At 48.0% G+C, this 71,026-nt stretch overlaps 5 protein-coding genes across 5 annotated transcripts; 1 reads left to right on the forward strand and 4 right to left on the reverse strand.

The window, feature by feature from the left end:
• Positions 1-1,267: 1,267 nt before the first annotated feature.
• Positions 1,268-2,438, reverse strand: LOC123125634 (probable glutathione S-transferase GSTU6). The gene is made up of 2 exons (XM_044546134.1): positions 1,893-2,438; positions 1,268-1,790 (listed from the first exon to the last, which is right to left on the reverse strand). The coding sequence occupies exons 1-2, from the start codon at positions 2,223-2,225 to the stop codon at positions 1,437-1,439; spliced, it is 687 nt and encodes a 228-aa protein (XP_044402069.1). The 5' UTR covers positions 2,226-2,438; the 3' UTR covers positions 1,268-1,436.
• A 23,898-nt stretch (positions 2,439-26,336) lies between these two features.
• Positions 26,337-27,484, reverse strand: LOC123049437 (probable glutathione S-transferase GSTU6). The gene is made up of 2 exons (XM_044472357.1): positions 27,126-27,484; positions 26,337-27,036 (listed from the first exon to the last, which is right to left on the reverse strand). The coding sequence occupies exons 1-2, from the start codon at positions 27,447-27,449 to the stop codon at positions 26,650-26,652; spliced, it is 711 nt and encodes a 236-aa protein (XP_044328292.1). The 5' UTR covers positions 27,450-27,484; the 3' UTR covers positions 26,337-26,649.
• Positions 27,485-28,005: 521 nt separating this feature from the next.
• LOC123049427 (probable glutathione S-transferase GSTU6) lies at positions 28,006-29,141 on the forward strand. Its single transcript, XM_044472349.1, has 2 exons — positions 28,006-28,393; positions 28,515-29,141. The coding sequence occupies exons 1-2, from the start codon at positions 28,070-28,072 to the stop codon at positions 28,902-28,904; spliced, it is 714 nt and encodes a 237-aa protein (XP_044328284.1). The 5' UTR covers positions 28,006-28,069; the 3' UTR covers positions 28,905-29,141.
• Positions 29,142-30,037: 896 nt separating this feature from the next.
• Positions 30,038-30,980, reverse strand: LOC123049416 (probable glutathione S-transferase GSTU6). Its single transcript, XM_044472339.1, has one exon. The coding sequence runs from the start codon at positions 30,939-30,941 to the stop codon at positions 30,231-30,233; it is 711 nt and encodes a 236-aa protein (XP_044328274.1). The 5' UTR covers positions 30,942-30,980; the 3' UTR covers positions 30,038-30,230.
• Positions 30,981-49,845: 18,865 nt separating this feature from the next.
• LOC123049448 (probable glutathione S-transferase GSTU6) lies at positions 49,846-50,914 on the reverse strand. Its single transcript, XM_044472364.1, has 2 exons — positions 50,521-50,914; positions 49,846-50,434 (listed from the first exon to the last, which is right to left on the reverse strand). Exons 1-2 carry the CDS (start codon positions 50,839-50,841, stop codon positions 50,048-50,050), a joined length of 708 nt encoding a protein of 235 aa, XP_044328299.1. The 5' UTR covers positions 50,842-50,914; the 3' UTR covers positions 49,846-50,047.
• Positions 50,915-71,026: the final 20,112 nt, after the last annotated feature.

Consider the following 71,026-nt stretch of genomic DNA (forward strand, 5'->3'; position numbering starts at 1 on the left):
TACGGTTTCTCCATCGGACACCGGTCCGTCCTCGTACCCTGATCCATGGACGACACCTACGAAAACATGCCTTGCCTCGGGCTGAACCGGCGAAGAACTTGCACACCGAGCCGTTTCGATGATGTCGGTGCAGATGTCCGGCTCGGGGGCCGGTTCGCCGATCTTGCCGATGAAGACGTGAATCCCACCAAAGGGGACCCGGTACCTGTATTCGATTGAATCGGCCTCGGGACCCCATCCTGCATTGTCGATGTAGAGCTTGCCGCGGCGACTCTTCGTCATCCGGCCCACGGCGTATCCCTTGAGTCCATCGAAGCTGCCCTTCAAGAACTCAAAACCATCGTGCGATAGTCCCACGGTGGGTGCCAACTGTCGTGGGTTTGTCACGGTAGATGTCCTCGTGAAAGGACTTAGTCGTGGAGCCATAGCAATGGGTTAGCTTAAAGGGTTTAAACCGGACAAGGGGACACGGGAGTTTATACTAGTTCGGCCCCTTCGATGAAGGTAAAAACCTACGTCTAGTTGTGATTGGTATTGCTAGGGTTTCGAAGGCCAGGGAGCGAATCCGCTTTGTCTGGCTCTCGAGTTGTTGTTGTCTCTAAACCGCGGCCGGGTCGTCCCTTTATATACATAGATTGACGCCCGCCGGGCTATAGAGTCCCGAAGCCGGATTATAAACGTATCCGGTTCGGCCTCTCTCTTTCTATCTTACTATACAAGTTACATGACTAGGCCGGTTTACATTTACAGACTGTAACCCGGCTTTGGGCCCTTCGTAAAGCGCCATCATTTTTACATCTTCATGGGCTTCTAATCTTCAAAGAGTCAACCCGGCTACATAAGGCCGGTTTACCTCCAGTAGTAATATCCCCAACAAGAGGCACGACCATGCCACTCGTGAAAGCACAACCGTGCCTCTCTCGAAAGCAAAACTGTGACTCTCGCGAAAAAAATGCGGCTTTTCACGCATTTTTTTTCAAATTTTTTTTGTTCCAAAAGTTAAAGAAGACCGATAAAAACCGAAACGTCGAAAAAAAGGAAAAAACTGTTTAAAAAGTCAAAAACGCGTGCGAAAAATAAAAAATATCCAAAGAGAACGCCTAGAGCGCGACACGTGACGGGTGGCTGAGAGCGTGCTAAGTGGCGTTGATCATTGTGAGCCTCCCGAAGAAGCGCTCGTTAACTAGTTGCTCTCATTTTATTGTGCTAGCACCTCGTCTAAGCATTCGTGTATTGAAAGATGTCTGACAGCTGATAGCGAGAATTGTTTAAAAGTTAATAATTTGAGGCCATCTTTTATTAAATCCTTTTTGTAGGCCGTGAAATAAGCGATGGCCCATTACAACCCCACATTTGAAAAGAAACAAATCGAAAGTCCAAATTTCCTCGAAAATTAATAATCGAAAGTCCAAACCGCTGACAGCGCTTCCACGCACCTAATCAAGGAACGTCTGCAAAAACTCGAGCACCTTGTCGACATCTTCAGGCAAGACACCCTTCACCGCATCCGCCATCCTGAACCGCTGAGCCCACGCGGCCAGGGCCGGCGTCCTCGCCGCGTCCAGGAGCTTGATCCCGATCATCTTCTCGATCACCACGAACCAGCCCAGGTAGCTGCCGAGCACAACGTCGACGAACCCGATGCCGTCGCCGCCGAAGAACGGCTTCCCACCGGAGCATTCCCCGAACGCGCCTTCCAGCGTCTCCATCGCCGAGATGGCCCGTACAGCCGCCTCGATCTTCTCCTCGGTCTTGCGGGCGAACAGGATGGTGAACCACGGCGACCCAACCTGCAGCACATCCGTCGCATCGAGCTTCATTACTTCCGCACAGGAACAGAGCAAAGAAAGAGCGGGCGGTGAAGAGACGGCGATGCGTCGCGTAATACTTGCCTTGTCGTCGACGTAGGCGGCCCAGAACCGGGCGGTGGCGCGCTCGTGCGGGCCGGCGGGGAGGACGCTCGGGCCGGCGCCTCTCCAGACCTCGTCGATGTACTGCACGATGACCTGCGACTCCGGGATGGGCTTGCCGTTGTGGATGAGGACGGGCACCTTCTTGTGCACGGGGTTGGAGGCGAGGAGGAGCTCGCCCTTGTTGTGGAGGTCTTCCTCGACGTACTGGTAGCTGATCCCCTTGAGGTTGAGCACGATCTGCACCCTGTTCACGAACGGGCTGTCCCACACGCCTAGCAGCTTCACCTCGTCTCCTCCTGCAGCCGCTGCCATTGACACGCCGTGGCTCAGCGCTTGGATCTCTGGGTTCTTGGGATGTGCTGGTGATGGGATCTTGGATGCTGGAGCCTTGGACTTGAAGACGACTGGTTATAAACGAGTGGACATTTCGGAGTTCGGGGAGTTCAGCGCTGCTGTTAGGTTGTCTATAATTCGGAGCTTTTTTATATGTTTGGTGATCAGGTCGGTTAATCATGGGCTCGTGGCAATCGAGTGAATTGATGTGCCAACTGAAGATTAGTCATTGGTGATATGGAGTAGAACAAAGCTTGTCTCCCACATTTTTTGTTGTTGGAAAAAACCTAGTATAGGAGAAAAGCGCCGGTAGGTATCTTTTTTTGCGAAAAGGTACCCTTTTTTTTTTGCGAACAGCTGGTAGGTACCGTGCTGCACGCATCGGATCATCAATCAAAGAGATATATGCGCCTCTCGAGCTGTCGTCCAACGTGCACGTAGCGCTCCGAGCAATAATTCGCGCGCGAGAAGAGAACCAAACACATTTATCTCGGATCATCAAAGAGAACCACTCCGGGCAACAACACGTAGCACTCCGGTGTAGCGCTGCAGGATCTCAGCGACGAATGTGTGACGATGGACACACGTAGGGTAGTGACATTGTCTCGCGCCGTGATGACGTCGACGGCAGACCTGGCAAGGTCGATATGTTGGTACCTGCTCTGAAAATCGATCGATGAAAGATGATGGCGGCGGCCACTGTAACGTGTGCATGTGGTGCCTGCTGAGACTGGGAGTGTGCTGGACCGGTGTGTGCCCCAGACCCGACGATTGCGGCACCACGGTAGGGTCTGGGGCAACACACGCGCGCGATTGCGGCACCACGGCAAGGTGTTTGGCAACACACGCGCGAACCCCGACAATACGCACCCCTTCATCAAATTAATAGGTGTAGCGACATATGTTGTCAAGGCAGTGCCTTCAAACTTATTGATTGTGAGATCTTGGTGAATATAACTAATAAGATGATTGTATGCATCATCCTGATGCAAAAGTCGGGGTCATTCTCCTTTCAAAAACAAACAAAAAAAGAGTCGAGGACCCTGGCGTCCCAGACACAAGTAAGAATTTGATGATATGCCCCCTGTCAGACCATGAGCCATCCTCTCCCGAAGAGATCGAAAATGGTTATCATCAAGTTATTTCGATTTGCTCGTCCTTCGCCTCCAAGAGGTATGACCATAAGAGTTTGTTGAGGTCTCTCGGCCAACTAACCAAAAGCGCTCTGGGTCTGTTGACCAGTTGAAACCCTCTCTGACGAGCACACTCGGTTTCTATAGCTAGACCTTGATTATTATTTTTTGAGACAAAGCTAGACCTTGATAGACTTTTTTTTGAGGATTGCCAACACTTTATTGATCAGTGTGAATGTTTATGGGAATACATGTTGGGTCATGAGGATGAATAGGCCACAAATGGCGACCTTGATCAAGCAAAGCCGAGTGTTTGGCAAGGTTGTGAGCTTCACAATTTGATGCTCTTCCTTCGAAAATAACTAAACAACTAACAAAATAACTAGCCCTAGAATTAAATTCTTTCACAATGGCCTCATAGGCTCCTCCTTTACCTTCATTTATATCATCTACTACGGTCTTGCTATCACATGCAATAATGATCTTTGTCAGCGCGAGGTCTTCTGCTAATGCCAATGCTTCACGACAAGCTAGCATCTCTAGGGTTGCCGGTTCTGTTAGTCCTGGTAGAACGATCGACGAAGACCCTAAGTAGCCTCCATCTCTCCCTCTGCACACTGCCGCTGACGCGCCTACTTCCTATTACGGGAGAGCCCTCCATCCACATGAATTTTACAGTAACCCTCTGTTGGTGGTTTCCATGACAAAGACATAACATATGTGCGTACATTGCATCGGGTAGCTGAAGGAACATGAATAGCCTTGATAGTATCTAGCTCATTGATAAACCGCTCAACAAATAGATGTGTCGCCATGGGACTTTGATATATGCTCTCATGTATAGCTTTTATGCGAGAAGTCCATATGGCCCACAAAGTAATAGCCAACTTGATGAATTGGGCATGCGATAATGACTCCTGAAGATCAAACAGCCAACGCTTGGCACTTGGATCGCTTGTGTCAACCAAATTTTCTCCGAGCTCCTCATCTACAAGCCCCAAACGCACTTTGCGAATGTGCATTCAACCAGAGAATGTTTCCACGAATCCACCGCACCACAAAGCTGGCATCTATCCTCAGTAGACATGTTTCGATGATGACGAACATCTTCTGTAGGAAGAGAATGCCTCGCAAGGCGCCATAGGATTTTTTTTTATCTTAGCAGGCACTTGTGTGTTCCATAGTGACGTCCATCCCTTCTCTTCAAATCTAGCATTTGATGTAGTTGGGCGACCATCTAACTCTGCATCCCTACTATTTCTGATTGGCACTAGTAATTTGTATGCTGACCTGACGGAAAATACTCCCTTCTTCTCATATTGCCAAGCCCAAAAGTCATCAACCAAGCTGGTGCACAAAGGAATATTTTTTATTGCTTGAATATCTGTTGGTAAGAAAATTTTCTCTAGGACCTTGGTGCGCCGGGTGGCCGAAGTGTCGTCGATTAATTCGCTAACAAGGATGGGAGGGTTTGGTGCAAGACTCGCCAATGGTCGCATAGAAGACTCCCTCGGTATCCAATTATGTTATCATAGTTTCGTTGAGGTACCATCTCCAATTCTACGTATAATACCATGCATGAGTGCGTTTCTGCCCTCCAAAACTGCACACCAGATTTGTGACAGGTGAGATCCCAGCTTGGCATTTGTTATGGAAGTGTTTGGGAAGTAGATCACCTTAAGTAACCGAGAACTCAATGCTTCTGGTGTGACAAAAGAATCCTCCAAGCTTGACGTGCCAATAATGCAAGATTAAAAATCTCAAGGTCCCTAAATCCAAGTCTACCATTCTTCTTTGGTTGTGTCATATCTTTCCAGGCTACCCAGACTTGGGGGCTATGCCTAAGGGATAGGCCCAAGAATATATAAGGACGAGGCAAAGGCCGGAGCCGATCAAAAATACAGTTCACAAAACAATTAGCCAAGGGCAACACACCGAACCCATTATCGAAAAAGGATTTCCCCCCGCTTTGTATACAAAGCAACCAACCGAGCCATACAAGGATAGGTGCTGGGGCGGAAGCAGCACAGTCGCGCCCAAAAGGAAACGATAGAGAAAGAGCAAAAGAAACAAATGCCGACAACGGCGGATCAACAAAAAAGAAGAAGCCCCGTGATCGCTGCACCCACCGAGATCTCCCACTAGGCTCCAAGACTCCGAAACGCCGGCACCTATCAACACCTCCAAGAAGGATCGCGACGATGACGGCGCTGCTGCCAAGGGTTTCCCCCGGTACACGACAAGGCGAAAGGAAGGGTAGCCCCCGACGCCCTCCCGGAAGGTTAGGTGGCACCCACAAGCGCCACCGCGCCGGTGTCGGCCAAGCCGACAGGAGTTTCCCCCGATCCCAACCCGCACCTCGGGCGCTCCAGAGCCAGCCACCAAACCAACCACCACCCAGCGCCAACACGGTCAAGAGGACCCCACGCTGTCTCACCACGGCAACACGGAGTGAGGACAGCATGACGAAGAATCAGAGCTGGGAATAGGGCATCAGCTCCGTTGGAACGCGGGAGGGCCCCACCTCCACCGTCCGTGATGGGGAGTACTCGCTAACGAGCCGGATGTGTACAGTCAAATCGCACACCTCCTGCTGGACAAGTGAAAGTGCGACTATACCTAGGTGGTTTTGGTAATTCCTAACAACATATAGCTCATTGAGCTAACATTATTCCAAGATTAATATTTCAGGAAAAGCTCAATGAATGGCATGGCATGGATGAGGAAAGTGGACCCCTCAAAATACTAAGGACAAAAAGATTGGCTCAAGCTCAAAGTTCAAGACTCTACATTTTATATTTTAGTGATCCAAGATCACATTGAGTCTATAGGAAAAGCCAATACTATCAAGGAGGGATGAGGTGTTGCTTGATGAGGTTCTTGCTTCATAGTGCTTAGTGATATGCTCCAAAACCCTCAACTACCTTCCCACATCCACATATGACCTAAACCAAAAGTCAAACTCGGCCCCACCGATTCTTTCTATCCGGCGCCACCGAGTTCAAATGTCATAGCCACTGCCACAAACCCTACGCAAATCGGTCTCACCGATAGGTATTTCGGTCACACCAAGATGGGGTTGTAATCTCTCTGTTTCCATTCGTAATATTTTGGTCCTACCGAGATGAGCGATCGGTTCCACCGAGATTGCAATGTAAACTCGCTGTTTCCCTTTGTAATGTTTCGGTCCTACCGATATGAGCGATCGGTCCCACCGAGTTTACCTGACCAACTCTCTGGTTAACTTATTACCAAAATCGGTCCCACCAAGTTTGTGTAATCGGTCACACCGAGATTACGTTATGCTCTAACCCTAACCATATGGGTCCTACTGAGTTGCATCTCAGTCCCACCGAAAATACTAACGGTCACTAGGTTTGCTAAATCGGTCCGACCGAGTTTCTCAATTCGGTCTCACCGAGATTGGTAAATTGTGTGTAACGGTTAGTTTTTGTGTGGAGGCTATATATACCCCTCCACCCACTCTTCATTCGAGGAGAGAGCCATCAGAACATACCTACACTTCCAATACACATTTTCTGAAGAGAGAACCACCTACTCATGTGTTTAGGCCAAGATATTCCATTCCCACCATATGAATCTTGATCTCTAGCCTTCCCCAAGTTGCTTTCCACTCAAATCTTCTTTCCACCAAATTCATATCCTGTGAGAGAGAGTTGAGTGTTGGGGAGACTATCATTTGAAGCACAAGAGCAAGGAGTTCATCATCAACACACCATTTGTTACTTCTTGGAGAGTGGTGTCTCCAAGATTGGCTAGGTGTCACTTGGCAGCCTCCGACAAGATTGTGGAGTTGAACCAAGGAGTTTGTAAGGGCAAGGAGATCGCCTACTTCGTGAAGATCTACCGCTAGTGAGGCAAGTCCTTCATGAGCGATGGCCATGATGGGATAGACAAGGTTGCTTAATCGTGGACCCTTCGTGGGTGGAGCCCTTCGTGGACTCGCGCAACCGTTACCCTTCGTGGGTTGAAGTCTCCATCAACATGGATGTACGATAGCATCACCTATCGGAACCACGACAAAAACATCCGTGTTTCCAATTGCGTTTGAATTCTCCAAACACTTCCCTTTACATTCTTGCAAGTTGCATGCTTTACTTTCCGCTGCTCATAGACTCTTTGCATGCTTGCTTGAATTGTGTTAAGATTTCTTGACTTGTGCTAAGATAGCTAAAATCTGCCAAAGACTAAAATTGGGAAAATGATAGATTTTTAATTGGCCAAGTAGTCTAATCACCCCCCCTCTAGACATACTTTTGATCCTACAAGTGGTATCAAAGCCTTGGTCTCCATTTGCTTTGATTTCCATAGCTTTTGGTGGTCATAGCCTTGGTTTCACAACCTAGGAGAGTATGGCGTCTAGCGAGGGAAATTATCATCGTAGAGGTCCTTACTTTGATGGTACTAATTTTGCTAGTTGGAATCATAAGATGAACATGCATATTCTTGGACATAACCCCGCCATTTGGGCTATTGTGTGTGTTGGCTTGCAAGGTGAATTCTTTGATGGGAGAGAACCGAATCGTGAAGCTATCGCGGAAGAGTTGAAGATGCTACAATACAATGCTCAAGCTTGTGATATCCTCTTCAACGGATTGTGCCCCGAAGAATTCAACAAAATCAGCCGTCTTGAGAATGCAAAGGAAATTTGGGATACTTTGATTGACATGCATGAAGGTACCGACTCCGTCAAGGAATCCAAGTTGGATGTGCTTCAAAGTCAACTTGACAAGTTCAAAATGAAGGATGGTGAAGGTGTCGCTGAAATGTACTCTAGGTTTGCTCTTATCACAAATGAGATTGTCGGCTTAGGAAGTGAAGAGATGACCGACAAATTCATCATCAAGAAGATCCTAATAGCCTTGGATGGAAAATACGATACCGTATGCACATTGATCCAAATGATGCCAAATTACAAAGATCTCAAGCCAATGGAAGTCATTGGAAGAATTGTTGCTCATGAGATGTCACTCAAGGATAAGGAGGAGCTCCATAACAAGTAAAGTGGTGCATACAAAGCCTCATGTGAAGCTCCCACATCATCAAGTGAGAAACAAACCTTCAATGAAGAATTGAGCCTAATGGTGAAGAACTTCAACAAGTTCTACAAGAATAGAAGCAAAGAGAGAAGTTCCAAGTCAAGGTCCTACAATGACAAAATATATTCTAGTTGAGAGCGAAACTGCTACAATTGTGGAAGACCCGGACACTACTCCAATGAGTGTACGGCTCCCCACAAGAGAAGAGAAGATTCTCCCAAAAGAAGAAGTAGAAGAGAAGAATCACCATCAAGGGAGAGAAGGAGTAGGGATGATCGATATGAACGAAGACCCTCTCGGAGAAGCAAGGATTCGGAAAGGAAGGACAAGTCATCAAGGAGCTACACAAAACAAAGACATCAAGCTCATGTTGGTGAATGGGTATCCGGCTCCGACTCCGACAATGACTCCAAGAGAAGGTATCACTCCGACTCAGAATATACTCAAGATGAAGGTGTTGTCGGTCTAGCACTTGTGTCAACCAACTCCTACGACATATTTGATTCACCAAATGAAGGAATTGGAAGATGCTTCATGGCCAAAGGTCCAAAGGTATCGCACCCCGAGTTTGTTGATTTCAATAGTGATGAAGATGACTTGTTAGGTGATGATGATTTACTTGTTGACAACTATAGTGATGAATACTATGATGAAACGTCAATTAATCATACTAATCAAGATGAAATGAATGACAATGATAAGGAGAAGATTGAGTCTCTAACTAAAGAACTAAACACTCTTAAGTTAGCTCATGAAACTATCTTAGGAGATCATCTAGAACTTTTAAGGACTCATGAGAAATTACGTTTTGAGAAGCTCAATCTTGAGCAAGAGCATGAGTTCTTAAAGGCAATCAATGATGATCTTCGCAAGAAAAGTTCTTCTTACATTGCCAAGCGTTTACTCTTATCCACTTACATGCCTCAAGTCAAGTCTAGTAACAAGAACAAGAAAGATTCTTCTTCTAGTAGTAACAATAATCATGCTAAATCCAATGTTGTTGCTTCTAGTAGTTCTCTTGATTCTACTAATGATTCTCTTAGCCAAGTTACACTTGAGCAAGAAAATAGCTTATTGAAGGGAATTATAGAGAAAGGTGTTTACAAGAGCCTTGCCGGGAGTAAGCAATTCGAGGAAATTGTACGCAAGCAAGGAAGGCACCGGAAGAATCAAGGTATTGGTTTTGAACGAAAGTTCATTGCCAATGGAGTTGAGTGGGAAGAAGATCAATACCCCAAGACGAAGTTTGTTCCTCAACAAGAGAAGTATGGTCCTACTTATTTCAAAGGGACACAAACTCAAGATGATCTTCCACCACAAGACCACAAGCAAAAAGGCAAGGACAAGCTTCAAGAGGAAATTGATGCATTTGAAGAAGCTCCTAAGGCCTTGGTCAAGTGGGTTCCCAAGACTACATCAAGTTCCACTTCATCAAGTACAACTACAACTCCGAGGATTCCCATCAAGATGGTGTGGATCTCGGAGAAGAAGAACTAGAGAGTTCTTGAGGGTGACTCCGCCAACATACTTCACTCTTATCATTTTGGCAAGAACAAGTGCAATCAACTTCCACATCTTGCACTAATTCAAGGAGTCACAAACCCTCTTGTAGGTAAGACAAGAGACAAGGTAACCTAAAGCTTTCATAGACATCATCTTGTGTGTGCATCACTCTATGTCTATGGATATCCTTGTTTGTTCCTTGTGGGACTAACCCGTGTAGGTATTGAAAGTGCAACTCACTCCGAAGGATAGCTCTAAATGATCTACATCAACATTGAGCATCCACATCTTCAACATCTACATGAAGTCATCATCGACAGAACCCAAGGTTAGTTCATCCCTCTTAGGGGGGATCTCACATCTAGGGGGATCTTTACTCTAACAATTGAGTTAAAGAAACTCTAATGGTGTGAACACAACAACGCTTTATGTAAAAGTGGTAACCCCACTTGTGCTTAAACAATGAGTATGACCTATGATCAAATGTTCTCATTTGACTCCTAAGTCAATATACTCATATATATATGACCTAGTCATCGCCAATTGCTTGATAGATGCTAGAATTGTTTGTGCATGCTTTGCCACATATTTCATTTGTCATTTTATTGTGTGAGCATGTTGGTTGCATAATTTACTCATTCAAGGACATCCACTTGTTGTTTTGATTGTTTGGTTTCCTTTTCTTTTGGCCAAGTGGATGGACAAGAATGCCTAAGAACCTTCTCTAGCTATCTATGCTTTTTTCGTCTCAAACTCTATTCATGCTACATCACAAAATTTGATCAAGTCAGATTCGGACCACTCTGTGTGAGGAGCACTCGAAGTCCCCGATTCATCATAGACTTAAACTTCCAAAACTTCTTTGTGCGTTTCGGTCTGACCGATTCACCCATTTCGGTCATACCGATATCACTAAGTCAATCTAGGTTTTCAATCTCGGTGCAACCGATTTGAACTTTTCGGTCACACCGAGTTGTAGTAACTGCTTGCAGTTATGCATCTCGGTGCCAACGAGTTGTTCCACTCAGTCACACTGACAGGGTCGGGCTATATATACCCACGGGCAAAATTTTGGAAATTTTCTCGGAACCCTTTCGCCCATGCTTAGCCCACTCTGCCTCCAGGGTCTCTAGATCGTCCTCCTTGTAGCCAGTTGCCTCCTACCGCTGGTCTCCGCCGCCGTCAACGGGAATCATCCCCGCCGTTGCCGCCATAGTGAGTTCATCACCGAACTAGGGTATGAACTCGATCACTGTGCTATCCTTATCTGATTCCTAGCACATTGTGTTCGCCATGTATCTTGCCACGATTGAGATCTTTCTATCCATCGAAAACACTCCGTAGTTTAGTCATGAATTGAAAATTTAGGGTTAGGTTTTCGCCGAAACAATCTCGGACCCACCGAGTTGTGGCACTCGGTACCACCGATTCGGCTCAGGCCATTGCACATGTGATTCTCGGTCTAACCGAGAATTGCAAATCGGTGTTACCGAGTTCAGGACTTTGTGAAACCCTAGCAGTCTCGGTGCCACCGAACTGTGACTCGGTCTGACCGAGTTCACTAGTTTAGGTTCCAACAGCTGCTTCGGTATCACCAAGTTTACAAATCGGTTGATCCGAAATGCTTTCCGAGGAAAACTAAAACTAAGTTTTTGATTCATTCTTTTGTAAAAAAAACCTCTGTATTTTGTGATGCTCATCCACTCTATCTCATCTATAATCTACTCACATGGTCAGTTGTCAGAGATTGCAATATGTCTGATCAAAGTGACAGCCAGAACAGGGAAGAGGAGCAGGTTCACATGAGTGAGGGCACTAGTCCCTCTAGCAGCTCTGATGAGGGTAGCAGGAGCATCCCAAGCAACTTACCCAAAGCTGCCACCAGGGCCAGAAAGAAGAAAACTTCTGAATCTGAGGATGAAGACTATGTGGCAGTTGAGGATGAGGCCACTTCCAAGAAGGAAGTGGCTAAAAAGGAATATAGCACTGCTGCTGCCACCAAGCCAGGAATGAAGCAAAAGGTTCCTGGCAAGAGAGCTCCAATGTCTAAAGCCAGAGCCTCTTCTCAAGTACCTTTGGAATCTGAACCCAAAGAGGCTGATGCAGAAGGGAAGAAGAGGAAAGAGAGGGTCAAAAAGACCACTGCCAGAGTGCTTGGGAGATCCTCAATCATGAAAGACTCTGAAGATGAGGAAGAGGAAGAGGATGCAGCACCAGCACCCAAAGTTCAAAAGTTTATGGGAGATGCTATAAGGGCAGGGGTTGTTCCATCTAAGCCTAAGACTGCTCCTAAGGCTGCTGCTCCAGCTCCAAAGCCAAAACCAAAGAGGAGCACCAGGAGCATCCCTACTGAGGAAAAGAACAAGGCCCCAGTGCCTGAAGCTGAAATGGAAGAAGAAGATGATGAGTCACATGTCTTGAGGAAGTTGAAGCCAAAAATTCCAGATCACAATGATGCTCATCCAGTAGCTGAGAACATGAAGATAAGGAAGGATTCAGGATTGAGGCTATGGAGAGAGTCAGATCCATATGCCACCAGAAGGAGAACTGCTGTGGACTACAGGTTCCATACCAAAAAACAACAGGATTTCTATGAGACAGTGTTGCTTGACAAGAAACCAATAGTATGTGACATGAGATGGGTTGATTGGAAATTCATTGAGGAAAATGAGGATCACCTCCCTGGTGTATATGACAGCTTCAAGGCGTGTGGAATCGATGAGTTTGTGGCTCACAAGCTCACAAAGTGGAATGATGAGCTCATCATGCAGTTCTACTCCACAGCTCATTTCTACCCAGATGGAAGGATTGTCTGGATGTCTGAAGGCACTAGGTACCAGTCAACAGTAGCAGAATGGGCTCAGTTGATCAATGCCCTAGAAGAACAAGAAAATGACTTGGATGTCTATGCCAAGAAGAAGAAGGATCACAACACCATGGCACACAGGTACAAAGAGATCCCAGATGCTGCTCTTGAGACACACAAGTTTGGATCAGTACATTACCTTCTGCCAGGCTTGCCAACAATCAACTGGATCCTCGGGCACACTCTCTTGCCAAAGTGAGGTGATCACAAGATGATCAGAGGTCACTCCATCAACTTGCTGCACATTTTTGATGTTCCACAAAAGTTCAAGGTCATGAGTCTTATAGTTGAAACTATCAAGAGGACAACTGCTGACCAAAAGAGAAGTTGTGGGTATGCCCCACAGATCCAGGAGTTGATTAACTCCAAGATGGGCACTGGCACATACTTGTTGGACAAGGATCACATGCCTATCTATCCAGAATTTGAGAACAACCAAGTGGTTATGAATGAGGATGAACCATCTTCTGTGCATGTTCAAGCAAAGAGGAAGAAGGCAAGGGTTGAGAAAGCTGCAAGGATGCCAACCATGGAAGAGGCATCTCAGTATCTTCTGAAGAGCAAGCAAGATCAGCTTGGCTACTTGATTGCATCCACTCTAAGGATTGAGAAAGGGCTGGCCACCCTGACTCAAAACCAGGAGAGCTTGGAAAGGATCGTGGAGCAGAAGTTCTATGACATGGATGTGAAGGTAACTAAGATCTAGTCTGATGTGGAGCAACTTCAGGATGATATGCAGGAGAGGAAGGGCAAGACAACCACTGATGCATTTGCCAGAGTGCCTAGAGCTCAGAGATCTGCTGCAATACCTGTTCCAGACACCAGAGCAACTTCATCTGCACCAGCTACAGCTTCTGTGCCACCAGCTCCAGCACCTACTCCATCAGCTCCATCTACATTGACTGAAGCTTTCGTTCTTGGAGTTATCTGGACACCATCACCTGAAGACCAAACCTGAGAGATGATTTAGTGCTATGCATTTTGTACGAACTTTTGGTAACTTGTTGCCAAAGGGGGAGAAAAATGTATAGATCATAGGCTTCGAGAGAGAGCGTTTTTTTTATTCTCTCTTGCTTTGGTGGTTGAACTTTATTTGCTTGTTTGAGATACTTTCTGTCTGTGTGATACCTGGATGATCATGTGTGTTTGATCATATGCTACTTTAATGTTTGTTGGATGACATTATCATTTTATCCCTATATGATCATTCACTTTGCTTGGTGATGAGTGCATGTATTTAATTATTATCATTTTGAGCGCTCCACCAAGATGTATGTGACATGGAAGAGTAACCCATGAGCCTAACTCTCTGTGCATTTGCAGTCCAAAGCAAATCATAAGATATGCACAAATTTATGGGGAGCTCTTGCTTTTCACATACTTCTCAAAGCGACAATGTTTTTCATTCTTATTATCATTCGCCGAAGCTTTGATCTATATGTTGTCATCAATTACCAAAAAGGGGAGAGTGAAAGTGCAACTATCCCTAGGTGGTTTTGGTAATTCCTAACAACATATAGCTCACTGAGCTAACATTATTCCAAGATTAATATTTCAGGAAAAGCTCAATAAATGTCATGTCATGGATGAGGAAAGTGGACCCCTCAAAATACTAAGGACAAAAAGATTGGCTCAAGCTCAAAGCTCAAGACTCTACATTTTATATTTTAGTGATCCAAGATCACATTGAGTCTATAGGAAAAGCCAATACTATCAAGGAGGGATGAGGTGTTGCTTGATGAGGTTCTTGCTTCATAGTGCTTAGTGATATGCTCCAAAACCCTCAACTACCTTCCCACATCCACATATGACCTAAACCAAAAGTCAAACTCGGCCCCACCGATTCTTTCTATCCGGCGCCATCGAGTTCAGATGTCATAGCCACTGCCACAAACCCTAGGCAAATTGGTCTAACTGATAGGTATTTCGATCACACCAAGATGGGTTGTAATCTCTCTATTTCCCTTCGTAACGTTTCGGTCCCACCGAGATTGCAGTGTAAACTCTCTGTTTTCCTTCGTAACGTTTCGGTCCTACCGATATGAGCGATCGATCCCACCGAGTTTACCTGACCAACTCTCTGGTTAGCTTATTACCAAAATCAGTCCCACCGAATTTGTGTAATCGGTCACATCGAGATTATGTTATACCCTAACCCTAACCATATCGGTCCTACCGAGTTGCATCTCAGTCCCACCGAAAATACTAACGGTCACTAGGTTTGCTAAATCAGTCTGATCGAGTTTCTCAATTCGGTCTCACCGAGATTGGTAAATTGTGTGTAACGGTTAGTTTTTGTGTGGAGGCTATATATACCCCTCCACCCACTCTTCATTCGAGGAGAGAGCCATCAGAACATACCTACACTTCCAATACACATTTTCTGAAGAGAGGACCACCTACTCATGTGTTGAGGCCAAGATATTCCATTCCCACCATATGAATCTTGATCTCTAGCCTTCCCCAAGTTGCTTTCCACTCAAATCTTCTTTCCACCAAATTCATATCCTGTGAGAGAGAGTTGAGTGTTGGGGAGACTATGATTTGAAGCACAAGAGCAAGGAGTTCATCATCAACACACCATTTGTTACTTCTTGGAGAGTGGTGTCTCCTAGATTGGCTAGGTGTCACTTGGGAGCCTCCGACAAGATTGTGGAGTTGAACCAAGGAGTTTGTAAGGGCAAGGAGATGGCCTACTTCGTGAAGATCTACCGCTAATGAGGCAAGTCCTTCGTGGGCGATGGCCATGATGGGATAGACAAGGTTGCTTCTTCGTGGACCCTTCGTGGGTGGAGCCCTCCGTGGACTCGCGCAACCGTTACCCTTCGTGGGTTGAAGTCTACATCAACGTGGATGTACGATAGCACCACTGTCGGTGTCAAAACCGGCGGATCTCGGGTAGGGGGTCCTGAACTGTGCGTCTAGGCCGGATGGTAACAGGAGGCAAGGGACACGAAGTTTTACCCAGGTTTGGGCCCTCTTGATGGAGGTAAAACCCAACGTCCTGCTTGATTAATATTGATGATATGGGTAGTACAAGAGTAGATCTACCACGAGATCGGAGAGGCTAAACCCTAGAAGCTAGCCTATGGTATGATTGTTGTTCTATATGTTGTCCTACGGACTAAAACCCTCCGGTTTATATAGACACCGAAGAGGGTTAGGGTTACACAAAGTCGGTTACAATGGTTGGAGATCTACAGATCCGTATCGCCAAGCTTGCCTTCCACGCCAAGGAAAGTCCCTTCCGGACACGGGACGAAGTCTTCAATCTTGTATCTTCATAGTCCAGGAGTCCGGCTGAAGGTATAGTCCAGCCATCCGGACACCCCCTAATCTAGGACTCCCTCAGTAGCCCCTGAACTAGGCTTCAATGACGACGAGTCCGGCGCGCAGATTGTCTTCGGCATTGCAAGGCGGGTTCCTCCTCCAAGTACTTCATAGAAGATTTTGAACACAAAGATAGTGTCCAGCTCTGCAAAATAAGTTTCCACGTATTGCCATAGAGAGAATAATATTTACACAAATCTAATCTGCTGACATATTTCGTAGTGTGACGCACCACAGCCAAGCCTTTATTTGAATCGTTTTATTATCCCACCTCAGTGCGTCATGCGAGGCGGTTTCCTTGGCACGTCTTGTTAAAGCAGAGATCGTGTCCCCATATTCCGTGATTCTCATCAATACGGGCATGGGTAACCCAACCGCTTCTAGGACTCCTAGACTATAGGCAAGTCCAAACGGCCATGGAGAGGATGCTTGATATTCACCCTCTTTATAAAGGGGCAAGGCTTTTATTTTTTCCCTCCCGTGCTCAATCGAATCCTTCCCCCACCTCAAGCTCAAACACCCAAAGTTCAGGTCAGGTGCTCCGTACCTTCAATCATGTCCGGATCTAGCCTTCAAGGCCGATGGGTGCCTTCCTCCGTCACGGAAGAAGACATCAAAAAGTTGAGGGAGGCCAGATATCTGACCGCCGAGGTTTTGCATCGGCTGCCTGCCCGAGGGCAGGCCGTCCCCTCCCCCGAACCCAACGAGAACGTCGTGTTCGTCTCCCGCTTCCTCCGAGGTCTAGGCCTTGCTCTGGATCCTTTCGTCAGGGGTTTGATGTTTTATTATGGGCTAGATTTCCATGATCTAGCTCCGGACTCCTTTCTTCATATTATGACATTTATTGTCGTGTGTGAGGCCTTCCTCCGGGTTACCCCTCACTTTGGCCTGTGGCTCAAGACCTTTGAAGTAAAGCCGAAGATGATCGAGGGGCAACATGCAGCGTGTGGAGGTGCCTCAATATGCAAGATGACGGGAGCTCCATGGCCCAAAGGTTCCATTCTAGAGGTGTCTGAATTGTGGCAACAGGAGTGGTTCTACATCACGGCTCCTAGAAGTGCCAAGTGCGCGGCCGCCCCTGTTTTCCGCTCGGGCCCTCCAGCACAACTGATGTCATGGATCAGCAGAGGTCTGAGCTGGGGTCTAGCCAAGGACGTGCCTATACTGCAAAGCCGCATTCGAGATCTCTTCAATGGAGATTTTAGTTTGGTTGCGGTAATACAAGTTATGTTGGTTCGTCAAGTCCAGCCTTGCAAACGACGGCCCCTTCTCTTGTGGGAGTTCAATCCCGAGGGACCGCATGTCATTCAAAATTTCCTCGGCATGACGCACGAGGAGATGTACAAATCATTCTTCGGACCTCAGGTAGAGTGTCCGGAAATCACCGAGGACGTGGTCCTGAGCAGTAACCGCACCGCCAAACAGGTAAGGAATCTTCCGGCCGAACATACTATCTCTTATTTGTTACAAAGTTATTTCTGAGAGTTTGCTTTTTGACCAGGACTGGCTGACAAAGGCAAAGTTGATTCGATGTTCGGCTCCCCTCCCTGAGGGTTTGGACAATCCGGTATTGGAAAAGATGCTCCAGGTCGCACCTTGCCCGGAGCCCTTGAAGGAAGATACTAGGGAGGATAATACGGGCGGACGCGGGCCCCCAACGCTGCCCATTCTAACTGAGAGAGCGAGCGCCCCCATGAAGGAAGACGACCGGAGGAGGAAAAGGACTGCGCCCGGGGATTCGGAAGCCAAAGCTTCCAAACGAGAGAAGAAGTCTCCCAAAGAGGGTCCTACCTTGGGGGGTGCTTTTGCCGCACAAAGTCCGTGGGGGGATCAATTCTCCAGCGAGTCATAAGTGACCCGAAATACTTTAATAGTACAAGTATGCCATCTTTTTCTTCTGAGAAAATAACCACCGCATATATCTTTGCAGTTCAGGCCTTAGCCCCTCTCAAATGAGCTCGTCTTCGGGGGATCTTCTTCCAGAGATGATGGAGAGCGAAACGCCTCCTCCGGACTCCTCCGCTCCAGAAGCGGGCGACCCCGAAGTGTCGTCGCGGAGGGCCTCTCCGAGTCCGGTGAGGCCAGAAGATAATCCCATTGACCCCCGAAGCTCCCAGTGTCCGGCTCTCGAAGAGAGCGGATGAAAGAGTCCGGCACCGTCTGGTGTGCGATCGGATGTTCTGAGGGAGTTGGTGGGGCGAGCGGCCATCTCAGATGAACACCATGTGCTGATGAATACGGTGATGGAGAGAATCTTGTCCACCGAAAGCGGATTGCATGAAGCTTTTATGAGTCTACTGACAGGCTTTGAGGTACGTAAAATAATGTATGATAGTCCTGCACATGCTAGGTGTGCCTTGTGTAGATAGTAGCCCCTGAGACTCTGGTTGTCATCGGAAAGGACGACGAACAGAGGATTATATTCCCAGGTAAGAACCATACTGCCTCTATGTGCAGGTGATGGAAGCTCCGGTGGCAAGCCGGACTAGCGAGTTTGCCCATTTAAAACGGCAGTTGGATGCGGCAGACGCCGACATCAAGCTTGTTAACAAAAGGCTTGATGAGGCACAAGGTAAGTGTCATTATCTGGTAAACGCCACATAGTAAGATCAGCATGATGCCAGCGTCTTTAATATGTTGTGACTGCAGATGGAACTGCCACTGTTGAAGCCTTGCGGGCAGAACTTGCCCGAGCCAAGGAACAAGCAAGGTTTAGTAATGCGGCTACTTTGAAGGCGGCCGAAGAGTTGAAGGCCGAGAAGGCCGCGCATGGCGAAGGCCGAGATAAGATGGCCAAGATGGCCATAGAATTAAAAGCCGCTGCCGACCATTGTCGGGTTCTTGAAAAGGAAAACCTAGCGAAGGCATCGGACCTTGAGAAGGCTGCTGCGACGAGAAAAGACATCCGCTCTGCTATGAGGGCGAAGAAGGAGGAGCTGCGGGAAGCCGGGGATATTGTAGCTGGGAAATCCTTTATGTTGCGGAGGAAGTTCGGAGATCCACGGTATGCCTCTCTGGATCGGCTGTGGAGTTCGGAGGATGTGTATATGGATTTGGCGGCGAGCGCTGCCGATGCGGCCAAGTACTTCCAGGGTCAGACGGACCGTGAAGTGGACCAGCTGTTTTGGACACAATTCCATTCTCCCGAGCGTCTGCTTTCATTGACTGACCAATTAGCCGAATGGGCCGAACTGAATAGGTTGTCCGGACTCGCCATGAGGTCTGTTGTGGATCAGCTATGGCCGGAAAGGCCAAAACCGAACACTATTTCAGCTTGGTGCAGCAGTTCCTTGACGCGGTGTCGCGCATTAATGCGATGAAGAGGTCGGCGTGCATAGAGGGCTCACAGATGGCCTTTTCCCGTGTTAAAGCATACTGGGCGGAGATGGATGCTACCACTGTTGCAGCGCAGGATTCGGCCATAGGCCGAATGGCTGCTGAGCACTTTTTTGAAGAAGTTCTTGAGGGTGCTCGTTTGATAGAGACCCAGTGCTCAAAAAATATTATGTTTGAGTGACATGTAATCTCATTGTAAGCAAAATGCTTTTATAAATTTTTATAAGGCTATTTTTATACTTTTGCCTGAAAGTAATATGATGCCTCCTGGGCGGCTGTTTTATGTATACATGTGTATAACCTAAAAGATTGCAGCCGTCGGCTTCAACCCCCACACATATAATGCGGAGGTGCTCGCAAAAAACACGTGTTCACACTTAACCCAACGTCTTGGTCCTATTAAGGAGGAGATAGCGGAGCGTGCGAGGCAACCGGACTATAATGCTTTAGCACTTTCACTTAGCCATAGGAGTTTGACAGTGGGGCTACTAGATAGCCCCTGGTGGCTCCGCACTCTCCCGATCCCGGGGTGCGTACATGCCTGGCCGGAAAACGGCCCTTCGTTAAGGTGGGGGAATTCTAACATTCCAACAGGTCATCGAGTGGTTGACCAGGCAACCGGACTATAATGCTTTAGCACTTTCACTTAGCCATAGGAGTTTGACAGTGGGGCTACTAGATAGCCCCTGGTGGCTCCGCACTCTCCCGATCCTGGGGTGCGTACATGCCTAGCCGGAAAATGGCCCTTCGTTAAGGTGGGGGAATTCTAACATTTCAACAGGTCATCGAGTGGTTGACCAGTCTCACGCTATATTATGACAGTCAGTTTTCGGCTTTCTCTACTGAGGTGCTCGTTCGGATGAACCAGGGCACAATCGCAGTAGTTCTCCTGGTGCTACCTTAGCCGGTAAAGCGGAACGTAAGGTACCAAAACACAGGAGCTGGGCAAACCCAACATTTGACCAAAGACAATGATTCGGAGCTGATGCATATAGGGCCAAACTCGCGACGCCGAACACTCCCTAAGGTATTCGGTCTTTGTGGTATAAACCGGGCCTAAATAATGGCCTTTGTAAGAAGCCCCTTGTGTCCAGGTACGTGCATTGTTCTGGCGTGGCCACATGCCAAGACGTCAGCATCCTTCTCAACGGTGGATATGTATCAACAAGAGACAGTAAAAAAAAGGTTTACGCAGGGTCTTAATCTAAAAAGAATCCTTGGAGCGGGTCCCTGCTGCACGTCTGCGCCTGTGTCTCCATTGTGCCGTATCCTGGACGGGTGTAGCACGATGATCGTCTGTAAAAGAGAGGAATTTAGGTGAAAAAGTTGTCGTGCAAAAAAGATAGTTTTTAAAGAAACCGTGTATAATTCAAGATGAGAAAAAATTGCCACTTGTCTGCGCGTGTTGAGCCCCTTGTATGGACAAATAGGGGTGTGACCATTTGTTCGGTATAAATAGCGGCGCTGGCCTTGATTAGCTGTGTCTGAGGTCTTGACGACCTATTGGATGCTTTCGCTGGTCCGGGCGCCTTTAGTGTGCGGCTGCCAAGGCAGCCGCACTCTCTTCGGCGCGCAGAGATCGCTTGATATTTCCGTTCACTGGAATGATGCCACGTGGACCGGGCATTTTGAGTGTGAGGGAGGCGTAGTGTGGTATTGCATTAAAGCGAGCGAAAGCTTCGCGTCCGAGCAGTGCTTGATAGCCACTTTGGAACAGAGCGATGTGGAAGGTTAAATACTCGCGGCAGAAGTTATCGGGGGAGCCGAATATAACTTGTAGTAGGAGGGAGCCCGTACAACGAGCCCCTGGGCCTGGCGTTACTCCTTTAAAGGTAGTATTGCTATGGCGAATGTTTGTTGGGTCTAACCCCATCCCGCAGATTGTATCCTGATATATTAGGTTTAGATTGCTGCCACCGTCCATCAAGACTCGTGTGAAGTGATATCCGCCAATTACTGGGTCTAATACCAGGGCAGCCCATCCTGCGTGTCGGATACTTGCTGAGTAATCGCGATGGTCGAAAGTGATCGGTTGAGACGACCAGTGGCAGGACTTCGCAGTGACTGGCACTTGGGTATATTTTTCTGGGAGTGCCGCGTTGTTTTTTCCCTTGATCACGTGTAACACGTTTACTGTTTTGACTTCTGGTGGAAATTTCTTTTGTTCCCCAGTGTCTTGCTTGGGAGGCTCGTCCTTGTCTTCACTTGGTGTATCCTCCCCCTTGTGTACGGCGTTGAGCTTGCCGGACTACTTGAAGACCCAACATTCTCTGTGGGTATGATTAGCAGGTTTACCAGGGGTACTATGGATCTGACATACTTGGTACAGAATTTTGTTGAGGCTGGACAGTTCATCCCTGGTGCCTTTAGAGGGCGGCTTTTGCTGACCTGGCCGAGAGCTTTTCAATTCGGCGTTTACTGCCGTGCCCTTCGTGCTGTCTTCTTTATTCCGGCGTTTGTTATTGCTGTTGCGCTGTGATTTCCCGTTTCCATCTCTAACTTCAGATGTACTGGGGTCGCTGGTGCTGCATCTGGCTAGCCAGCTGTCCTCACCCGCGCAGAAGCGGGTCATGAGGCTTGTTAATGCGGCCATTGTTCTCGGCTTATTTTGGCCGAGGTGTTTGGCAAGCCATTCGTCACGGACGCTATGCTTAAAAGCTGCCAAGGCTTCGGCGTCCGGACAGTCGACAATCTGGTTCTTTTTAGTAAGAAACCTGTTCCAAAGCTTTCGGGCTGACTCTCCCGGCTGTTGAGTTATATGACTCAAATCATCCGCATCCGAAGGTCGGACATAAGTCCCTTGAAAATTTGCCCGAAAGGCGTCTTTGAGCTCTTTCCAACTTCCAATGGAGCTTTCAGGGAGGCCTTTAAGCCAGTGACGAGCTAACCCTTTGAGCTTGAGGGGTAAGTACTTGATGGCTCGGAGATCATCTCCTCGAGCCATATGGACATGAAGGATGTAGTCCTCAATCCAGACCCCAGGGTCTATTGTTCCGTCGTATGTCTCTATGTTTATGGGTTTGAATCCCTCTGGAAATTCATGGTCCAGCACCTCATCGGTGAAACATAAGGGGTGTGCGGCACCCCTGTAGCTAGGTGTACCGCGTTGTTCGGATGTTTGTTGTGTTGCATTGTATGCTGGGGCGCGCTTGCGTGGTCCATAGATGGATCTTGCTGCGCCGTCCTTTGGGTGCGAGCCCTCGCATGGGTCGCGTGTTGTATTGTGAGTGGCGTTGTATGCCGCTCTGTGTTGGTAGAGTGGTCGTTTATCCGGCTAGGTGGCTGCTTTGATATTTGGTTGTGGGGGGTCTGAGGCCTCCTCATCGAATTCAGGTAGCAGCTTCCGCTTTGGGTAGCTCTTGGAGGGGCGATTGTCGTCGTACCTCGCTGCTGTGTTGAGTATTTTACTCCATATGATTTGGAGTGTGTCTTGCGCAGCCTTGAGCCTTTGCTTCTGCTTTTTAAGACTCCTCGCGGTGGCAACAAGCCTTTTACGGGCATTCTGCTGCTCCGGGTGCCTGTCCGACGTTATGTCATCCGGACCATTATCCTTGATAGAATTTGTTTGTTCGGTTTGATTATCCTGATTGCCGCTGTCCGGCAGCGGTTCGCCCTGCTCCGGCACTGGGTCTGTGTGATCGTTATTTCTGTCGAGGCGGGATTTTGGGCAGCGCTTGCGTCGCCGCTTTGACTGCTTCTCGAGGGAACAAGCCTTCGGTGCGTCCTTCCGCTCCTCGTCGTCATCTTTTGGTGTGTCCACCATGTATCCGTCATATGACGAGGTGGCTTTCCAGGGTCCAATAGGCGCTAGTTTTTCATCGTCTCCTTCATCGGCGTCCATACCGTCGATGTCTTCAGAGTCGAAGTCGAGCATGTCGGTTAAATCGTCGAGAGTGGCTACAAAGTGGGTGGTGGGTGGGCTTTGAATTTCTTCATCGTCCGTATCCTGACCTTGCTGACCGTAGTCCGGTCAGGGCTCTCCTGATAAAGAGAGAGACTTTAGTGTCTTCGGAATATTGCCGAAAGGCGAGTGCTGAAAGATGTCTGCGGCAGTAAACTCCATGATCGGCGCCCAATCGGATTCGATCGGCAGGGGCGTGGAGGGTTCGGAGTCCGGAGAGGAGTCCGGCTCCTTGGAGTCACGGGTCTCGCGGAGTGCGGGGCTGGTGTTCGGCTCGATCGCCATTGGGATCGCAGCCCCCGAGGCGGCGTCCAACCACCCATCCTCGATCGGCGTAGTTGGCTCCGAATTAAGGGTCGAAGCCGATGCGGGTGCGGCCTCCAGGGCACTGTTCGGCGGCAGAGCTAGATCATGCTCGTCGTGACAGTGCGGCGCGCTCGACAGTGGCTCGAATCCATCGAGGATCAAGTCCCCGCGGATGTCAGCCGTGTAGTTTAAACTTCCTAATCTGACCTGACGGCCAGGGGCATAGCTTTCGATCTTCTCCAGATGGCCAAGTGAATTGGCCCGCAGTGCGAACCCGCCGAAGATGAAGATTTGTTCGGGGAGGAAGGTCTCACCCTAGACTGCATCGCTATTGATGATTGTAGGAACCATCAAGTCTGACGGCGACGACACAGAGGAACTCTCAATGAAAGCACCAATGTCGGTGTCAAAACCGGCGGATCTCGGGTAGGGGGTCCCGAACTGTGCGTTTAGGCCGGATGGTAACAGGAGGCAAGGGACACAAAGTTTTACCCAGGTGCGGGCCCTCTTGATGGAGGTAAAACCCTACGTCCTGCTTGATTAATATTGATGATATGGGTAGTACAAGAGTAGATCTACCACGAGATCGGAGAGGCTAAACCCTAGAAGCTAGCCTATGGTATGCTTGTTGTTCTATATGTTGTCCTACGGACTAAAACCCTCCGGTTTATATAGACACCGGAGAGGGTTAGGGTTACACAAAGTCGGTTACAATGGTAGGAGATCTACATATCTGTATCGCCAAGCTTGCCTTCCACGCCAAGGAAAGTCCCTTCCGGACACGGGACGAAGTCTTCAATCTTGTATCTTCATAGTCCAGGAGTCCGGCTGAAGGTATAGTCCGGCCATCCGGACACCCCCTAATCCAGGACTCCCTCAACCACCTATCGAAACCACGACAAAAACATCTGTGTCTCCAATTGCGTTTGAATTCTCCAAACCCTTCCCTTTACATTCTTGCAAGTTGTATGCTTTACTCTCCGCTGCTCATAGACTCTTTGCATGCTTGCTTGAATTGTGTTAAGATTGCTTGACTTGTGCTAAGATAGCTAAAATCTGCCAAAGACTAAAATTGGGAAAAGGATAGATTTTTAATTTATCAAGTAGTCTAATCACACACCCCCCCCCCTCTAGACATACTTTCGATCCTACAACAAGACCCAACAATCAATGGTCATCAAGACAGGGTCTCTTTTTGGAAAAATAATAATCAACCATGATATAATTTATTATTATTATTAAAAAAGGAAGGCCTCCGGCCTCTGCATCTAGACGATGCATGTAGCCATTTTATTAATTGTTCACACAAGACCTTACAAAGTAATACAATAGTAAGACTAAAACCACCGTCTAGGTAATATGTGTCGCTACTCCTATTCAATTGATGAAGGGATACTGATAGTCCGGGCCTAATATCAAACAGACCTCGTAGCCAAACCTATCATCTAAGACCTGAGGTCTCATCTAGAACTTCTGTCGGGTATGGGGCACCCACCTGTCCGGCGTACTCCTCAACCAGGACGCCTGTCGGGTATGAGGCCGCCGCAGCCACCTGCCACCAATCCATCTTTAGAACTATACTGCTGCATCTACCTTGCCCGGTCTAGCTGCCGTCGACGACACCACGACGCCATACCGCGTCACCCTCCTGCGCGAGTCCATCTCCACGCATTGGACGTCGAGTCACCACAGCGCCATGCCGCCGAGATCCGCCGCAATCAATGAGTGAGATGAAGCACCGCTCCACCAAAGAATCCATCCTCTGGTCCCTTGATCACGTGTGCATCTCCAAGAATGACGCCCCAAAGAGGGGAATGGCACTAGAGCACCGCCATCATCCAATCATCCGATCTAGGATTTCCCCCGAAGGTAGCAGAGAGTGGCCTTGAACTTCTCCACGGTGATGCCTTCAAGAAGGGAACGATGCAGATAGTGCCGCCACCGCCGGCCTTAGCAGTAGCCGAAAGCAAGTTTTCATCCAGATCTGTTCGAAGGAATCCAACTCTCGTGCGCGGCCGCCGCCACCACCAGGCTAAGCTCCAGCCGCCGCTGGCACCTCCATGATGCTCAGAGACCGCGAGACTCGCCGCCACCATGCCTGGGCCGTCGGCCGCCGCTGCCAACACCAACCCCCACCATCCACCGGATCTGGGAAAGGATCCCAGATCCACATCCCCCGCCACCCACCACCACAGAGGGGAGGAGGCGGCGCCAGCGAAGGATGCCGAGAGGGGGAGAAGGAGCCGAGGCAGGACCGGGCCGACGCCCGGCGCCACCAAGCAGAGGGGAACGCCCTGGAGAGTCTCTAACTGTGTGTGGGAGAGAGTCCCCACCCCCCCACCCCGCGCCGCCAACGCCACACGGCCTTTGGCCGGCGACGCCCCAGGTGGCGGTGAGGGAGGCGAAAGGGGCGACGGGGGCGGCGGTAGGGTTTTCCTCCAGGGGGCGCCCGCAGGAGCGCCTCGGGGAGGGAGGGATAATAGTCTGTCAACAATAATAGCCACGAACAGTCGGTCATGCAGACGATCATTAATAACATTTATATCAGCCCGTTACAATACCCCTTTCTGGTGCACTGTTTATAAGTCGAGTAGGGCAATGGACTGAGGGTTGAACTCTCATATTGTAACCTATGCCAAGAGCAAAAACACAACATTGAAGTAAGGTATTACCTCCCGCTGAGGGCCTAAACCTGTATGATCCCTTGAGCGTACTCTTATCCGCACCGATCGGTAGATATGATTGTATCTACATTATAGCCCCGTAGTATTGTCAGGACTATATGCATGACAAAGAATATATGTACTTATGATTTCTTACAAACGATTTGTCATCCTCTTTGGAGAAGTATCTACGTGGTGTCAGGAGGGAAACCAGTTCATTCTTTGAATCCTTGCAAGACATGATTATAGAGCTGGCCTAAACAGAAAAATCGCTGTATATACTTGCTAACTGACATGTAATTTTGTCACGACAGCAGCTGGGCAACCGTGGAACCAGCCCGGCGAGACTGAAGCTTCTTGAGGTACTCCACCGCCGTGTCAACGTCCGGCACCACCTCCTTGGCCGTATCAGTCTCCCCAAACCGCTCCACCCACGCGGCCAAGAGCAGAGCCCTGCCGACCTCAACGACCACGACGCCGAACATCTTCCGCAGCACCTCGAACCAGAGCAACTGCGAGCCGACGACGAGATCTAGGTACCCGACGGAGTCGCCGGCGAAGAAGGCCTTACCGTTCGAGCACGTCCCGAACGCCTCCTCCAACTGGCCGATAGCCGCGAGCGTGTCGCCGACCTTCTCCGCCCTCTCCTCCTCCGTCTCCGCCCACATGATGCCTACCCACGCCGGCAAGAGCTGCAAGACACCACCACGGCCATGAAACCCGGCTCAAGCTCAAAACACCACGGCAGGAAAAGTTGGGGCAACAACACACGCGCGAGCACCTTGCTGTCGGCGTAGGCGGCCCAGAAGCGAGCGGCGGCGCGGTCGTAGGGGTCGGCGGGGAGGATCGAGGGGCCCGCGGCCGCCCAGGCCTCGTCGACGTACTGCACGATGGCCAGCGACTCGCAGACGGGTCTGCCGTCGTGGATGAGCACCGGGACCTTCATGTGCACCGGGTTGGACTTGCGGAGGAGCTCGCCCTTGGTGAACAGGTCCTGCTCCACGTACTCGTAGCCGACGCCTTTCATCTGCAGCGCCATGCGTACACGGATCACGAACGGGCTCACCGTCAAGCCGAGCAGCTTCAGACCTCCTTCGGCTGCCATTGTTTCGTTCGCCGTCTTTTTTTTTCTCCCCTGCTCTATCAGTGCAACACTGATAGACACCGTATTCTTCACATTTGTTTGTATACCTCCGTGCGTCATCAGTGACGCGGTTGGCAGTCAAAGTACACTAGTTAGTCCACCTTTTTTCCATGAGATGACGGTGACATATTGTTTACGCTCAGCATTTCGGTGCACCTCGAGATTCTTCTCGCACGCGTGGATGGCTTGGCTCTGCAGCTTGTTGCCGGCCCTGTCGGTTTGTCCATAGAAACACAGGGTGAGAACAATGGCTAATCGCAGATGTGAAGCTGGTTAGCGACGGGTGGTGAGTCCGTTCGCGGAAGAAAAGTGAAAATTAGTGACATGCAATCACCAACTTCTCTCACACAATTCCGTGGAGAAGTGTTGACCAATTGCTACGTTCAAATGCATGATACGTCACCGGTGATGCAAATAGTAGACACACAAGTAATCAAGTACGCTTCCCATGGCTGCAAGCCTGCAACTTCCCATTTCCTTCTAGGAATACTACCCGCTATATAAACATCCAAAAACGATGTTGTTCTCGCATTGATTTCAGCACATTGAACCACGGAAGAACAGAGAGACGGAAGACAACAATGGCAGCTCAAGGAGACCTGAAGTTGCTAGGCTTGTCGGTGAGCCCATTCGTAGTTCGTGTTCGCATGGCGCTCCACATGAAGGGCTTGAGCTACGAGTATATCAAACGGGACCTCTTCAACAAGAGTGAGCTCCTCCTCAAGTCCAACCCGGTGGAGAAGAAGGTGCCCATACTCATCCACGATGGCAAGACCGTACTCGATTCTTCGGTCATCGTGCAGTACATCGACGAAGTCTGGGCCGCCATGGGGCCGTCGATCCTCCCTGTCGACCCCTACGAGCGCGCCACCGCCCCCTTCTGGGCCGCCTACGTCGACGACAAAGTTTGCGTGTTCTCATACCTCTGTTCAGTCTTCCTTGTCTTCTCAATTCTACCTACGTCGACGACAAGGTTTGTGTCTTCCTCACCTATGCTGACAAATTGTCACACGGTCTTCCTTGTAGCTATTCTCCGCTTATGTCGGTGTTAATAAAGCAGTGACGGAGGTGGAGAGGATGGAGAAGGTTAGCGAGACGCTTGCGGTGCTAGAGCAACTTGAGGAGGCATTTGCCAAGCATTCCAACGGAAAGGGCTTCTTCGCCGGGGACTCCATCGGGTACCTTGACCTCGCAGTAGGATGCCACTTGCACTGGCTCAAGGCGCAGTGTAAGATGTTCGGCGTGGTGTTCCTCGACGCCGGCAAGACTCCGCTCTTAGCGACCTGGGCGAAACGGTTCACTGAGACCGATGCGGCGAAGGAGGTGGTACCTGACACAGACGTGGTGATGGAGTATGCTAAGAAGCGCCAGGCTTATCGTGTTGCTGTTGCTGCGGCGGCAGCGAGTGCCAAGTGAAACGCTTCAGACCAATGCGACCGAGTATCGACTACCCAAGCATAGCGAAATCAAGCTGATCACTTATGTACGTATATATGTATTTGGGAGTTTAGTTTCCATCAAGTCTCCGCACGCACTGAACACTTGCTCTAAACAACAATGCTTTGTGAGGGTATAAGAGTGTATCATATGTTAAATAACTTATGTTGGAGGGAGCCTCCTAGCGCAATGACAAGTGAGTTATGTTTTCATTCATGTCATCTAGGTTCAAATCTGTCCACCTACCTAGTAACTGAAGTTAAATGGTTCAAATCATGCCATCTAGATTTTCAAGACTATGTTTTGCCTCCTGAGAACCGATGTGCTATTATGCTTTTGGTGCCCAGTATCAATTCTGTCCGGTTGTCGACCATTTCCTTGGCCTAGAATATCCTTGATAACTGTAAGATGGGTTATGTAAGATGGGTTATGCCCCTTACACTTCGGACCCGCCCCCAAAAAAAGAAAAGAATTAAAATAGACCATCTCTCTCCGAAGCCAAGTCACACATATGGAACACACCAATAAAAAAAAAGATAATATATCTCTCTTTCTCAAAAGGATTCCGAGCGGCCGCCGACGAGGGGGTGACTCGACAAGGGCTTCTGGTAGAAAATCAGAGGACACGTTAGTTCTAAGAGAGGGAATTGAATAAACCGAAATACCACATAACATATTGGTGTAAGTCATTGCGGCTAGGTCTATTTCAATATTGAGGTACGTTGATGTAATTTTTAAAGGTTGGGCCTCGCTTGTAAGTGCACGCATGACAAAATACCTAAACATGACCGTCGGGCAAGTAAAACTATCAATATCTCCCAAACCTTTGGTCCAACTGAGCTTAAATTTCTTTTCCATATAGTATTGAGTACATGTATAATTTAGTGAATCTTTTTTCACATCGTTTCAGCACATACACCTAGGTATTTTAGAGCAAGGAAATGGTCAAGGGCATTTCACCGGACGAAACCATGACGAAAAGACAAAATTGTAAAAACATATAATCTTTCAATGGCAAAATTGAGTAACCTAAAACCCAAAAAACAAACCCCACTAATGTGACAAAGCCAAGGACAGAAATGTAAATGTGCCTTGAAAAACAGAGGAGGAGCTGTCACAACGACCACACAAGTTTTCAAACTGATAATACCGCATGCTTGCATGTGATGTGTTCCTGAGAAACGTCGCCATTATTATTCGAGAAAAAGAAACAGAAACGTGGCCATTTTAGTAATTCCAGCTAATTCCACACTTGGCCATTTTCTCCTTGCATGCACCACCCACCCACCATGTCACCATGCCGCTTTATTGGGTGCTTGCAGCAGCCGCGGCGGAAAGCCGGGCCTGTATTGCCCCGGCGTACTCAACCACCCTGTCGACGTCCTGGAAGACCGCCTTGGCGGCGTCGAGCTCGCTAATGCGCTCCATCCATGCCGCCAGCAGCGGGGCCTTGCCGGCGTCTATTAACTTGTCGCCGGAGAGCCTCTCGGTGGCGCGCACCCACGGCACCATGCTGCCGAGCAGGACGTCAACGTACCCGACGCAGTCGCCGCCGAAGAAGCCCTTCCCCTTGGAGCACTCCCTGAGGCCATCCTCCAGAGGACCCAGCGCCGCCGCCGTCTGCCTCGTCCACTCGGCCCTCTCCTCGTCGGTCTTCACCCTGAACACCTTCCCCCACGGCGCCAGCAGCTTGTCCTCGACGTAGGCGGCCCAGAATCGCGCGACGGCGCGCTCGTAGGGGTCAGCGGGGAGGAGGGGCGGGCCGACGCCGGCGAAGGCCTCGTCGATGTACTGGAGGATGACCTGGGACTCGCAGACGGGCTTGCCGTTGTGGATGAGGATCGGGACTGTCTTGTGCACCGGGTTGGAGCGGAGGAAGAGCTCGCTCTTGCTGGCGAGGTCCTCCTCGACGTACTCGTAGCTCACGCCCTTGAGGTGGAGCGCGAGCTGCACCCTGACCACGTATGGGCTCGCCCACATGCCCAGCAGCTTCAGCTCGTCTCCTCCGTTGGCCATTTTCTGCCGTGGGTGTGCCTGAAGGTTCCGTGGGATTCTGTGGTTAGTGTGGAGTGCGGAATATATAAAAGATCGATGCGTCATCCATGATGCTTGTGCCGACGACTTTTCTCCCCAGCATGTGCTCACGCTCTCGTACATGACCTGTGTTTTCTTGCACAATGGTGCTCAGCCACGTTTCAGATTCCATCCCTACATTTTCTTTTCATGTCGAGATTGATCTTTTTTCATCCTGCATGTTTATAGTGAAGTGAACATGATTGCATGGTGAGATGATATGGCATGCTTGTGTGATGATATGGTAGTGAGGATAAGCCATTTCTCATACATCAATACATGTTGTGTGATGATATGGCATGCTTGCATGTTGAGATAAATATTTAGTGAGACTAGTTATTTAGATATAGAAGATGTCTTCGCTCCAACCATGAGAGCAACCATTGCTAGGGTTTCTGCTGCCTCCTACCGCGTAGCCGCCGGTCTGTCGCATCTCATGTGGCCTTAGAGCCATGAAGATGCCGTAGATCCTAGTTTTTGCCGGCGAGAGAGCTCTGTTTTTAGATGTTTTTTTAGTTTTGGTAGGGTTTGTGTCCTGCTTAGAAAGCTATGACGACAATGGCTTTCTGAAGATGGAATAAGATTCTTTCCACCTAGCTCTCGTTCCGATGGTGCTTCTAGCATCGTCGAAAGGTGTGTGTGGAGATTTATCTTCGACGGATCTCAAGGATTAGGTCGGTGTTGGTCTTCGATGGATCCACTTGGATATGATCTTCATGCGTCTACATTCGTGTGTATACAGGTTGGATCCTTTCGATCTACGCTTCTTTTCGTCCGCAGCGGTTGTTGCTCTGGTGCACTGGTCCTATCTTAGCACGTCAACTTTCCGATTGTCTACTAGAACAAGGTGTTCCTACCTCCGACAATGGAGGGGTGATGACGGCGCCGTTCCTTCAGTTCGCTCTAGTGTTGTAGTTGTCATTAGATGGTATAAGAACCTGAATGTAATTTTTAATTTTGATATTTTTTTTGTCGGAAATTTGCATGGGCACGTAAGTGTAGGGCACTCAACTGCAAAGCCCCACCGTCCGCTCGATTTTCTCGCGATTCATGGAGTAGCTGAATCCCGCACGAGGGCACTATAAAAGAGAAAATTCCTAAAAATCTTTAAGTTTCAACGGTGAAACTTACCAATTTTGCATAAAAAATGCCTAGTTTCAACAAGTTTAAGATATAATTTGAAACGATATTTTATATTGGATGTAGACACAAAACAATTGATTTTTATCAGTCACTCGTACCAAGTTTCAAACATTGAAACTTAACTTTTTTTCAAAAGTCGTCAAAATATATTTAGAATGAATCTTATTTGAAAGTGCTGATTGCGAGAAACACGAATATGAAAATAGATCTTAATTAAAAAATCATCTAAAAGATATAAAACTAAAACCGGAAGCCAAAAAAAAAGCTGGCACCAGGACCTGAGTGCCCCGCACTTGCGTGTCGTAAACCCTTGTCCTATTTTTTGTACTATTTTGATATTTGATGAATAGATTGATTATTTAAAGAAAATAGATATAAGGGATTGCTAAATCTCTTGAGACTTAACCAAGTTCTAGTCATTGTATATTTATAAAAAATTATGTGGACACCTGTGATTTAAAAAAATGCTATGCCACTTGATTGAGACCTATCCACACATCGCGATCTGGATCCCAAAATCTTTCTGTCCTGAGCGCTCCGCTCCAACCCACCTCCCCGCCGTTCGCCACTCTGGCGGCGGCGTCCACCCTCGCGCTTCGGGCCGCGTCGCCCCAAGCGCTCCTCCCCCCGCTGGCGGCCACTCCGGTCCCGGCGTCCACCAACCCTTTCCACGGCGCTGCGTTGCTCCGGCATGTCTAGCAGTCCGCGCTCGGTCACCTCCTCCTTCCGTCGCGCTGACGAGCGGCCGGTGGTGTCTGGCCTCGGCCTTTCCTCCTCCTCTGAGGCCTCGGACGCGCAGGGGCCGGTCGGCGGCGAGCCCGCGGCTGGCGCCCTGTCGTTGGAGACAGCGCCAGGTTGGGAGCAACATCGTCCCTCTAGGAAGGAGCAATGGAGGTGCCGCCGCGCTGATGATGCTGGAGCAGCCAAGGGTGCGCCTCTGCTCAGAACGCGTCGTGCTGTCTCGCCAGAGATGGCGGGCCTCTGCTTCAAGTGCTTCGAAGAAGGGCACTTCAAGAACGATTGCACCAACCAAGTGGTATGTTTCCGATGCAAGCTACCGGGCCACGAATCCAAGGACTGCAAGAGACCCAGGAGTCCATCGCCGGAGGAGGAGCTCAGGCGATCTGCGGCGGCCAAGGTCACGCGCTCTGGCTCGGCGGGCGGGCCGTCGAGAGTCCCTCCGCCGCCTCCCACCTCCCCCGCAAGCTGTGCCCGTGGCATGGTCGCGCATCTTTGCGCTGTGTCTTGAGTCCCCGGAGCGTGAGCAGTTCATCCCTTAGGAGCTTTGCGTCGTCCGCCGCTCGCCGAGCATGGGCGGCCTAGAGAGGAGGCTGCAATTCGCAATGGTGGCCTACGTTGGCGGGGCGAGGCACGACATCTCCCCCGAGTTCGTCGTTTAGGCGCTGGGAGCTGTGGTCGGCATCGGTCTGGAGTGGCTCTCCGTCCATTGCTACCGGCCAGAGGATTTCCTGATCGTCTTCGCGCGCCAGGACCATCGAAACCTGGTGGCGGCCAAGCCGTTCGTCGAGTTCAATGGCGTGTGGCTCTACTTCCGGCACTGGAATCGCCAAGCGCAGGCCGTCCACTCCATGCTCAGCTTCAAGGTGTCTCTGGTTCTCGAAGGAATCCCTCCTCATGCTTGGGAAAGGGAGGTTGCAGAAGATCTGCTAGGTTCGTCTTGCCTGGTGGATATGGTGGAGCCGGAGACCAGCGCTCGCCATGACTTGTCTGCGTTCAAGTTGTCGGCTTGGACGGCGGACCCGGACGCCATCCCCTCCCTCCGTTGGCTTGCTGTCCCGGAGCCTGGCCTGTCCTCGCCATTGTTGGAGCCTACCTTGCTCCAGTGCAAGATCCTGATTCATTTGGACTCGGTCTCCGATCTCTCTGGCAGGGACAAGCCGTTCTTCTTGGGGGTCTCTTCGGGCAATGGTCAGAGCGGGGCTCCCGTCGAACGGAAGGATCAGTGGGAACAATGGTAGTGCGGTGGTGACACCTTGTAGCCGGCCATGGAGGTTTGGAGTGCGGGATGTGAGAGGTTCTGTGCCGCCACCGAAGGCTCACGGCGGAGTGGCGTCTCCGGCGTGCTCTTTGGCCAGCGGTGATTGGCGCCTTCCGCCGATGATTGCCGCTGAGGGGGGATCTTCTATGGGGTCCACGATACCGGTCAGGGACATGCTCTCCGTTAGGGTCTCGACTTTTGACCACTTGACCATGCAGGCGGGCCCGCAGTCTGCCACAAGGAGAAGTGCGAATTCCAATTCGAATGGAGGATGCGTAGCGATCGGCGATGGTTCTGCAAGACAATTGACGTACCCCATGCGCTAGGGACTGGTGGGACCTGAGGTTCAGAGAGAGGTTGCCCCGCCCGTTGTGGTGGTTGCAGATGAGGTGGCCCCATCCGCTGTTTCGATGCGTGCTAGAAGAGTACAAGATCTGGTCATAGTAGAATCAAGCCAGCAAGACCAGGTCGACACGTCAAAAGAGCAAATTATCCCTGAAACCGACCAACCACGGGTTGGGGCCTCGGCTCTGGTGCCTTGTGAGGACAGCTTATTGCGGGATGCAGCTCGGTGCACTGCGGATAAAGTGGACAAGAAAGGCCAAGATCCCAAGAGACGGTGCATGTGAGGCCAGACAGGATGGCGACGTACAAGGAGAAAAGGACATCGGAGGAGGCGTGGGACACAAGCTCAGAGGTGGCTGGGCTGATGGGACGCACATACGTGATCCATGCACCCACCCGGTTGGTGGATGAGGAATCCACATGCAACGTCGAGTGCAACATGCTGAATACCGTCCAGTCGCAGCCTGTGGGTAATATATCACTGGATTTATCTTCAAATCCGGTTGAAGTGGACTCAAACTTGATGCTGGTGGATTCGGCGGAAGGTATGACTGCCCAGGAAGCATTGGCCTACGTGAGGTTGAAGAAGTTTTGTTCCAGCATCGTCAAAAAGTTGGCGCCACCTCTCCTGCGCAAGGTTTCAGCCCTACGACAGGAGGCAGAACCGTTTACACCCAAGCGCACTACGAGATCCACCAAGCGATCTGCTGGGACGAACACAACCAAGTCCAACAAGGTGGAAAGCGTTTTGCTGAGAGCACTTGGGCTTGTCCCAGAAGACATGGCGGTGGATGACGAGGCAGTCAAAGATCTCCAAGAGCCCCTGAGGGAGCAGCATGTGAGGGTCATTGCGGCGTTGTTCGTCAAATGCGTCCCCAACAATGACGAGCTGTCACGAGAGGCTGATGTGGTGATCGGTGTGCACTAAGCATGCCGCGGGGTGTGGGTGTTGTTGAATCCTTGATATGGATCACAACCCGGAGATCATTTGCTGGAACGTGAGAGGGCTGAATAACCCTGCCAAGAGGAAGGTAGTTAGGGAGTTTCTTTCTTCGCTTAGAGTAAACCTAGTCTGCTTACAAGAGACCAAGCTCGAGATTGTAGACCAGTTTGTTGTCTTGCAATGTTTAGGGCCATCCCTTGATGGCTTTGCCTACTTGCCTGCTGTGGAAACGCGTGGTGGTATCTTACCGGGTTGGGACACGACACGCCTATCCATGGACTGCATCCAACTCGATTCAAACTTCCTCACGGGCAAAGTCCATCAGATGATGGCAATGAATGGTGGATCTCAGTGGTCTATGCGCCGCAAGGTGATGAGCTGAAAACGCAATTCCTCCAAGACCTTTATGGCAGGAGGCTGCTTTGTCCAGGGCCTTGGATGTCCCTTGGCGACTTCAACATGATTCTCAGGGGATCCGAGAAGAGCAACCAGGATATCAATAGAGCAATGATGAGCAAATTCCAAAACTTCGTGGATGACCATGAGCTCAAGGAACTGTACATGCACGGACGACATTTCACTTGGTCGAATGAAAGGAACTCGCCAACTTTCACCAAGATTGGTAGGATTCTTGTCTTCGTGGATTGGGAGCTAGGTCACCCCGATTACCTGCTCCAAGCGCTATCTACTAGTGCTTTGGATCATGCGCCATTGTTGGGGAACGTAGCAATAATTCAAAATTTTCCTACGTGTCACCAAGATCAATCTAGGAGATACTAGCAACGAGAGAAAGGGAGTGCATCTTCATACCCTTGAAGATCGCTAAGCGGAAGCGTTCAAGAGAACGGGGTTGATGGAGTCGTACTCGTCGTGATCCAAATCACCGATGATCCTAGCGCCGAACGGACGGCACCTCCGCGTTCAACACACGTACGGAGCGGAGACGTCTCCTCCTTCTTGATCTAGCAAGGGGGAGGAGAAGTTGATGGAGATCCAGCAGCATGACGGCGTGGTGGTGGAAGTAGCGGGATCCCGGCAGGGCTTCGCCAAGCACAAGCGGGGAGGAAGAGGTGTCACGGGAGGGAGGGAGGCGCCAGGGCTTCAGGTGCGGCTGCCCTCCCTCCCCTCCACTATATATAGGAGCCTAGGGGGGCCGCTGGCCCCTTGTAGATCCCATCTAGGGAGGGGGGCGGCAGCCCTAGGGGTGGCTTGGCCTCCAAGCCAAGTGGAGGCGCCCCCACCCCTTAGGGTTTCCAACCCTAGGCGCATGTGAGGCCTAAGGGGGCGCACCAGCCCCTGGTGGGCTGGTTCCCACGCCCCTTCAGCCCATGGGGCCCTCCAAGATATGTGGCCCCACCCGGTGGACCCCCGGGACCCTTCCGGTGGTCCCGGTACAATACCGATGACTCCCAAAACTCTCCCGGTGGCCGAAACTGGACTTCCTATATATAAATCTTTACCTCCGGACCATTCTGGAACTCCTCGTGACGTCCAGGATCTCATCCGGGACTCCGAACAACTTTTGGTTAACCGCATACTAATATCTCTACAGCTCTAGCGTCACCGAACCTTAAGTGTGTAGACCATACGGGTTCGGGCGACATGTAGACATGACCGAGACAACTCTCCGGTCAATAACCAACAGCGGGATCTGGATACCCATGTTGGCTCCCACATGCTCCATGATGATCTCATCGGATGAACCACGATGTCGAGGATTCAATCAATCCCGTATTCAATTCCCTTTGTCTATCGGTATGATACTTGCCCGAGATTCGATCGTCGGTATCCCGATACCTCGTTCAATCTCGTTACCGGCAAGTCTCTTTACTCGTTCTATAACACATCATCCCGTGATCAACTCCTTGGTCACATTGTGCACATTATGATGATGTCCTACCGAGTGGGCCCAGAGATACCTCTCCGTTTACACGGAGTGACAAATTCCAGTCTCGATTCGTGCCAACCCAACAGACACTTTTGGAGATACCCGTAGTGCACCTTTATAGCCACCCAGTTACGTTGTGGTGTTTGGTACACCCAAAGCATTCCTACGGTATCCGGGAGTTGCACAATCTCATGGTCTAAGGAAATGATACTTGACATTAGAAAAGCTTTAGTATACGAACTACACGATCTTATGCTAGGCTTAGGATTGAGTCTTGTCCATCACATCATTCTCCTAATGATGTGATCCCGTCATCAACGACATCCAATGTCCATGGTCAGGAAACCGTAACCATCTATTGATCAACGAGCTAGTCAACTAGAGGCTTACTAGGGACATGGTGTTGTCTATGTATCCACACATGTATCTGAGTTTCCTATCAATACAATTCTAGCATCGATAATAAACGATTATCATGAACAAGGAAATATAATAATAACTAATTTATTATTGCCTCTAGGGCATATTTCCAACAGTCTCCCACTTGCACTAGAGTCAATAATCCAATTCACATCGCCATGTGATTAACACTCAAGGTCACATCCCCATGTGACTAACACCCAAAGAGTTTACTAGAGTCAATAATCTAGTTCACATTACCATGTGATTAACACTCAATGAGTTCTGGGTTTGATCATGTTATGCTTGTGAGAGATGTTATAGTCAACGGGTCTGAACCTTTCAGATCCGTGTGTGCTTTACGAATCTCTATGTCATCTTGTAGATGCAGCTACCACGCTCTATTTGGAGCTATTCCAAATAACAGTTCTACTATACGAATCCGGTTTACTACTTAGAATCATCCAGATTAGTGTCAAAGATTGCATCGGCATAACCCTTTACGACGAACTCTTTTACCACCTCCATAATCGAGAAAATTCCTTAGCCCACTAGTTACTAAGGATAACCTTGACCGTTGTCCTGTGATCCATTCCTAGATCACACTTGTACCCCTTGACTGACTCATGGCTTGGCACACTTCAGGTGCAGTACACAACATAGCATACTTTAGAGCCTACGTCTAAAGCATAGGGGACGACCTTCATCCTTTCTCTCTATTCTGCCGTGGTCAGGTCTTGAGTTTTACTCAATACTCATACCTTATAACACAGCCAAGAACTCCTTCTTTGCCGATCTATTTTTGAACTCCTTCAAAATTTTGTCATGGTATGTGTTTGTTTGAAAGTACTATTAAGCGATTTTAACCTATATTTATAGATCTTGATGCTCAATGTTCAAGTAGCTTAATCCAGGTTTTCCATTGAAAAACAGTTTTCAAATAACCCTATATGCTTTCCAGAAACTCTACATCATTTCTGATCAACAACATATACTCATCAGAAATTCTATAGTGCTCCCACTCACTTATTTGGAAATACAAGTTTCTCATAAACTTTGTATAAACCCAAAATCTTTGATCATCTCATCAAAGCGTACATTCCAACTCCGAGATGCTTACTCCAGTCCTTAGAAGGGTTGTTGGAGCTTTGCATACTTGTTAGCATCTTTTAGGATTGTCAGAAACTTCTGGTTTTATCACATACAACCTTTCCTCAAGAAAAACGTCCAGGAAACGATGTTTTGACATCCTATCTGCAAGATTTCATAAATAATGCAGTAATTGCTAATATAATTCCAACAGACTCTTACTATCGCTACGAGTGAGAACGTCTCATCGTAGTCAACTCCTTGAACTTGTCGAGAAACATCTTAACGACAAGTCGAGCTTTCTTAATGGTGACACTTACCATCATTGTCCGTCTTCCTTTTAAAATCCATCTGCACCCAACAGCCTTACGACCATCAAGTAGTTCTTCCAAAGTCTATACTTTGTTTTACACATGGATCCTTTCTCGGATTTTATGGCCTCGAGCCATTCATCAGAATCCAGGCCCACCATCGCTTCTCCATAGCTCGTAGGTTCATTGTTGTTAGCAACATGACTTCCAAGACATGATTACATACCACTCTGAAGTAGTCCACATCCTTGTCGACCTATGAGGTTTGGTAGTGACTTGATCCGAAGTTTCATGATCACTATCATAAGCTTCCACTTCAATTGGTGTAGGTGCCACAGGAACAACTTCCTGTGCCCTGCTGCACACTAGTTGAAGTGACGGTTCAATAACCTCATCAAGTCTCCACCATCCTCCCACTCAATTCTTTCGAGAGAAACTTTTCCTCGAGAAAGGACCCGTTTCTAGAAACAATCACTTTTGCTTCCGGATCTGAAATAGGAGGTATACCCAACTATTTTTGGGTATTCTATGAAGATGCATTTATCCGCTTTGGATTCGAGCTTATCAGCCTGAAACTTTTTCACATAAGCATCGCAGCCCCAAACTTTTAAGAAACGACAACTTAGGTTTCTCTAAACCATAGTTCATACGGTGTCATCTCAACAGAATTGTGTGGTGCCCTATTTAAAGTGAGTGCGGTTGTCTCTAATGCCTAACCCATAAACGATAGTGGTAATTCGATAAGAGACATCATGGTATGCACCATATCCAATAGGGTGCAGTTGTGATGTTCGGACACACCATCACACTATGGTGGTCCAGGCGGTATTAGTTGTGAAACAATTTCCACAATGTCTTAATTGTGTGCCAAACTCGTAACTCAGATATTCATCTCTATGATCATATCATAGACATTTTATCATCTTGTCACGACGATCTTCAACTTCACTCTGAAATTACTTAAACCTTTCAATAATTCAGACTTGTGTTTCATCAAGTAAATATACTCAACATCTACTCAAATTATCTGTGAAGTAAGAACATAACGATATCCACTGCGTGCCTCAGCACTCATTGGACTGCACACATCAAAATGTATTACTTCCAACAAGTTGCTTTCTTGTTCCATCTTACTGAAAACGAGGTCTTTCAGTCATCTTGCCCATGTGGTATGATTTGCATGTCTCAAGTGATTCAAAATCAAGTGAGTCCAAACGATCCATCTGTATGGAGTTTCTTCATGCATATCTACCAATAGACATGGTTCACATGTCTCAATCTTTTCAAAAACGAGTGAGTCCAAAGATCCATCAACATGGAGCTTCTTCATGCGTTTTACACCTACATGACTCAAATGGCAGTGCCACAAGTACGTGGTACTATCATTACTATCTTATATCTTTTGGCATGAACATGTGTATCACTATGATCGAGATTCAATAAACCATTCATTTTAGGTGCAAGATCATTGAAGGTATTATTCAAATAAACAGAGTAACCATTATTCTCCTTAAATGAATAACCGTGTGGTGATAAACATAATCCAATCATGTCTATGCTCCACGCAAACACCAAATAACAATTATTTCGGTTTAACACCAATCTCGATGGTAGAGGGAGCGTGCGATGTTTGATCACATCAACCTTGGAAACACTTCCAACATATCGTCATCTCACCTTTAGCTAGTCTCCGTAGCCTTTTATTTCGAGTTACTAACACTTAGCAACCGAACCGGTATTTATTACCCTGGGGCTACTAGGAGTACTAGTAAAGTACACAATAATATAATGTATATTCAAAATACTTCTGTCGACCTTGCCAGCCTTCTCATTTACCAAGTATCTAGGGTAGTTCTACTTCAATGACCGTTCCCCTCATTATAGAAGCACTTAGTCTTGGGTTTGGTTTAACCTTGGGTTTCTTCACTAGAGCATCAACTGATTTGTCGTCTCATGAAGTATCCCTTCTTTCCCTTGCCCTTCTTGAAACTAGTGGTTTTAGTAACCATCAACAATTGATGCTCCTACTTGATTTCTACTTTCACGGTGCCAAACATCGCGAATTGCTCAAGGATCATCATGTCTATCCCTGATATGTTATAGTTCATCACTAAGCTCTAATAGCTTGGTGGCAGTGACTATGGAGAACTATCACTATCTCATCTGGAAGATTAACTCCCACTCGATTCAAGCGATTGCAGTACTCAGACAATCTGAGCACATGCTCAACGATTGAGTTTTTCTCCTTTAGTTTGCAGGCTTAAGAAACTTGTCAGAGGTCTCATACCTCTTGACGTGGGCACTAGTCTGAAATTCCAATTTGAGTCTTTGGAACATCTCATATGTTCTGCGACGTTTCAAAAATGTCTTTGGTGCCACAATTCTAAACCGTTAGTATTACGTACTGAACTATCACGTAGTCATCAAAATGTGTATGTCAGATGTTTCCCAACATCTACAGACGATGCTCGAGGTTCAACACACTGAGCGGTGCATTAAGGACATAACCCTTCTATGCAGCAATGAGGACAATCCTCAATTCACGGACCCATTCCGCATAATTGCTACTGTCAACTCTCAACTAAATTTTCTCTAGGAACATATCTAAAACAGTAGAACCAAAGCGTGAGCTACGGCATAATTTGCAAAGACCTTTTGACTATGTTCATGATAATTAAGTTCATCTAATTAAATTATTCAATGAACTCCCACTTAGATAGACATCCCTCTAGTCATCTAAGTGATACATGATCCAAGTCAACTAGGCCGTGTCCGATCATCACGTGAGACGGACTAGTCATCATCGGTGAACATCTTCATGTTGATCGTATCGACTATACGACTCATGTTCGACCTTTCAGTCTTCCGTGTTCCGAGGCCATGTCTGTACATGCTAGGCTCGTCAAGTTAACCTAAGTGTATTGCGTGTGTAAATCTGGCTTACACCCGTTGTATGCGAACCTTAGAACCTATCACACCCGATCATCACGTGGTGCTTCGGAACAACGGACCTTAGCAACGGTGCACAGTTAGGGGGAACACCTTCTTGAAATTATTGTGAGGGATCATCTTATTTATGCTACCGTCGTTTTAAGCAAATAAGATGTAAACATGACAAACATCACATGCAAATCATAAAGTGACATGATATGGCCAATATCATCTTGCGCCTTTGATCTCCATCTTTGAGGCGCGGCATGAACACCATCGTCACCGGCATGACACCATGATCTCCATCATCATGATCTCCATCATCATGATCTCCATCATCGTGTCTTCATGAAGTTGCCTCGCCAACTATTACTTCTGCTACTATGACTAACGGTTAGCAATATAGTAAAGTAATTACATGATGTTTTCATTGACACGCGGGTCATAAATAAATTAAGACAACTCCTATGGCTCCTGCCGGTTGTCATACTCATCGACATGCAAGTCGTGATTCCTATTACAAGAACATGATCAATCTCATACATCACATATATCATTCATCACATCCTTTTGGCCATATCACATCACATAGCATACCCTGCAAAAACAAATTAGACGTCCTCTAATTGTTGTTGCATGTTTTACGTGGCTGCTATGGGTTTCTAGCAAGAACGTTTCTTACCTACGCAAAACCACAACGGTGATATGCCAATTGCTATTTACCCTTCATAAGGACCCTTTTCATTGAATCCGGTCCAACTAAAGTGGGAGAGACAGACACCCGCTAGCCACCTTATGCAACTAGTGCATGTCAGTCGGTGGAACCTGTCTCACGTAAGAGTACGTGTAAGGTCGGTCTGGGCCGCTTCATCCCACAATGCCGCCGAATCAAGATAAGACTAGTAATAGCAAGCAAATTGAACAAATCATCGCCCACAACTACTTTGTGTTCTACTCGTGCATAGAATCTACGCATAGACCTAGCTCATGATGCCATTGTTGGGGAACATAGCAATAATTCAAAAAAATTCCTACGTGTCACCAAAATCAATCTAGGAGATACTAGCAATGAGAGAAAGCGAGTGCATCTTCATACCCTTGAAGATCGCTAAGCGGAAGCGTTCAAGAGAATGGGGTTGATGGAGTCGTACTCGTTGTGATCCAAATCACCGAGGATCCTTGCGCCGAACGGACGGCACCTCCGCGTTCAACACACGTACGGAGCGGAGACGTCTCCTCCTTCTTGATCCAGCAAGGGGGGAGGAGAAGTTGATGGAGATCCAGCAGCACGACGGCGTGGTGGTGGAAGTAGCGGGATCCCGGCAGGGCTTCGCCAAGCACAAGCGGGGAGGAAGAGGTGTCACGGGAGGGAGGGAGGCACCAGGGCTTCAGGTGCGGCTGCCCTCCCTCCCCTCCACTATATATAGGGGCCTAGGGGGGCCGCCGGCCCCTTGTAGATCCCATCTAGGGAGGGGGGCGGCAGCCCTAGGGGTGGCTTGGCCTCCAAGCCAAGTGGAGGCGCCCCCACCCCTTAGGGTTTCCAACCCTAGGCGCATGGGAGGCCCAAGGGGGGGAGCACCAGCCCACCAGGGGCTGGTTCCCACGCCCCTTCAGCCCATGGGGCCCTCCGGGATAGGTGGCCCCACCCGGTGGACCCCCGGGACCCTTCCGGTGGTCCCGGTACAATACCGATGACTCCCGAAACTCTCCCGGTGGCTGAAACTGGACTTCCTATATATAAATCTTTACCTCCGAACCATTCCGGAACTCCTCGTGACGTCCGGGATCTCATCCGGGACTCCGAGAAACTTTCGGTTAACCGCATACTAATATCTCTACAACTCTAGCGTCACCGAACCTTAAGTGTGTAGACCCTACGGGTTCGGGAGACATGACCGAGACAACTCTCCGGTCAATAAAAACAGCGGGATCTGGATACCCATGTTGGCTCCCACATGCTCCACGATGATCTCATCAGATGAACCACGATGTCGAGGATTCAATCAATCCCGTATTCAATTCCCTTTGTGTATCGGTACGATACTTGCCCGAGATTCGATCGTCGGTATCCCGATACCTCGTTCAATCTCGTTACTGGCAAGTCTCTTTACTCGTTCCGTAACACATCATCCTGTGATCAACTCATTGGTCACATTGTTCACATTATGATGATGTCCTACCGAGTGGGCCCAGAGATACCTCTCCGTTTACACGGAGTGACAAATCCTAGTCTCGATTCGTGCCAACCCAACAGACACTTTCGGAGATACCCGTAGTGCACCTTTATAGCCACCCAGTTACGTTGTGGCGTTTGGTACACCCAAAGCATTCCTACGGTATCCGGGAGTTGCACAATCTCATGGTCTAAGGAAATGATACTTGACATTAGAAAAGCTTTAGCATACGAACTACACTATCTTGTGCTAGGCTTAGGATTGGGTCTTGTCCATCACATCATTCTCCTAATGATGTGATCCCGTCATCAACGACATCCAATGTCCATGGTCAGGAAACCGTAACCATCTATTGATCAACGAGCTAGTCAACTAGAGGCTTACTAGGGACATGGTGTTGTCTATGTATCCACACATGTAAGTTTCCTATCAATACAATTCTAGCATGGATAATAAACGATTATCATGAACCAGGAAATATAATAATAACTAATTTATTATTACCTCTAGGGCATATTTCCAACAAGCATTACATCTCTCCACGAGCAACAACTTTCAAGTCAAACACCGCTTCCACTTTGAGTTATATTGGACAAAAAATCGATGGATTTCTCGAGGCGATACAAAAAGCTTGGGTATGCAGCGATGATATTTTTGACCCGTTCAAGAGGCTGGACACGCTTCTCAGAAACACGACTGCATACTTACAAGCTTGGGGTCAGAGGAAAACTGGTAACATTAAAATGCGCATGAAGATTGCCACCTGGGTGATTGCGAGGCTGGACAGAGCACAAGAGCACAGGAGGCTGAGTCCGATGGAGCTGTGGCTGCGCCGGACCTTGAAGTTGGCTCTGCTCGGTTTAGCTTCCCTTGAGCGCACCATTGACAGACAGAGATCGAGGATTCGTTGGTTGAAGGACGGAGACGCCAACACCAAGCTCTTTCAGGCCGTGGCAAATGGGAGACGGACCAAGAACTTTATTCCTTGCATTAAGCGGGGAGAGGAGCTCATTACTGAACAAGCTAGGAAAGAAGAAGTGTTCTCGGAGGCCTTTGTAAACTTGCTGGGCAAGGCGGGAACAAGAAGAGGTTTGCTAGACCTTAACTTTCTCCAAATCCCAAGACACAACTTGCAAGAGCTTGAACATATGTTCACGGAAGAGGAAGTATGGAAGGTCATAAAGGAGATCCCGACTGATAGAGCCCCGGGACCGGACGGGTATATCAGAGCTTTCTACCATGTGGCGTGGCCAATCATTAAGGGAGACATTATGGATGCTCTCATGAAGTTGTATGTGGGAGATGGCAGAGGATTTGACAAGCTAAATGAAGCGCATATCATCTTAATTCCCAAGAAGCCAGATGCCATAGAGGTGGGAGATTATCGGCCAATCAGCCTCCCACACAGCTTTGCAAAGATCTTCGCCAAGCTGCTTGCCTTGAGAGCGCGCTCTCACATGTCAGAGATCATTGAGATCAACCAGTCGACTTTTATCAAAGGGAGGAACATTCATGACAATTTCTTGCTAGTCAGACAAGTGGCTCGGAAGTTGCGTGCCAGAAAAGAGGAGAAGGGGCTTTTCCTTAAGCTTGATATTTCGAAAGCTTTTGACTCACTATCTTGGCCTTTTCTCATGGAAATCTTGGAAGCTAGGGGCTTTGGACAGAGATGGATTAGATGGATCTCAATGCTTCTTCAATCTGCCAACACCCGTGTGGTGGTCAATGGGGTCCCAGGTAGACATTTCCACCATGCCAAGGGCCTTCGGCAGGGCGATCTGGTCTCGCCGCTGTTGATTGCTATTGCGATGGATTCCCTCACCTATCTCATGAAGAAGGCCACGGAGACTGGTGTGTTGAGCTCGTTCAGAGGTATCTCGGTGAACCAGCGCCTCTCCCTCTATGCGGATGACCTGGCTCTGTTCTTAAGGCCATCGTATCAAGACCTCAATTTCGTTAGAGCAACATTTGATATCTTCGGTGAAGCATCAGGCCTTAAGATCAACTATAGCAAATCCCATGCGATCTTCATCAAGTAGAACGATAGTGACCAGCAATGAGTAGAGGAGGTGTTGCAATGCAAGCTTGCAAAATTTCCTGCCGCTACTTGGGGCTTCAACTGGCGATCAATCAACTTACCCGAGCTAACTGGCAACCACTCCTAGACCAGGTCCGGCATTTCATTCCTACCTGGCAGCGTGGCTTCATTCAAAGACCGGGCAGACTTGTGCTCGTCAAGACTGTGATCGCGGCCAGGTCGGTTCATCAACTTCTGGTGCTCGACCCCCCCGCTTGGGTTCTGGAGGACATTAACAAATGGATGCACTCCTTTTTCTGGGCTGGTAAAGATAAGAGTCATGGAGGTCAATGCCTGGTCGCTTGGGAGACGGTTTGTAGGCCAACGAGCTTCAGTGGACTGGTTGTGAAAAATCTGGAGGTTCAAGCTCTTGCACTTTGTGTTCGTTGGGAAAGGCTAAGGAGAACGGACCCGACCAGGCCATGGCAAGGCCTCCACCTCATGGTTGATGAGCTAGCACGCGCTGTCTTTGACAACCTGGTCAAGATCACCGTTGGAGAGGGTGCGAAGGTTCTATTTTGGAAGGATCGGTGGATCCATGGAGTTGCGGTGAAAGACATTGCTCCGCTGCTCACTCAACTTGTCAGCACAAGAGATAGCAATAGGAGAACGGTGCGCGATGCCCTCCTTGACAATGCCTGGACGAATGATATCAATGGAGAGCTCACTTTCTTGGGGCACATGCAAGTCTACATGCTGATCCAAGCCATTAGCACTGTGGAGAGAAACGTGGATGAACTTGATCGCTTCGAGTGGCCCTGCGACGCATCGCGCAAGTACACAGCCAGTTCAACTTACAACAGACTTTGCACGGGCTACATCCGCTGCCCGACGGCCGGTTGCATTTGGCGTAGCTGGGCAGCGCTCAAGTGCAAGATCTTCATGTGGTTGGCCAGCCAATATCGGCTATGGACTTCCGATCACCGAGCCCGGCATGGCCTGCAAGATGCTCCATCCCCTTGCTACACTTGCCTTCAGGAGGAGGACAATGTGGATCATATCCTCGCACAATGTGTTTACGCTCGAGAGGTGTGGCATGCCTGCTTCAGTGCTTGGAACACCAACATTCACACACCGAGCTCAAATGTCACGTTCTTAAACTGGTGATGGGACCAACGGAGGCGTTTCTCTGGGAGGTCCAAGAGGAGCATCGACTCGATAGTGATTCTTATTGCGTGGGCGCTCTGGAAGCAACGCAATGCCCGTGTCTTCAACAATAGATTGAGACAGAGATCTCCCCTGCAGCTGAGAGAGGACATTCAAGAGGAGATTGAAGATTGGAAGAAGGCCGGTCTCGGCGGTGTCGGAGCTCTAGATCCTTTTAGGTGACAGTAGATTAAGGGGTTTATTCGGTGTCGGAGTCGTGTGTGTCTCCCCCGACGATTTGTTCGCATCTCGTCCGGGCTCTTGTACATATATTCTGCCTTCTATAATACAAAGGTATGCCATTGACGTACTCTCGAAAAAAAACCTATCCACATCCTTAGGTATTTGTAGAAAAATGATACTCCCTCCATTTTTGTATACAAGGCCACAAACTTGGATTACATGTATCAATGTAAAATTTAATGTGTGCTTTACAAGTCAACTTCTCTTTTTGTTTACTGGGATCTTTAATACTCTGCATGCACTCAAAGAAACTGAGTAGAGAAAGTAGCTGATTGTTATTATGACTGCATGCATGCAAGTATTAAACAAGTTGTTAGTACGAAAAAATATCATTAACTTTGCCTCGGTTACTGTTGGTGGCCTCGTATAGATGTAGAATGTATATTCCATAGTTGGTGGTCTTGTATAGATGTAGAATGTATATTCCATAGTGGCCTTGTATATAAAAATGGAGGGAGTATGCCACTTGATTGGGGCCTATCCACACCCTTAGGTATATGAAGGATACTACCTCTTGTGATTTTTGTTTCTTTTACCACGCTCCGCCCTGCTGATTTTGTTTGCAATTTGCAATTTTTATTGTTAGCTCACCAAGCTAACCGCTTGGTCGGCCTGCCAATTTTGATGATTGCTGGGAACATTTTTATTTGCAAGAGCAAGGGAACCAATACAACAATCAACAACATGCCCTGGTGTTGGCAACGTAGCATTGCATACTCCAAGCTGCTGATGTTTAAACGCGTGGTTATGGGCAGCTTAGTTGCCTCCTGCCGTGGCGGGGGCTGCAGCCTGCGCCTGTCTCATCTTGGCGAGTTCGACCACTCTGTCGACGGCCGGCAGGACAGCCTTGGCGGCGTCCAGCGCGCCAAAGCGCTCCACCCACGCCGCCAGGAGAGGGCCGAAGAAAGGCTTCACCCAAGCCTCCTGCAGTACATCGACGAAGCATTCGCCGACATCGGCCGCTCCCTCCTCCCCTCCGACCCCCACCAGCGCGCGGTCGCTCGCTTCTGGGCCTCCTACATCGATGACAAGGTTTCACACGTTATTCTTTTTCTGTTCAGCTACGTAGTTTTACTGATCATTCAAGTGACGCGCGTGTGTCTATGCAGCTCGTGATCCCATGGGTGCGGTCGTTCAGGGGCAAGACGGAGGAGGAGAAGTCTGAGTGGATGGAGCAGACGCTCATCGCCGTGGAGACCCTGGAAGGAGCCCTGAGGGAGTGCTCCAAGGGCAAGGGCTTCTTCGGCGGCGACAATGTCGGGCTCGTCGACGTCGTGCTGGGCAGCCTGCTCACGTGGGTGCACGCGGCTGAGGTGATGTCCGGGGCCAAGATGTTTGACCCTGCTAAGACCCCATTGCTGGCCGCGTGGATGCAGCGCTTCGACGAGCTTGCCGCTGCCAAGGCCGTCATGCCGGACGTTAATAGGATGGTCGAGTTCAAGACGAGGCAGGCACAGGCCATCTCTGTCGCTGCAGCTTCACAGCGTCAGTAAACTAAGCTGGCATTAGGTGTTGGAACTACTAGGAATACCCCTGTACCCGTTATGTGATGATTTATTTTCCATATTTGCCTAAAAAGAATTTATTGCTACATCGTGTACTGTTCTAAGGTACTGTATCTTTTGATCGTCATTTGTGTGTAAACCTATCAGCTGCTTGACGTAATAATACTACTTCCTCGTTTTTAAATATAAGTCTTTCTAGAGATTTCAATATGAAATACATACTGAGCAAAATGAATAAATTTATACTTTAAAATATATCTACTCTTTAAAATACTTATACTTAGGAATGGAAGAAGTATAAGAATAACTCTTTACATCAGCAAGAGTCATGGAGTTTCTACACTCTTTCTCCAATGCACCCTCGTGAAATATAAAATATAAAAATATATAGTTTAGAAATAAAAATATTAATTTTGGGGGCAACAAATATTGTTGAATCATCTTCCTGCATGCAAATTTTCATGACGAGTTGTCCGGAGAACACTTTCAGTTTGTCATGAGTTGATGTGCTCAGCTTTTAAATGATCTTTATTCTGAAATGAATGAAGTATTTAGTTAGATACTCCCTCCGCCTCAAAATAAATGTCGCAGACTTGGTACAACCTTACTTTCTAAGAAGTGAAACTATTCAAATGGCAAGAACAGAAATACGGATTTCCAAAAGAATACAAGTACTAAATGATGTTAAAACTTTACAAAATATTACAAATGATCTTAAAACCTTCACAAAATATCACATGCACTAATTTTCCCTGGCACCATTACATCAAGAATCGATATACAAACAACAATCATATATGCTATATAGAAAACATGCACTCTTTTTTATTCAATGGGACTCATGTTTCCATGACGTTTACTTGGTCTCCGAAGCAGCGGCGGCGGCATCAGCCTGTGCCTGTCTCTTCTTGGCAAATTCGACCACCCTATCAACTTCTGGCAACGCCGCCTTGGCAGCGTCGAGCTCGCTAAAGCGCCCCATCCACGCTGCCAGGAGCGGAGTCTTAACAGGATCAAAGATCTTGGTTCCAGACATCACTTCTGTCGCAATCAACCAGGAGAGCAGGCTCCCAAGTGAAATGTCCACAAGCCCGACGGTCTCACCACCAAAGTAGCCCTCTCCCTTGGAGCACTCCCTCAGGGCTCCTTCCAGTGTTTCCACAGCGGCAAATGTCTGCTTAACCCCCTCAGACTTCTCCTCCTCTGTCTTGGCCCTCAACGACTGTACCCATGGGGTGACGAGCTGCACAAAATCACATTAAGTTGGTAAAATCAAACCCCGAATGCCCGTGCCATAAATTTCAATGCACAAAAAGATAGATGTGAAACCTTATCGTCAATGTAGGCGGCCCAAAAACGGGCAATTGCACGTTTGTAGGGGTCAGAGGGAAGAAGAGAGGGGCCGACAAGGAACGCCTCATCGATGTACTGAACGATGATCATTGACTCGCAAATGGGTTTCCCGTTGTGGACGAGCACGGGCACCTTCTTGTGCACCGGGTTCGAGCTGAGGAGGAGCTCGCTCTTGTTGCTGAGGTCCTCCTCGACATCCTCGAAGCTCAGGCCCTTGAAGCTCAGCGCAAGCTTCACCCTGGCGACAAATGGACTCGCCCAAGCGCCGAGCAGCTTCAAGTCATCTCCTCCGGCCATCTAGATCTGTGTGTGTAAGGTTGAGCTGCTTGTTTTGGCTTGTGTTTCGTTAGGTGGTTCGTGGGTCATAGTTATGTGGATCATCTATATATAGTGTTTGGTTTGCTAGTTTGGATGCGTCATCCGTGATGCTTGCAAACTGGGAGCGTGCAAGCAAGATCCCCATGATGAACATGCCCAACTTGGAGAAGAAGGCTAGGTAAACTGACACATCTGTTTGGTATAGTCTGTACTTATCAGTTTGAATAGTTCGGTCAAACCCAACTTTTGACCGCTAGCTTAAGAGGCCACGATGGTTGGGGCATTGACTCCCGTGACGTATCGGCTTATGTCTTTGTGCAGTGCGGCACAAGCCAACGTTCGTATAGCATGACGCACTAGCACTCAGTTTGTCTAATTTACATCTAAATGTTTTTTTAATGATGTCACATCTAAACTCTCATAAATACATAATGCAGCAATAAGAAAGAAAAACTAGAAAAAAAATAGACCACAAACAGAGTGGACATCAGCTTAGATGTGACATAACTATGTCACATCTACATGTGTCCTAAACAGACCTAGTACAGTTTTTTCTATCCAAAGTCCATTTGACCCAATTTTTTTAATTGAGAGAAAAAATTAGCCCTGTTAATACAAAAAACCGAGAGAAAACCAATGCAACGTGTCCATAGAGAGCACCTGAGCGACCTTGCTACCTACGGGATCAACAAACGCCACCGAACCGCCGCTGAGGCTGTCCACAAACTGTCATCGTCACCACTTATGCATGGGCAAGCGGAACGACACCTTGCTACAATGAGCACACGAGACCTGCCGGCTTATGCCAAACTACCGGCCACACACGCCGGAGGCAAGGCAGCTCCTAGTCTGAAGGCGAGCTAGGATAAAGAAATGTGAAGGTTGGGGCCATGAAGAATCGCCTAGCTAAACCATTCGATGGATAAGTCGGCGTTGTCAGCCGGGCCTAGCTGCCGCAGCACCAACTCTTTTGTAAGAAAACGATCCTTAGGACGCTAGAAATATGCCGAAGAGCCGACTACCACAAATTTGTCGTAACCCCGATCTCACTCATCCACATCAATGTTGCCACATGAGACGCTAATGACCACCAACATAAACCACGAGTCACCTTCGAGACAATGCCCCCAAGAGAAAACGCGTCACCAAGCAAAACCATACCACGACCATCGTCTGATCTAGGAAACAGCCGGGCTTGCTAAAGCGCTCCATCCACAGTGTCAGGAGCGGAGTCGTGATAGGATCAAAGATCTTGGTTCCGGACATCACTTATGTCGCGTTCGACCAGGAGAGCAGGCTCCCAAGTGAAATGTCCATAGAAAGAAAGTGTCGGAACAAAAGTCAATGATGATACAAGACATTATTTTCAGACACGTAAGGGGTTACGACACGAAGACTCCATGTCTCATATGCTGTTTAACATTGTAGCGGATATGTTGGCAGTACTTATTGGTCAAGCCAAAGAGAGTGGCCAAGTAGGAGGACTCGTCCCCCACCTTGTAGAGGGGGTGTCTCCGTTCCACAATACGCGGATGATACTATTATATTCATGGAACATGATCTTGCAAAAGCTAGGAATATGAAGCTTGTATTATGTCTTTTCGAACAACTGTCTGGGCTCAAAATCAACTTTAATAAAAGTGATTTTTTCTGCTTTGGAAGAACCAAAGAGGAACAAGATGATTATAGAAATTTGTTCGGTTGTGAAATGGGATCCTTACCTTTTAGTTATCTAGGGATCCCACATAGACATTTAACAAATAAGGAATGGAAATGTATAGATGATCGATTTGGAAAGAAACTAAGCTGCTGGAAGGGTAAGCTAACGTATTACGAAGGTCAGTTGGTTTTGATAAATTCGGTTTTGACAAGCCTACCGATGTTCCTTCTTTCTTTCTTTGAAGTACCGGTAGGGGTATGGAAAAGACTGACTTCTATAGATCCCGATTCTTTTGGCAAAGTGATGAGGCCAAGAGGAAGTACATATTGGCTAGATGGGATATCATATGTAGGCCAAAAGACCAGGGCGTGTTAGGGATCGAAAGTTTGGATGTAAAGAATAGATGTCTGCTTATCAAATGGCTATACAGATTATCTATGGAGATCGAGGGTATGTGGGTACAAATCTTGTGGAATAAGTACCTACATTCTAAGACTTTGGCCCAAGTCACTGCTAGGCTAACGGACTCGCCCTTTTGGAAGGGGTTAATGAGAACGAAAGTAAATTTCTTCCAACGGGTGAAGTTCGTAGTTGGTAATGTTACCACTAGTAGATTCTGGGAGGATACATGGCTAGGAGAGACGTCTTTGGCTTTGCAATATCGCTCCTTATATAATATTGTACAACGTAAGGAGCATTATGTTGCCACAGTATTAAACTCGATACCGCTTAATATCCAATTTAGGAGATCCCTAGTAGGGGACTGTTGGAATGCATGGTTGCACCTGATTCGTAGATTGATGGATGTTCACCTACTCGATTAGTCGGATTCAATTCTCTCGAAGTTAACCACGATGGGAATCTTCTCAGTGAAATCCATGTATTCGGACATAATTGATTCCGGGCCATTGTCGAGGTCTTTGCACATTTGGAAGATTAAAGTTCCACTTCGAATTAAAAAATTTATGTGGTTCATCCATAAATAAGTCATCCTAATCAAAGATAACTTGGTGAAAAGGAATTGGGTTGGGAACTCAAGGTGTTGTCTTTGTGATCGAAATGAAACGATTAAACACCTCTTTCTCGAATGTCCTCTTGCAAAATTATTATGGCGATCAATTCATATAGCTTTTAACGTTCATCTCCCAAGGAGCATAAACACGTTATTTAGGATGTTGCTTAATGGAGTGGACATACAAATAGCTAAGCATATTCGGATAGGAATATGTGCACTATTTTGGGTTATATGGAATACTAGGAATGATATGATTTTTAGTGGGACGACATTCATTATTTTTTTACAGGTTATCTACATAGCCTACAGCTTGGATCCGTGTGTGGTCCTTACTCACTCATGCGGACTTCAGGGAGCTTATGGTTATTGGGCACAACCGCTGGGAGACGATAGCACTGGCTGTCTTCAGCCGATTTGGGTGGTGAGCTAATAATATGCTAGGTGTGTAGGCATCGTAGCTTGTTTTTTATTGCCGGATGTGGCACTTTTCAGCTGTATATCGCCGGATGTGGCGCTTTTCAGATTTATTTTCTTTCAACTACTACTTAGTTTATGAGCCTCTTTGGACCTTAAGACTTTGTTACATTTTTATTTAATAACATGGCTGCATGCATCGATTGATGCAGAGGCCGGAGGTTATCCTCCTTTAAAAAAAGAGACCAGATAAAAGGTTTTCCCTGAAAACATGTAACTGCAGTCCCGATGCCTGTTGGGGAACGTAGTAATTTAAAAAAAATTAATACGCACACGCAAGATCATGGTGATGCATAGCAACAAGACGGGAGAGTGTTGTGTACGTACCCTCGTAGACCAAAAGCGGAAGCGTTAGCACAACGCGGTTGATGTAGTCGTACGTCTTCACGATCCGAGCAATCAAGTACCAAACGTACGGCACCTCCGAGTTCAGCACACGTTCAGCCCGATGACGTCCCTCGAACTTCGATCCAGCCAAGTGTTGAGGGAGAGTTTTGTCAGCACGACCGCGTGTGACGATGTTGATGTTCTACCGACGCAGGGCTTTGCCTAAGCACCGCTACAGTAATATCGAGGTGGACTATGATGGAGGGGGGCACCGCACACGGCTAAAGGATCAAACGATCAATTGTTGTGTCTATGGGGTGCCCCCCTCCCCGGTATATAAAGGAGCAAGGGGGGTGCGGGCGGCCAGGGAGAGGGCGCGCCAGGAGGAGTCCTACTCCCACCGGGAGTAGGACTCCCCCCTTTCCTAGTTGGAATAGGATTCGGGAGAAGGAAAGAGAGAGGGGGAGAAGGAAAGAGGGGGCCGACCCCCCTTGCCCTAAAACAATTCGGTTTGGGCCTTGGGGGGGCGCCCCACACTCCCCTTGCTTCCCTCTATTTCCACTAAGGCCCATGTAGGCCCATTAAGCCCCCGAGGGGTTCCGGTAACCTCCCGGTACTCCGGTAAAATCCCGATTTCACCTGGAACACTTCCGACATCCAAACATAGGCTTCCAATATATCAATCTTCATGTCTCGACCATTTCGAGACTCCTCGTCATGTCCTTGATCACATCCAAGACTCCGAACAACCTTCGGTACATCAAAACATATAAACTCATAATATAACCGTCATCGTAACGTTAAGCGTGCGGACCCTACGGGTTCGAGAACTATGTAGACATGACCGAGACACGTCTCCGGTCAATAACCAATAGCGGAACCTGGATGCTCATATTGGCTCCCACATATTCTATGAAGATCTTTATCGGTCAAACCGCACAACAACATACGTTGTTCCCTTTGTCATCGGTATGTTACTTGCCCGAGATCCGATCGTCGGTATCTCAATATCTAGTTCAATCTCGTTACCGACAAGTCTCTTTACTCGTTCCGTAATACATTATCCTGCAACTAACTCATTAGTTGCAATGCTTGCAAGGCTTAAGTGATGTGTATTACCGAGAGGGCCCAGAGATACCTCTCCGACAATCGGAGTGACAAATCCTAATCTCGAAATACGCCAACCCAACAAGTACCTTTGGAGACACCTGTAGAGCACCTTTATAATCACTCAGTTACGTTGTGATGTTTGGTAGCACACAAAGTGTTCCTCCGGTAAACGGGAGTTGCATAATCTCATAGTCATAGGAACATGTATAAGTCATGAAGAAAGCAATAGCAACATACTAAACGATCGGGTGCTAAGCTAATGGAATGGGTCATGTCAATCACATCATTCTCCTAATGATGTGACCCCGTTAATCAAATGACAACTCATGTCTATGGTCAGGAAACATAACCATCTTTGATCAACGGGCTAGTCAAGTAGAGGCATACTAGTGACAATCTGTTTGTCTATGTATTCACACATGTATTATGTTTCCGGTTAATACAATTCTAGCATGAATAATAAACATTTATCATGATACAAGGAAATAAATAATAACTTTATTATTGCCTCTAGGGCATATTTCCTTCAGTCTCCCACTTGTACTAGAGTCAATAATCTAGATTACACAGTAATGATTCTAACACCCATAGAGCCTTGGTGTTGATCATGTTTTGCTCATGGAAGAGGCTTAGTCAACAGGTCTACAACATTTAGATCCGTATGTATCTTGCAAATTTCTATGTCTGCCAGCTGGACTAGATCCCGGATGGAATTGAAGCATCTCTTGATGTGCTTTGTTCTCTTGTGAAATCTGGATTCCTTCGCCAAGGCAATTGCACCAGTATTGTCACAAAAGATTTTCATTGGACCAGATGCACTAGGTATGACACCTAGATCGGATATGAACTCCTTCATCCAGACTCCTTCATTTGCTGCTTCCGAAGCAGCTATGTACTCCGCTTCACATGTAGATCCCGCCATAATGCTTTGTTTAGAACTGCACCAACTGACAGCTCCACCGTTTAATGTAAACACGTATCCGGTTTGCGATTTAGAATCGTCTGAATTAGTGTCAAAGCTTGCATCAACGTAACCGTTTACGATGAGCTCTTTGTCACCTCCATAAATGACAAACATATCCTTAGTCCTTTTCAGGTATTTCAGGATGTTCTTGACCGCTCTCCAGTGATCCACTCCTGGATTACTTTGGTACCTCCCTGCTAGACTTATAGCAAGGCACACATCATGTCTGGTACACAGCATTGCATACATGATAGAGCCTATGGCTGAAGCATAGGGAACATCTTTCATTTTCTCTCTATCTTCTGCAGTGGTCGGGCATTGAGTCTTACTCAACTTCCCACCTAGTAACACAGGCAAGAACCCTTTCTTTGCTTGATCCATTTTGAACTTCTTCAAAACTTTGTCAAGGTCTGTGCTTTGTGAAAGTCCAATTAAGCGTCTTGATCTATCTCTATAGATCTTGATGCCCAATATGTAAGCAGGTTCACCAAGGTCTTTCATTGAAAAACTCTTATTCAAGTATCCCTTTATGCTATCCAGAAATTCTATATCATTTCCAATCAGCAATATGTCATCCACATATAATATCAGAAATGCTACAGAGCTCCCACTCACTTTCTTGTAAATACAGGCTTCTCCAAAAGTCTTTATAAAACCAAATGCTTTGATCACACTATCAAAGCGTTTATTCCGACTCCGAGAGGCTTGCACCAGTCCATAAATGGATCGCTGGAGCTTGCACTCTTTGTTAGCTCCCTTTGGATCGACAAAACCTTCCGGTTGAATCATATACAACTCTTCTTCCAGAAATCCATTCAGGAATGCAGTTTTGACATCCATTTGCCAAATTTCATAATCATAAAATGCGGCAATTGCTAACATGATTCGGACAGACTTAAGCATCGCTGCGGGTGAGAAGGTCTTATCGTAGTCAATCCCTTGAACTTGTTGAATACCTTTTGCAACAAGTCAAGCTTTATAGACAGTAACATTACCGTCAGCGTCAGTCTTCTTCTTGAAGATCCATTCATTCTCAATTGCTTTCCGATCATCGGGCAAGTCAACCAAAGTCCATACTTTGTTCTCATACATGGATCCCATCTCAGATTTCATGGCCTCAAGCCATTTTGCGGAATCTGGGCTCACCATCGCTTCTTCATAGTTCGTAGGTTCATCATGATCTAGTAGCATAACTTCCATAACAGGATTACCGTACCACTCTGGTGCGGATCTTACTCTGGTTGATTTACGAGGTTCAGTAATAACTTGATCTGAAGTTCCATGATCATCATCATTAACTTCCTCACTAATTGGTGTAGGCGTCACAGAAACCGGTTTCTGTGATGAACTACTTTCCAGTAGAGGAGCAGGTATAGTTACCACATCAAGTTCCACTTTCCTCCCACTCACTTCTTTCGAGAGAAACTCCTTCTCTAGAAAGGATCCATTCTTAGCAACGAATGTCTTGCCTTCGGATCTATGATAGAAGGTGTACCCAACAGTCTCCTTTGGGTATCATATGAAGACACATTTCTCCGATTTGGGTTTGAGCTTATTAGGTTAAAGCTTTTTCACATAAGCATCGCAGCCCCAAACTTTCAGAAATGACAACTTTGGTTTCTTGCCAAACCACAGTTCATAAGGCGTCGTCTCAACGGATTTCGATGGTGCCCTATTTAATGTGAATGCGGCCGTCTCTAAAGCATAACCCCAAAATGATAGCGGTAAATCTGTAAGAGACATCATAGATCACAGCATATATAGTAAAGTACGATTACGATGTTCGGACACACCATTACGCTGTGGTGTTCCGGGTGGCGTGAGTTGCGAAACTATTCCGCATTGTTTCAAATGTAGACCAAACTCGTAACTCAAATATTCTCCTCCACGATCAGACCGTAGAAACTTTATTTTCTTGTTACGATGATTTTGAACTTCACTCTGAAATTCTTTGAACTTTTCAAATGTTTCAGACTTATGCTTCATTAAGTAGATATACCCATATCTGCTTAAATCATGTGTGAAGGTGAGAAAATAACGATATCCGCCACAAGCCTCAACATTCATCGGACCACATACATTTGTATGTATGATTTCCAATAAATCTGTTGCTCTGTCCATAGTTCTGGAGAACAACATTTTAGTCATCTTGCCCATGAGGCACGGTTCACAAGTACCAAGTGATTCATAATCAAGTGGTTCCAAAAGTCCATCAGTATGGAGTTTCTTCATGCGCTTTACACCGATATGACCTAAACGGCAGTGCCACAAATAAGTTGCACTATCATTATCAACTCTGCATCTTTTGGGTTCAACATTATGAATATGTGTATCACTACTATCGAGATTCATCAAAAATAGACCACTCTTCAAGGGTGCATGACCATAAAAGATATTACTCATATAAATAGAACAACCATTATTCTTTGATTTAAATGAATAACCGCCTCGCATCAAACAAGATCCAGATATAATGTTCATGCTCAACGCTGGCACCAAATAACAATTATTTAGGTCTAATACTAATCCCGAAGGTAGATGTAGAGATAGCGTGCCGACCGCGATCACATTGACTTTGGAACCATTTCCCACGCGCATCGTCACCTCGTCCTTTGCCAGTGTTCGCTTAATTCGTAGTCCCTGTTTCGAGTTGCAAATATTAGCAACAGAACCAGTATCAAATACCCAGGTGCTACTGCGAGCATTAGTAAGGTACACATTAATAACATGTATATCACATATACCTTTGTTCACCTTGCCATCCTTCTTATCCGCCAAATACTTGGGCCAGTTCCGCTTCCAGTGACCAGTCTGCTTGCAGTAGAAGCACTCAATTTCAGGCTTAGGTCCAGACTTGGGTTTCTTCTCCTGAGCAGCAACTTGCTTGCTGTTCTTCTTGAAGTTCCCCTTCTTCTTCCCTTTGTCCTTTTTCTTGAAACTGGTGGTCTTGTTGACCATCAACACTTGATGTTCCTTCTTGATTTCTACCTCTGCTGCCTTTAGCATTGCGAAGAGCTCGGGAATTGATTTATTCATCCCTTGCATATTATAGTTCATCACGAAGCTCTTGTAGCTTGGTGGCAGTGATTGTAGAACTCTGTCAATGAGACTATCAACCGGAAGATTAACTCCCAGCTGAGTTAAGTGATTATGGTACCCAGACATTCTGAGTATATGTTCACTGACAGAACTATTCTCCTCCATCTTGCAGCTATAGAACTTATTGGAGACTTCATATCTCTCAATCCGGGCATTTGCTTGAAATATTAACTTCAACTCCTGGAACATCTCATATGCTCCATGACGTTCAAAACGTCATTGAAGTCCCGGTTCTAAGCCGTAAAGCATGGCACACTAAACTATCGACTAGTCATCAGCTTTGCTCTGCCAGGCGTTCTTAATGTCTACAGTTGCATCAACAGCAGGCCTGGCACTCAGCGGTGCTTCCAGGACGTAATTCTTCTGAGCAGCAATAAGGATAATCCTCAAGTTACGGACCCAGTCCGTGTAATTGCTACCATCATCTTTCAACTTTGCTTTCTCAAAGAACACATTAAATTCAACGGAACAACAACACGGGCCATCTATCTACAATCAAACATAGACAAGCAAGATACTATCAGGTACTAAGTTCATGATAAATTTAAGTTCAATTAATCATATTACTTAAGAACTCCCACTTAGAAAGACATCCCTCTAATCTTTTAAGTGATCACGTGATCCAAATCAACTAAATCATAACCGATCATCACATGAAATGGAGTAGTTTTCAATGGTGAACATCACTATGTTGATCATATCTACTATATGATTCACGCTCGACCTTTCGGTCTCAGTGTTCCGAGGCCATATCTGCATATGCTGGGCTTGTCAAGTTTAACCTGAGTATTCTGCGTGTGCAAAACTGGCTTGCACCCGTTGTAGATGGACGCAGAGCTTATCACACCCGATCATCACATGGTGTCTGGGCACGACGAACTTTGGCAACAGTGCATACTCAGGGAGAACACTTTTATCTTGAAATTTAGTGAGAGATCATCTTATCATGCTACCTTCAATCAAAGCAAGATAAGATGCATAAAAGATAAACATCACATGCAATCAATATAAGTGATATGATATGGCCATCATCATCTTGTGTTTGTGATCTCCATCTGAAGCACCGTCATGATCACCATCGTCACCGGCGCGACACCTTGATCTCCATCGTAGCATCGTTGTCGTCTCGCCAATCTTATGCTTCTACGACTATCGCTACCGCTTAGTGATAAAGTAAAGCATTACAGGGCGATTGCATTGCATACAATAAAGTGACAACCATATGGCTCGTGTCAGTTGCCGATAACTCGGTTACAAAACATGATCATCTCATACAATAAAATTTAGCATCATGCTTTGACCATATCACATCACAACATGCCCTGCAAAAACAAGTTAGACGCCCTCTACTTTGTTGTTGCAAGTTTTACGTGGCTGCTACGGGCTTAGCAAGAACGGTTCTTACCTACGCATCAAAACCACAATGATAGTTTCTCAAGTTGGTGTTGTTTTAACCTTCGCAAGGACCGGGCGTAGCCACACTCGGTTCAACTAAAGTTGGAGAAACTGACACCCGCCAGCCACCTGTGTGCAAAGCATGTCGGTAGAACCAGTCTCGCGTAAGCGTACGCGTAATGTCGGTCCGGGCCGCTTCATCCAACAATACCGTCGAACCAAAGTATGACATGCTGATAAGAAGTATGACTTATATCCCCCACAACTCACTTGTGTTCTACTCGTGCATATGACATCTACGGACAAAACCTGGCTCTGATACCACTTTTGGGGAACGTAGTAATTTCAAAAAAATTCCTATGCACACGCAAGATCATGGTGATGCATAGCAACGAGAGGGGGGAGTGTTGTCTACGTACCCTCGTAGACCGAAAGCGGAAGTGTTAGCACAACGCGGTTGATGTAGTCGTACATCTTCATGATCCGACCGATCAAGTACCGAACGTATGACACCTCCGAGTTCATCACACGTTCATCCCGATGACGTCCCTCGAACTCCGATCCAGCCGAGTGTTGAGGGAGAGTTTCGTCAGCACGACGGTGTGGTGACGATGTTGATGTTCTACCGACGCAGGGCTTCGCCTAAGCACCGCTTGTCGGTGTCAAAACCGGCGGATCTCGGGTAGGGGGTCCCGAACTGTGCGCCTAAGGCGGATTGTAACAGGAGGCAGAGGACACGATGTTTTACCCAGGTTCGGGCCCTCTTGATGGAGGTAAAACCCTACGTCCTGCTTGATTATTCTTGATAATATGAGTAGTACAAGAGTTGATCTACCACGAGATCAGAGAGGCTAAACCCTAGAAGCTAGCCTATGATATGATTGTATGTTGTCCTACGGACTAAAACCCTTCGGTTTATATAGACGCCGGAGGGGGCTAGGGTTTACTACACAAGGTCGGTTACAAAGGAGGAGATATACATATCCGTATTGCCTAGCTTGCCTTCTACGCCAAGTAAAAGTCCCATCCGGGCACGAGACGAAGTCTTCAATCTTGTATCTTCATAGTCCAACAGTCCGGCTGTCCGGAGACCCCCTAATCCAGGAATCCCTTAGTAGCCCCCGAACCAGGCTTCAATGACATCAAGTCCGACACGCGGTATTGTCTTCGGCATTGCAAGGCGGGTTCTTCTCCAAATTTTGAATGTTTGTCAAGTAGTGTCCGGCACCATAAATGTTGGACTTCTTGGCTTCGGCGCCCAATAAGGGCTATCTTCCACGCGTCGAATGAATACGAGGAGCCAGGGCGTTTTTACATTCACCCCCCCCCCCAGCCAGATAAATAAATGGTCTATTAAAGGGATGGGGATTCTTAGATCCAATCCATACCATCCTCCCACAGCGAGAATCCATCGGAGCGTGTTTCGGAAAAATCCACTCCAACATGGCCGACCACCGCAGCTCCTCCTCTCGCCCCCGTAGCTCTAAGCCCGGTGATTGGGAGAGGTGTTCTGTCTCACACAGTCGATTAGTCGAACTGCAGACTCAGGGATTTCTCCCTCCAACGTATATGGTTCCCGTCCGTGCCGGGCTCGCCACCTACAATGGCGGGGAGCAAGCGGAGAGCTTCCCCAGCCCCTCTACGGGGGCGCGGGTGTGCCTTGTTCCTTACTTATTAAGGGGACTCGGATTTCTGATTCATCCGTTCCTCCGCGGGCTCTTGGAGCTTTACGGCCTCCAACTGCATAATTTCACCCCTGCTTCCATATTACACATCGCCGGCTATGTTGCCCTTTGCGAGTTATTCCTGGGCTGCAAGGCTCATTTCAAGTTGTGGAAAAGGTTATTTTGCCTCGTCCCCCGCACACAGAAGGGGTCACTTTATCAAGTGGGCGGAGCCGAAATATGGCGCATCACCGAAACCGGATACATGTCCGGTACTCCGAAGAAGACGTCCAAAGACTGGCCTTCGGAATGGTTTTATATGGAGGACGTCCCCCTTCCGGACCCTGTTCGGCAGGGTCTTCCTGAGTTCAACAATGCTCCTCTGAAGAAACACCGAAGTTGGCACCCACGAAGCCCCCAGGAGGAAGACAACGGAGAAGTCCTTTACCTGATGAACCGGATTAAAGCGCTAGCTCGATCAGGATTGACAGTAATCGAGGTTATGTCAATATGCATAATGTGGGGAGTGCAGCCACTTCAATATCGAGGGAACCCCCTGTGGTGTTTTAACGGGGAAGATGATGCCACCCGTTGCGGGCGTAAGGGTCCGGACAACGCCGCTACTTTAGCAAAAATTATGTCCGAGTTGTTCAAGGGAGAGGAAGAGGATTTCATCCGCATCAAGCCACGGGATGGATTCTCCATGTACAACCCTCCAAGCTGGGTGAGTTATATCTCCTTACTCCCATTCTTCCCGCATTCTTTGTAGTAGGTACTCACCTTGCCATTTTGCAACACGAATTGCGAAAAGCCATAAGGGAGGTCAACAACCCATCTCCACAACCAGAGGACCCTGACCGGGCCCTCGGTCCTGGACTCGAAGAAGATCCGGACATATTCGTGGAGCTAATAGACCGGCAGTTCTATCAATTAAGTTGTGATGGCGCCGTGGTGGCCATTACGGCCGACTATCCCAGACTGCTCCTTGCGTCGCACGTAAGAAAAACCAAAATCCCAACTCCAAAAACTAGGATCCCCTTTTAGACACTTCACCTACCATATACATATGGTGTTTTACAGGGAAGACATTCGGGACGCCGTGCCGAACCCGCAGAAACTCGCCAACAAGAGGCACCGAGGCCGGGTAGGCCAAAAAGGAAGGCGGTCAGGACGGAGACGCCGGCGCAGAGGTATGACAAAAAGACCCCGCTCTGTGGTTGTCGTCTTTCTCGAAATGTAATGACGTCCATGTTTCTTTAATAGAAAAAACGCTCGCCGGGATATGTCCGGCGAGGCTGCCGATCATGCTTCCACCAGTCGGGCTCCAGGGCCGGACATAGAGGCGGAGGCCGACATGGGGGGGGTGCCGGATACTCCTCCTACAGAGGACGCAGATAGACTGTCCGCTACAAATTCAGAAGTGGAGAGCACCATGAATCATAGGCATCACCAGGCCGTACTCCGTGACGCTTGCTTCTCACCAGAGGCATTTGATGCCTTCAATTCTGGAGACACATACCTCCGTGCTGCTCAAAATGGTCTAGCCAGAGCCACGGACCAGTATGTAAGGGATGTACGGGTAAGAAAATCTGACGATTATATGTATTAGTAGCCCTTGAGACTTGAAACAGTTAGCAGAACTGATTTAAGGTTCATCTATTGTGCAGGTTCTTATAGAGAAGAATACTCGACTGTCACAGGAGCTGGAGGAATGCAAGACCCAACTTCGGGTCGCCGTTGCCGCATTGAAGGAACCTAAAAAGTCCCCAGCTGGTAACATTTCTTTCAAAGAATAATAGGTACCATATAGTGTGCGGTTGTGGCTGCAGATCTAACAATAGATATTGCAGATGAATCCAGAGATAATCCGGAGGACCAGCATGTCGTACGACAGCTAAAGGCCGGCGACCGCGTGCTGACTAAGGTCAGGCGGGAGAAAAACAATCTCCAAGACGCCAATACCAAGCTGAGCGTGGAACTGAAGGATGTTCGAGCCCAGCTTGTCGACTCTGAGAAGGAGAATAAGCGGCTTCGACGCGGCATTTTCAGTAAGTGCTGGGATGAACCCTTAAAAGGGGGGCGGCGTTGAAGCTAGCTAAAAGAATTATATCTGCAGGTATGCTCACGGGTCGTCCCACGGAGGAGATGCCCGGGTCTGCGGGTGATCTTCTACCCGAGCTCTCACGATTGCACGAACAAGTTCGGCAGGTGATGCAAGGTATTGCCCAGGCCTTGTGGCCATCCGTCTCCCTACCAGAAGGCATTGGAGAGCTTGCGGAGAAGCTCAAGGGAGCGCGGCGGCGCTTCCGATTATGGAAGATATCGGCCTGCCGTCAAGGTGCCAGGGAAGCCTGGGCCATGGTGAAGACGCGGTATACCAAGGCTGACCCAAACCACATGGCCGAGGTCGGACATGTGGGGACCGATGGGAAAGAGATCCCCGTTAGCTTAGTGTATGGGCAAGTAGAATTAGCCGCAAAGTATTCCCAACAAGATTGTAGGCTAGACAGCCTATTGGATGGTATAGAAGAGGAATTTAGTTAGTCTACATGACTATGTAATTAAAGTGACATGTATAACGCCTTCTAGCCGGATTGTAAATCATTTGTCATGGTGGACCTTTTCGCTTCAACCTTGGGACCTGATAGTCCGGAGTGTATCCGAATACTCGCTCAGTTATATAAGAACTGGGGTATGCGTGGAAACCAGGCGTAGGGGTCATTAGTGCTTGAACAGACAAGTACCCAACTAGTTATGTTATATTACATGGGTAGTAAGAAACATCTTCCAAGGAGAATAGTTCCGTTAAGGGTTCCTTTCCCTGGGTACGCATGCCCTAAAGTGCATGTCCGGACTGCGAGAGTAAACGCAGGCAAAACTATCTGGGGGCACATATGGAAAATAAATAAAAAATCATCTTTTGTTCAACGATCGAATATTCCCTTAAGAACGCTAGCTTTCGGCTTCACCCAGTCTGAGGTACACATCCGGCTGACCCAGCAGTAACAAATCGCAGAGGTGCTCCCCTTATGCCCTAGCCGAATTAACGAGAATGTAGGGCATAAATACAAGAGCCAGGCAACCCAGCTTGGCCAAAACTTAAGTCATATCGATGCATATAATGGCGAAGAAAAGGTACATGCGGAAGAATAACACATGTGCGGGGCATGAAGCCCAGATAAATAATTAAGCTTCTGTGTAAGAAGCCCCCTAGGTATAATGAGCGCGGTTAGCGCATCAATAGTGTGCAAGCAAGGCACAAGTTGGCCCTTGAAGGCCTTGAGAAAGAATAAAAGAAAGAAAGAGAAAAAAGACAGATAATGTAAATGCGAAAAATGGACAGAGGAAGGAGACGAACATAGAGTCCGACACTAGGCGTAGAATCTTCAGAGCCTGGCTGCGTTCCATGGGTTTGGCTCAAGTCGATTATTCGATGCATCCCGGAGACGGTATGCTCCACCGGCCAGAACTTCGTCAATAATGAAGGGACCTTCTCATTTGGGCTCGAGCTTGGTCTTTTTCTTCTTCGGCAGGCGTAAAACTAGCTCGCCAATGTTATAAGTTTTGGCCCGTACTTCTCTGCTTTGGTATCTTTGAGTCTGTTGCTGTAATGCGGAACGGGCTGTTGCCACCTCGCGCTCCTCCTCCAGTGTGTCCAGACTGTCCTGCCGATCGATCTCGGCTTCTCTTTTTTCGTACATGCGCACTCGAGGTGAGTCATGAATTATGTCGCAGGGCAGAACTGCCTCTGCGCCGTACACCATAAAGAAGGGTGTGTATCTGGTAGTACGATTCAGCGTGGTCCGCAGCCCCCAGAGTACGAAGTCGAGCTCCTCTACCCAGTGCGTGTTAGACTCCTTTAAGGACCGCACTAACCTGGGTTTGATGCCGCTCATGATAAGACCATTTGCTCGCTCGACTTGGCCGTTGGTTTGTGGGTGATAGACAGAAGCATAATCGAGCTTGATGCCCATGTTGCTGCACCAGAGTTTTACCTCGTCGGCCGTAAAGTTTGTGCCATTGTCAGTGATGATGCTGTGGGGGGCGCCATAACGGTGTACAACCCCGAATATGAAGTCTATCACCGGTCCGGATTCGGCCGTTTTAACAGGTCTGGCTTCTATCCATTTGGTGAATTTATCCACCATGACCAGTAAGTATTTTTTCTTATGGGTTCCCCCTTTAAGGGGTCCAACCATGTCAAGCCTCCAGACCGCGAAGGGCCAAGTAATGGGGATTGTTTGGAGGGTGGTGGGTGGCATGTGGCTTTGGTTTGCAAAAAGCTGGCAACCGACGCAGCGTTGGACCAAGTCCTGTGCATCTACCCGGGCCGTCGGCCAATAAAAACATGTACAGAAGGCCTTGCTTACAAGGGCCCGGGCTGCGGCGTGGAGGCCACCGAGTCCGGCGTGAATTTCTGCCAAAAGTTTCCGCCCTTCCTCTTCGGAGATGCACCTTTGAAGGACTCCGGTAGTACTTTTTTATACATCTCTCCCTCATGGACCCTGTAGGCTTTAGATCGCCGCACTATGTAGCGTGCCTCATTTTGGTCCTCGGGAAGTTCCTGCCTAGTTAGGTAGGCCAGGAATGGTTCTGTCCACGGGGCGATGATGGCCATTATTACGTGGGCTGAAGGTGTTATTTCGGTGGCAGAGCCTCCGATTGTGTCAAAGTGTTCGGTATCGAGCATTTTGGTCGGGTCCGGACTATTGTTACCGGTGTCCCCTTCTCATACCACGAATGGCTTAAACAACCTTTCCAAAAAGATGTTGGGGGATCGCATCGCGTTTTGCGCCGATGTGGGCGAGGATATCCGCCACCTGATTGTTTTCCCGAGCCACATGGTGAAATTCGAGCCCCTCGAACCGAGCTGACATCTTTAGGACGGCGTTGCGATATGCCACCATCTTCGGATCCTTGGCATCAAAGTCTCCATCTATTTGGGATATTGCGAGGTTCGAATCCCCACGCACCTCTAGGTATTGAATGCCCATGGAAACTGCCATCCGGAGACCATGTAACAGGGCTTCATATTCGGCTGCGTTGTTGGAGTCTGTATACAGTATCTGTAGTATGTATTGAATTGTATCTCCGCTTGGGGACGTCAGGACGACGCCAGCCCCCAAACCAGCCAGCATTTTGGAGCCGTCGAAGTGCATGATCCAATTGGAGTATGTGTCGTACTCTTTAGGGAGTTCGGCTTCGTCCATTCGGCAACAAAGTCGGCCAATACTTGCGATTTAATGGCTCGCCGGGGTTTGTATGTTATGTCGAACGGGAGGAGCTCAATGGCCCATTTGGCAATCCGGCCCGTGGCGTCGTGGTTGTTTATAATATCATTAAGTGGCACTTCTGAGGCTACTGTAATTGAACACTCTTGAAAGTAGTGTCGCAGCTTCTGGGATGCCATGAATACCGCATAGGCTATCTTTTGATAATGTGCGTACCGTGATTTTCATGGAGTGAGGACAGTGGATACATAATATACCGGCTTTTAAAGGGGGAATTTATGTCCGTCCGCTTCTCGTTCGACGACGAGCACTGCGCTTACAACCTGATGAGTTACCGCAATGTACAACAACATTGGTTCATCGATGTTTGGCGCGACCAGGATTGGGTTGGTTGCCAGTATGGCTTTTATTTCTTTCAATCTGGCTGTGGTGGCGTCCATCCACTCGAAGTGTTCGGTGCGCCGAAGGAGGCGATAAAGGGGTAATGCCTTTTCTCCTAAGCGGGAGATAAAGCGGCTTAGAGCCGCCACACATCCAGTTAATTTCTGGATTTGTTTGAGGTCTGTTGGGGTAGCCAACTGTGAGAGAGCTCGGATTTTGGCCGGATTAGCTTCAATTCCTCTACTGGAGACAATGAAGCCCAGGAGCTTTCCGGCTGGTACGCCGAAAACGCATTTTCCGGATTGAGCTTGATGTTGTATTTTCGGAGGTTGTCGAATGTGAGCCTCAAGTCGTCTATTAGAGAGTCGACGTGCTTGGTTTTGACGACCACATCATCTACGTATGCCTCTACTGTTTTGCCGATCTGTTTCTCCAGACATGTCTGAATCATGCGCTGATATGTTGCGCCGGCATTTTTGAGCCCGAAAGGCATTGTGTTGAAACAGAAGGGGCCGTATGGTGTGATAAATGCCGTTGCGGCTTGGTCGGACTCCGCCATCTTGATTTGGTGGTAGCCGGAGTATGCGCCGAGGAAACACAATGACTCGTGTCCTGCGGTAGCATCGATAATTTGATCAATGCGGGGGAGGGGGAAGCGATCCTTTGGGCAGGCCTTGTTGAGGTCCTTAAAATCGACACACATGCGCCAGGATTTGTCCTTCTTTGGTACCATCACCAGGTTTTCTAGCCAGTCCGGGTGTTTTATTTCTCTAATGAATCCGGACTCTAAGAACTTGGCTAGTTCTTATCCCATAGCTTGTCTCTTAGGTTCAGAGAAACGCCGAAGAGTCTGCTTGACCGGCTTGAATATTGAGGTTGTGCTCGGCCAGCCTGCGTGGGATTCCTGGCATGCCTGAGGGGTGCCAGGCGAATATGTCCCAATTCTCACGCAGGAACTCTCGTAGTGCAGCGTCCACAGCGGGGTTTAACTGTGCCCCGATGGAGGCTGTTTTTGTAGGGTCCGTTGGGTGGACTTGGAATTTGACTATTTCATCCGCTGGTTTAAAAGAGGTGGACTTGGATCTCTTGTCAAGTATCACGTCGTCCCTGTCGACTGTGGAGCATAGCGCAGTTAATTCCTTGGCCGAAAGGGCTTCGGATAATGCCTTGAGGGCCAATGCGGCTGTTTTGTTTTCGGCTCGGAGTGCTGTGTCCGGATCACTAGCGAGAGTGATGATTCCGTTGGGCCCAGACATTTTGAGCTTCATGTACCCATAATGGGGTATGGCTTGGAAGATCGTGAACGCCTCCCGCCCTAAAAGGGCGTGGTATCCACTACTGAACGGGGCCACTTGGAATGTAATTTCTTCGGACCTATAGTTCTCCGCCGTGCCGAAAACCACATCTAGTGTGATTTTCCCAGCACAGCGTGCTTCCCGACTAGGGATGATTCCTCTGAAGGTTGTGCTACTTTGCTCAATGCGGTTCCAGTCTATTTCCATTTTTTGAAGAGTTTCCTCATAGATGAGGTTTAATCCACTGCCGCCATCCATGAGTACTTTGGTGAGTCAAAAGCCATCCACAATTGGACTGAGGACCAGTGCGGCTGGTGCTCGGGCTGTTCGGAATTTAGGTTCGTCACTGGCATTGAAGGTAATAGCCGTGTCGCTCCATGGATTTATTGCTGCCACGTGGCAGATTTCGGCAATGATGCGGAGTGTTTGCTTGCGCCTATTATTTGATGCAAAGGTCTCAAAGACTGTTAATACCGTATTGTTATCCCTGGGATGGTGCTCTATGGCATATGGGATGAGAAGATCCTCGCCGCTTTTGGCCACCTGCCAGAGTATCCAACATGCTCTAAGGCTGTGTGTTGGTATGGTATCCGCTGTACTATGAATTTTGCAGGGTCTGTTGAGCCATCCCTCCAATACGGTTCCATGCCCTGTAGAGGGTTTTTGCTTTTTTGTAATTAACTCGGGTGTCTTATGATAGTGCACCCTTTTACTTCGTACTGGGTGTATATTCGGAGCCGGATTATCCCAAAATTTCGTTTTGGTTTTCCAGGCATTTTCCATCGCACAGTACTTTCGTACTATGGACGCCAAGTCGGCGAAGCGTGATATGTCACGGCGACTTATGGAGTTAAGGATTCCCTTGTCCGTGCAGTTATTGCAGAAAAATGAGACTGCGTCTTCCTCGCGGTAGTCCTTAACCTTGTTCATCACAAGGAGGAATCTGGCCCAGTAATGATGTACTATTTCATGGGGCTCTTGCCTGATGTGGGAAAGATCGTTTATGTCTGGGTGGGTGGTTATATTTGAGTTCGAACCCTTACCCGATCTGAGACCCAGGGGCCGAAGTGTTTCCAATCTTGGAAGTTCGGATTTCGGGATGTTGCCCAATAAGTCTGGCCCGCTGCCTGACTCTAGGTTCAGGGCTTGGGTGATGTCCTCCTGTGAACGGGTATCCGGCTCGGAGAGCTCAGGAATCCGGACATAGTTAGTCCTCAAGATAGAGGAAGAATCGCCGCATTGTTCCTCCACCACCGCAACATGATGGGTGACCGGTGGAGAGTTAATCTCCCTTTGATCGGGTTTAAGCCCAATCCAATCATAGTCCGTAGCGACTCCCAAGGCAGCGATGCGATCCAAGAGCTCGTTTAGGGAAGAAAGCTCCATTGGATCCATCTGCTCGGCGATTTCCAAGCCGGCGTGGAGGCTGTTTTCGATGACCCGAGAAGTCATTGTCGATGCAGCAGCCGAGCGGGCGGTCATGATGAAACTGCCTAGCCGGAGAGTTTGGCCGACAGCCAGGGCTCCCCCGACGGTAATGTTGTTTTTA

This window comes from Triticum aestivum, chromosome 1A, assembly GCF_018294505.1.
Source record: "Triticum aestivum cultivar Chinese Spring chromosome 1A, IWGSC CS RefSeq v2.1, whole genome shotgun sequence".
NCBI lineage: Eukaryota > Viridiplantae > Streptophyta > Magnoliopsida > Poales > Poaceae > Triticum > Triticum aestivum.

What these genes read in the sequence shown, in the direction of transcription:
- LOC123125634 (XM_044546134.1), bottom strand. Translation starts at nt 2,225, where the DNA reads ATGGCAGCGGCTGCAGGAGGAGACGAGGTGAAGCTGCTAGGCGTGTGG. An exon ending in CCGCCTACGTCGACGACAAG is followed by an intron (nt 1,791 to 1,892) that starts GCAAGTATTACG and finishes GATGTGCTGCAG; the next exon opens with GTTGGGTCGCCGTGGTTCAC.
- LOC123049448 (XM_044472364.1), bottom strand. Translation starts at nt 50,841, where the DNA reads ATGGCCGGAGGAGATGACTTGAAGCTGCTCGGCGCTTGGGCGAGTCCA. An exon ending in CCGCCTACATTGACGATAAG is followed by an intron (nt 50,435 to 50,520) that starts GTTTCACATCTA and finishes GATTTTGTGCAG; the next exon opens with CTCGTCACCCCATGGGTACA.
- LOC123049416 (XM_044472339.1), bottom strand. Translation starts at nt 30,941, where the DNA reads ATGGCCAACGGAGGAGACGAGCTGAAGCTGCTGGGCATGTGGGCGAGC.
- LOC123049437 (XM_044472357.1), bottom strand. Translation starts at nt 27,449, where the DNA reads ATGGCAGCCGAAGGAGGTCTGAAGCTGCTCGGCTTGACGGTGAGCCCG. An exon ending in CCGCCTACGCCGACAGCAAG is followed by an intron (nt 27,037 to 27,125) that starts GTGCTCGCGCGT and finishes GGTGTCTTGCAG; the next exon opens with CTCTTGCCGGCGTGGGTAGG.
- LOC123049427 (XM_044472349.1), top strand. Translation starts at nt 28,070, where the DNA reads ATGGCAGCTCAAGGAGACCTGAAGTTGCTAGGCTTGTCGGTGAGCCCA. An exon ending in CCGCCTACGTCGACGACAAA is followed by an intron (nt 28,394 to 28,514) that starts GTTTGCGTGTTC and finishes TCTTCCTTGTAG; the next exon opens with CTATTCTCCGCTTATGTCGG.